The sequence below is a fragment of the Ambystoma mexicanum genome, chromosome 6q (assembly GCF_040938575.1).
Source record: "Ambystoma mexicanum isolate Mex_15411 chromosome 6q, UKY_AmexF1_1, whole genome shotgun sequence".
Taxonomy (NCBI): domain Eukaryota; kingdom Metazoa; phylum Chordata; class Amphibia; order Caudata; family Ambystomatidae; genus Ambystoma; species Ambystoma mexicanum.
Genome location: NC_090937.1, coordinates 1,345,836,972 through 1,345,909,060, shown reverse-complemented (window position 1 = coordinate 1,345,909,060; position 72,089 = coordinate 1,345,836,972).

Sequence of the window (72,089 nt, the reverse complement as noted above, 5' to 3'; positions counted from 1 at the left end):
CATCGTCCCTGCAAACCCTCGGGGCCATGGAAGAGGACCGCCTCCGGGACATCGAGCAGGAGTTCGATGATGCACTGGCCCGGGACATCAACATGTGAGCTGTTGGACTTGCTCGCTGCCCTTGTAAATAGTTAGTTAGTTACTATTAGGTTTCCTTTCGTTTTTTCTTTATTTTGGACCGCTTGGACAATGGACCACATTTTTGTATATAGTTTTTTTATTAGGTAGTTTTTGGTAGGTTTCATTTCTTAAGTTGGGCTCATGGACCCTGAATTCTTCTATTGTACATAGTTCTACATTGGATTCATCTTTTTTAATATTTTTTTTGTGTTCACCATGGAGCAATGGTTTTTACTTTTTATTTTCCCTTGGATTTGATTTATTGAACTGTGACTTCGGACAACATTTCTTTTGGGATTTCTTTTGCTTATGTTTTCTTGATTTTCATAATTTATCGGACATGTACCATTTCTTTTGTTATTTCCATCGTTTTTGTGTTTAATTTGATTTACGTTCATGTTATCTTTAATATATATATTTTTTATACTTCCATTTGTGGTATTATCTCATTGGTTTCATGTATGTCATGATATGGGTTTTGACATTCATTTGCACCCATGTGTGTGTGTGACGGACATGTGTTCATTTACATACTTGCCATTAGGGTTGTATCATGTAATTGGCATTTCTATGTGGGTGGATGCAATACTTGGGTGGGTCTTTGGCATGTGGAGGCTGCCCATAAGGGCCAGGGATCTAGATTGGGATGACATGTTGGCTGGGGGACATGTGTCGGGGCCTGCTGGCAGGTGCCCTGCACTGCTGGGGGAAGGGGGTCCAAGGGGACATGAGTGGGGGTCTGCTGGCAGGTGCCCCTGACTGCTGGGGGGTGGGGGTGCAAGGGGACATGAGTGGGACATGAGTGGGGGCCTGCTAGCAGGTGCCCCTGACTTCTGGGGGGTGGGGGTGCAAGGGGACATGAGTGGGACATGAGTGGGGGCCTGCTGGCAGGTGCCTCTGACTGCTAGGGGGTGGGAGTGCAAGGGGACATGAGTGGGAGATGAGTGGGGGCCTGCTGGCAGGTGCCCTGCACTGCTTGGGGGGTGGGGGTGCAAGGGGACATGAGTGGGGGCCTGCTGGCAGGTGCTCTGCACTGCTTGGGGGTGCAAGAGGAAATGAGTGGGGGTCTGCTGGCAGGTACCCCGCATTGCTGGGTGGTGGGGGTGCAAGGGGACATGAGTGGAACATGAGTGGGGGCCTGCTGGCAGGTGCCCCTGACTGCTGGAGGGTGGGGGTGCAAGGGGACGTGAGTGGGGCATGAGTGGGGGCCTGCTGGCAGGTGCCCCTGACTGCTGGGGGGTGGGGGTGCTGGTGGACATGAGTGGGGGCCTGCAGGCAGGTGCCCTGTACAGCTGGGGGGTGGGGGTGCAAGGGGGTAATGCGTTGGTGATCACTAGTACAAGGTGACATGTGGCTTGGCTGGGGGGGCATGCCTATGGTGGATGGGCTGCCTGCGGGACATGACCAAGGGTGCAGGGTAGTCCCCTGTGGTGTGGTCTGCCTGCAGGGGCCGTGGAGGGTGTAGAGGGAACACCTCGGAGGACCCACACTGCCAATTCACGTGTAGGAATCCCCTGAACCCCCGAAATACATGTACCCCACTCACACAGGGCCTATCGCGTGTGGAACTTCCCGCGCACCCCAGAAATACACGTACCCTGCTGAAATCGCGTGTGGAACTTCCCCGCAACCCCGAAATACACGTACCCCACTCGCACAGGGCCTATCGCGTGTGAAACTTCCCGCGCACCCCAGTAATACACGTACCCTGCTGAAATCGCGTGTGGAACTTCCCGCGCACCACAGTAATACAGGTACCCTGCTGAAATAACGTGTTAAACTTCCCCACACCCCAGAAATACACGTACCCTGCTGAAATCGCGTGTGGAACTTCCCGCGCACCCCGGAAATACATGTACCCTGCTGGAATTGCGTGTTAAACTTCCCCGCACCCCAGAAATACACGTACCCTGCTGAAATCAAGTGTGGAACTTCCTTGCACCCCAGAAATACACGTACCCTGCTGAAATTGCGTGTTAAACCTCCCCACACCCCAGAAATACACCTACCCTGCTGAAATCGCGTGTGGAACTTCCCACGCACCCCAGTAATACACGTACCCTGCTGAAATCGCGTGTTAAACTCCCCACACCCCAGAAATACACGTACCCTGCTGAAATTGCGTGTGGAACTTCCCGCGCACCCCAGAAATACACGTACCCTGCTGAAATCGGTTGTGTTAAACTTCCCCGCACCCCAGAAATACACGTACCCTGCTGAAATCGCGTGTGGAACTTCCCGCGCACCCCAGTAATACACATACCCTGCTGAAATTGCATGTTAAACTTCCCCACACCCCAGAAATACACGTACCCTGCTGAAATCGCGTGTGGAACTTCCCCGCACCCCAGAAATACACGTACCCTGCTGAAATCTCGTGTTAAACTTCCCCGCATCCCAGAAATACACGTACCCTGCTGAAATCGCGGGTGAAACTTCCTGCGAACCCCAGTAATACACGTTCCCTGTGTGCTGTGTGGCGGCCTGTATACTGGTCCAGGGTTAGCCCAGCCCTTTGCGCTGGATTGGGGATTTTGATGGCTTTTCCTTGCGCGAGGGGCGTTCTTGGGGGCGTTACTGGCGCTCCTGGGGGCTGCTTTTGGGGGCTGCTTTTGGTGGCTAAAATCCATGAATACGCTGTGCGCCGAAATGGATTTTAGCGAATGCGGCTGGCGCAGACCATCGCATGCGCACACTGTGCGCCAGCCGCGTGCGCCACTTGTGTGCTAAATTCTATGAATTACCCTCACAGTGTCGACACCTGAATATCAACGTTTAATGTGTGACGTCTGTAGTTTGTCATCCTAGAGGGAGGTTAGACTCCTTGTGGGTTATGTGGTATCCTAAACGGTGACAAATTGTATGTTAGGTGAGAGTGTCCTTTCATGATTAGAATTGTGTTAATCACACATGTGATCAGTTAGAGACTATGTTAAAATTAAGATTTTCTGGATTCTTTTTCCAATAATAGGATACTCATATACTATTCCTACACACAGTCCATTGAAATACTGTTGCACATAAAGCAAGCACGTTCATGCATTTTGCACTTTATGCAATCTAGATAACACTTTAATGCAATTTTGCACGGATACCTTTGGTCTGAATCAGTATTATTTATTGTGATGTTAATGTATATTAATAATACATTATTTAATGACACAATGTTGTCTGTGAATATGTACTTGAGAGATTTGTAGAAGTAATATGTTTTTTTCTTGAAATGGTGTGCCACTGGATTTATTATCCAACATAAAGCAATTATACGGATTCAGGTGTCCTCTTATTCAATGCATACGAGGGCAGGGCATACTACTCTGTGTTCCTCAGTTTAGGCCTCCAATAGGAACGTCAAAACATAATGTGTGACGGATGGGGTTAGAATGTTGAAGTCAAGTCTGGTAAAGATTTGTTAAAAAATAAAATTATTAAGAATACAAAATAAAAAAACAAATTTGCGGCCTACTTCCCATTCATTTTCTCATAGACAAACAAGGTGAGTTTTTGCTGGACAGCACTGCCCACACCGCTGAATGGATTTTGCCAGGTCTGAAACAACTTGGACATGAAGCGTTTACTGGAGGCCTTTATCTGGGTTGGAATTATTCTGTGCAGTTGTTTTTTAAATATTTGAAAGAGAAGGGGGTATCCCCTTCCGAAAAATAGACATGTAAATCTGGGGTAAAATGCCCAGACCAAGTTATTTTAGAAATTAAACGGCCGCCATCTTTTTCTTTTTCAGAGATAGCTGCGGCTATAGCCAAGGATATCGGAAAATGAAAAGCAGGAAAGAAGCCATTTGCAGGTCAAAATACATGCAAATGTTTTTAGGCTAAATGTTGGGGGGGGAACGCAGTGACACGTGGGAGTTGGAGGGGGTCTAGGGACAGAGTTTGCAACACAAACCTTTCTGTAGCCTCGGCTGTAGCCGCAAATAGCTGACATTTGAAATCAAACTGCGTCATGGAAACAGCGTGTGTTGTGGAGAGAATCGGAGCAGGCAGGGGAGGTGAGGAGGCCATCAATGGTGTATGGGAAGCCGGCTTTGAGTGGGGCGACACTTGGTGAGGGCCTGGGTTTGGAAAGAAGACATTTTGTTTGCACAATCGTGTTTCCCAATAACTGCAGTTATAGCGGACTACACATAGCCGAGGGTATGTGTAGTTCTGTACCTGCATCTATAGGTTGTTTTTTATTTTATTTTGAAACAAACATATTTTAACAGCTATAGTGATTTCAGGGGTGAAATATACAGTAGGCATTTGGGACTCTTATTCATGCAGTAAGTATGACTGACTCGGCCTAGTTGTGAGGAAGCTGCCGGCTCTCTTAGGGAATGTTGTCTAATAAATTAGCACAAATTACTTTCGAGCTAGGCTTTGTATAACAGCATTTATGTTTAAGTATAAACCTGTTTGCACACAGGTGACTGAGGTTAAAGGTTTATTTGTTTGCACTAGTTCTAAGTTTTCAGTGCGACTTTTCAATGGAGTATGTCCACTTATAAGTGTCAAACAAATTAAACATATGTGTAGAACTGTCCTTAATTGTGAATCATAAAGTATGTTCTCTAGGTAATTATATTTTCTTTTTTTATAGATGGAAATGTGCATATTATAACATGCGTACATATTACTGTGGACATGGATGGATATTGTCTGAACCGCTGTGCATATTACTGTGGACACGGCTAGTGTCTGTCCCCCTGTGCATATACTTTTTGAACATTCACCTAATCTCCCCCCATCCTTACTACTTGAACCACGCACAATGCTCGCTGTCTCTTTATTCTATCTATTGTTACCTAACCCTGATTCTCCCCATGCCCGTACCCTATATACAGCTTTAGTATTACTATTGTACCCCCACAATGTCTTTGTCTATCTATATACTCTATAACCACTATCTGTGCCCTTATGTAGCCTACCTTCACCCTTTTGACAGCTATGCACCCACTCCTCTGCTACAGAATGTATTCAGGTTTCTGAACGGTTCAGCCATTTTCTCTTAAACTGTATATATCTGAAAGTACAAAATACAAGGAGTAGTAAATAATCACATATGTACATATGTAAATATATTTTTTTAAAACATAAATCCATAACTGTGGGTACCACACAAAGCCAATGCAATGGTGAGGTGTTGAGGTGTGGGTAATTGTTTCAACGACTGGAGTGGATAACTGCGGCTATGACAGTACCTGTCATTGTGCAGCACACATACTCACGGCAATACTGGGCACACTGTGTTACCAAAGCTATATATAGGCCAATGACATGTTGTGTATTTGCCTGGCAGCATAGCTGCGGCTACCCGACATTTTGATTGAAACTGCATCACAGAAACAATGAGAGTTATAGGGGGAATGGTAGAGGGCAGGGGAACTGAGGAGGACATTAGAGGAGTGGGGGGAGCTGGCAGAGATGTTGGGGCACTTGGTTAGGGCTTGGGAGTGCAGGAAATCCTTTTTTTCCCACCAGTTTTCTGAATAGCCGTGGCTAAAAATGAAAGAGCCCCATTGGGTATACAGCATGAGGGCAGTCACATGTAAGAGTGTTAACGTATCTCGTCAGTTGATTGGCTGCTGTTCTACACGCGGCTATATGAATAGCCGCGTGTATTGAGCTATACAGTTTCTCTGAACAATCATTATTATGTGGATGTTAGACCACACACTTTTACTTGTCTTTCTGATTGCATGTCCACAGGTTTACCCTTGTCTTATTAGAAATTTTAAATGTCGGCAAGGTTTGGTTTTGAGTTAGTATAAAATGTATGTGTATTCGAGGCTATGAGATGGTGTTCTAGACACCGGTTGAATAACTATGGCTATCAAAGATGGTTGGCAAAAAACCTTTTTCTATGTGTTTCAATGTTTGTAATTGTTTGGGTTACTGTTTTACTTGTGTACTTGTCTGTGATAGGTTGCAGTGAAAATGTGTCGAGCATTTTAGTACTGTGCTTACTATATAGTCATCTTTTTTTTATATTGATTTTGGAAAGTATAAAAGCCACCATTTTGTCCACTTTGATCAATTTGATTGCAGAACTCACGCTGTACACATGCTGAATGTGTGGCTGATGTGAAAGTAAGTGTCAGTAAATATTTACCTATTTAAAGGTTTATTTGCAGTGTTGTGTGGATCAACTATATTAACCACTGCTATCAGGTAGCAAATATTGGGCCTCATTACAAGTGTGGTTGTCAGACTGCCGCACTATGCGTCTGGATGCTAGGGCTGCTGTGCCTGACAGGTCTGACCATGCGGGTGCAGCGGACATGGTAGGCAACAGTGCCAACACTTCCGTCTCCCCACTCCCATAGAGTCCTAGGGGACTGTATGGGAATGGGGAGTTACAAAATCCAGTGCCTGACTTCCCACGCCGCTGGGACTTGTAATGTCCATGTGGCATGGGAAAGTCAGGTACCGGATTCGCACCAGTGGGTTACCGCCAACCTCGTAATGATGCCCATTGCCACTATTTTCCACCTGCTCAGATTAAGTGGCAGTTTATTGTACCAGGAAAGCGTTTAGCAAGTGCATTCTTTTTAACTTTATAGCAGTAGATAAATGTTAGTGTTCCTCATACACCGATGCATTGTCATTACTGAGATACAATTACATATAACCATCTCTGTTGATACGCCTATTTATTATTTTTGTTAGACTCCGTTACTCTTATAAATACGTATTCCTAAAATGTATCACTGTTTTTCTATATATAAAGCCACACTATTTTATAAGCACTGCTGTCAGATTACATGTAGTGCTAACATAGTACAGCTGCCCTTACCAATTTCTACTTACCAGTATTGTAAACATTTTTGCTGTTGCTTTGTCCTTATTTGTCAATAAGGTACAAATGGTGAGGCTTCTAATACTTGATGCATTTGTTTTTACTTTCACTGACATGCTGATTAAAAAATACATTTTTAAATCATAAGCATGTATACATATTTTTGTATGCAGGTTTCTGAGGGTCAATCATCAACTACCATGAGCTGAAAAGATACTCTTTTTAGGGGCTGTGTGGGAGAGGATCGTGAAATACAAAATCTAAGGAATCCCACAAAACAGCTTCCTTCCCTTTCTGCTGAGAGTGAGTTATCCTAGATGCATGCAACCCTAGCCCATATTGTCACACAATCTTACGGAAAGACGTGTGCGCTTCCCATCTCCTGTTCGCGCCCTACGCTGTCACCTGGTATGTCGACAACAATATCCAGTGAGGTCTTGGACTCCACATGTCCTTTTGAAAAGCGAGACTCTGGAGAGATTTTTCAATTGAATATCGTGGACAGCGGAGAGGTACTCCGCGCAGTACCCCCCTCCCCCTCGCCCCTTGGAGGAAAAGAAGAGTGAAGGGTGGAACCGTATAGGTAATACGGAATGGTTACTAGTGCTACGTTGGTCGATTTTTGGGGAACCAGCAAGAGAAATATTGAAACTATGGCAATTGGCACGTGAAGATATACGTGAGAACCAGTATATAACAAAAATAAGTGCCCTGATGACAGCACCAACAGAATATACAATGGGGATTTAATCCTGTGTTTATTCTTGAGAGTCATGTTGGTTCTAGAAACACATTTTTCAAGTGTTGGCACAGTTTCTTTTTCCCGTATGAATTAAGAAGGGTATCATTAATAACAGTAGAGGGTTAAATAGAGACATTCCCTCCAGTTAGGCACAAAAAAACGATTTTGAAATGTTTGCGTGTTTGCCATTTGTAGAAGATGTACACACACTGATATGAACTTCAACGTGTTTTAAACATATTGTTGTGTTGTTTTGGAAAAATATATTGTAATGTGTTAAGTGTTTTTGATAAATATTAAAATATGTATTTTTTGATAATTACATGGTTATTCTCCCTTTTTTGGTCAAGGGGTGAACATGACTAGGGTTGCATGCATCTAGGATAACTCACTTTCAGCAGAAAGGGAAGGAAGCTGTTTTGTGGGATTCCTTAGATTTTGCAGGTTTCTGAGGGTAAAGATTTATTTGTTAGTATTTATCCTACATTTTCACTGCACCTCCACCATGAAGTATCTCTAGCTGTCTGTAGTTTTCCATCCAAGTAACATTTTTATTATTGTGAACTATCCCCCATTGAATGATACCATTCAAATAAAGGAGCTCATGGCACGTACTGCAGATACATATATTTTAAAAGCAATGAGGAAATGTGAAGGAGTTGGGTGACAAACTTTATTGGTTTTTTTCAGTCTACCATGTTTTTTTTCCCAACAACCGAATGGTTCTCAAAAGTGAAGAGAAGAACAGTTCAGCACAGATGCTTGTATATTGTATTTCTCACAGGCCTGTCTGTACTCGTCATCAACATCATCCCAGGTGTTGGATGAGCACGGATGTCTCCAAACTCTGAGATGGGACATTGGATGGCTCCCTGTGTAGTTTCTTCTGACACAGCTTGCGTTGTACGTTTTCACTTTCTTAAAGAGAGTGGTGCTCCTATACCATGAAATATCTCAAGCTGGTGGCCGTTTTCTTCATTCTGCATAGTTTTTTGCATGGGGAGGGATGTAATACACACAAATGTTGTATCAAACATAGGTCATATGATGCACTAAATATGAGGGTCAAAAAAATTAATTGTGTGTACAGCTGTAACTAATTGTATTTAATGAAGTATGTTCTCCCATGTTGCATAGTTAAATGATGATTAAACATGTGATAAGTAGCTACAAATCCTTCACTTGCTACATAAATGTACTACTGCACACAAAACTGAAAGAGAGCACAAAGCATACCAAAAGCAGCATATGCAAAGAAAGTAAAGTAGCAGTACTACCAAAGGTGTTCATAACCTAACTGATTGTCTTAATGCACAGAAATGATTGCTGTATTTCAGGCTTCCTTTTTCCAGTATGTATATGTACCATAGGATGTGACTGAACCCTAAGAAAAGCAGTGTAAGAACATATGAGAAGGGTAAGGTGCACAAATATAGTACCTTTTCACTTTGTAGTTCTTCACTGTTAGTGAAGAAAAGCACCTAGTGTAGATATGTCACTTAACAAAAAAAGGGGGAGCCAGACCTGTGATGTCATCAATGATGTCCTCAATGACATTTGTATTGTCAGCTTTGATGTCGTGGGTGTTAGTCCTTGCAGTAAACAGTGGTAGCGTGAGTTATGGTTGTGTACCTTACCATAACTTGCGAATTTCTGGGGTTTTTAGGTTTTACCATAACATCCCTGTAGCAATGTTTTTCAATTCAATTTCATAGGCTTTTTAGTTGTGTAACTTAACCATAACGTCCCTTTAAAAACGTTTTTTGTTAGTGAATTTCATAGGTTTTTAGTAGGGCACTTTAACCATAACATTGCTTTAGGCTCGTTTTTTCAAGAAAGGGGAAATGTTTTTAGTAGCGCAACCTAATCATAACGTCCCTTTAACAATGTTTATTATTAGTGAATTTCATACGTTTTTAGTAGGGCACTTTAACCATAACGTTCGTATATAATAGTTTTTTGAGGAAAGGTGATGGGGTTTGAGTTGCACAAGTGAACCATAGCGTCCCTGTAATAATTCACTGAATTGCATTAGTTTTTTACAGGATATGCTTAGTTTGTAAAGATGTACTGTACAACATACTGAAGCCGGTGGCTCTATAGTAATAGACACACAGGTTGGGAACACTGCGTCCGTTTGCAAAGATCGGGTGGAGTCCAACATGCCCAGAAAGAGAGGGGTGGTCATAAAAAGTGGTAACATGCAGCAAAGACAAAAAAACATATACAAACAGCAGCAAGTGCGTGAATGGGAAGGGAAAATGCCGTAGCTGTACAAAATCTGTACTTTCGCAACAAAGTGCACAAAGGCATAGGCTATGCAGCATAATGGAAAGCACCAACAAGAGAAGTGACATTTGCCTTTATCAATGTTACTGAACACCTGCTGCACAATCGAACAAAGAGGCAGAGGAGCAGACGACAACTACTGAGAACAGAACATCAGAGCAACGTGCTAAGTACACAAAAGTTTATGTTGTAATTGCACAGGTACGGTAGTGTATAATAGTAGCAAAGCATGATGTTTTCTGTTTGTGTGCAGCAATGTTTTCCACCCTAGATTGGCTGGAGGAGAGTTTTCCGCATGAAGAAATGAGTGATGACGATAGGCCCATTGTTACCCGCCGCACTGTGAAAAGGGAAAGAGTTACTGCAAGGGCAAGCACCCTTGAATGGCTGGAGGAGAATTTTCTGCATGACCAAATGAGTGAGCATAGTAACCATATAGGGAACACAGTGGCAAGATGAACACAATCACAATGTAATACTTCATGTGAATTAACCAATTTTTTTTGTCTTTTAACAGAACATACCGGAATGCAAAGCAGTACACCAGAAGCAGCGACTTTTCCACAGGAATATACGGTCACCGAAACTGAAGTAAACACTGGGCATATACAAGTTGACCGCCTGGACACCGAAATCAATCAGTTGCTCCTCCAATTTGTCGTCATGAGAAATTTTGTAGAAGAATGTAATGGGGAAAATAAGATATCACTGCCCAACTTGCACATGCACGTCTTCCCCATTTCCCAGCCCCACTTCCCCGCAAATTGAGTGTCATGATAGACGCTTCGAGGAGACCTCAATCCCTTCTTCCCCTCACCAGCAGCTTGTTGAAATGGGAAAATCCCCAATATATGTATCTGTTTCTTATCCCCCTTCCCTTTCCGAATAGTCGCTATGAATGTGTGCTAATAAAGATTGATATGTTAATTTGTATTGATTGTGTATGTCCCAAATGTTTTCGTTTAACAAGGCCATTGTAAGTGTGAAGGGCACAGCACTAGTGGGGATGATTGCAAGTGAGAAAAATGGAGGAGGCGGACGACCGCCACACGTGGGTGCCCTATGCGCAATCACAAAGAAAGCATCCGTAGGATGCCACTACGGGCCGCATGTTTGCATGCACACAACCGCCTGTAAATAGTTGCAGGAGCATCTATTTATCTGTGGCACAACTGCACACATGCGTATATTGTCCTGTGATGCCTGGTAACACTGTCCCTGGTGAACATATGCGAATAAACGTGTGATGTAGTTGCACTAGCTGTAAGCGGGCACCCACATCCTGCAAGTATTTTTGTACGTAAACATTCCACCTACTGTTTTGTGCTCACAGCAAGCATAGGTAGAAATGTGCAATGTACGTGTGCCATATGTTTAAGTAGTCTGGGGATGGCAAGAGTATTGGTAGGAGAACTATCCACGTGGCCACAAAGTATAATGGCCAATATACGTCCGGCAGACAAGCTTGCAAATGGAGAGTAATGGTGACGTCACCATGGTAACGGATCAACGGTGCACGTGGTCCCTTATTTGGCAGACACGACCCAGATCCGTACACATCGAAAGAGGACCTTTTTCTGCAATGTATGGAGTGTTACAGTGATAGTGAAACACTTGTGTACGAGCGCGATGGAAATAAAATATCAATATCAATAGTGCACCCTTACAGAGATCCTCCACTCTTCATTCTACATGCAGATATTGTAGGGAAAGAGTTAGTGGCACTTTGCGGTGTCACATGCTCCACATCAGCCCTATAAAACGGCACACCCCACAAGTGCTCTGTTTGGCTTTCTAGAGAAGAGCACCGGTGCACATTGGTTCGGGCAGAAATTGCTTTCTGACCAATTGTGTGCCTACAAACTACTTCTCCAAGTAATGGCCACCAGAGCTTCTGCTACTACCTCTGACTCAGGAGTACCCACACCCTCACCACCAACACCTCCTTCTGAAAGTCCTGAGCAAGGGGACAGGAATCATAATGTGGAGGGACATCAAAAAGGAAACGAGAATAAAGTAGAAGGAATCCCCATTGCCTACAGCCAGCGTCAGTCCTGGATGTGGAAACTATTTAGGATCATTGGAGATGTGCCAAAATCTTGTGCAAACTAGGTGCAGTGCAACATAGAACTCAGTCGTGGAAAACCTGGCTTGTACAGTTATGGTACCACCTCCATGCGGCGGCACCTGAAAGAGAACCACCAGGCAGCTATTTAGGGGGTTGTCCCCTTCCAAGCAGGCAGCAGGTTATTGTCTTCCACAGCATCCTCTGCATCTGCTCCTGCCACCACTAAGGACACGCCAGTGGGCCACTGCATCCCACAAGCAGCCTTGGAGGACATACGCAGTGCAACAGACCATTCACTTTCAAAGGTCACTGTATTGTGCATATACTGCGACGGGATACTGTGTAGGGGAGAACATTTGCAAAGTGCTTTTGAGGCTTTGGTCCGGGAGCATGACAACCACTGCACCCGACCCAAGTAAGGTGCACCCCACATCTTCTGCTCTCCACGTACGATTTCTTATCCTGTGGTTGGTACCCTTTGCCAAATCTCCCTTCCACTGCGGGCTTTTCTGGCATGTTTTATAACAGGAAAAATGCTACACAGCCAGATGGTTGGGGGAACAAAAAGGCTCTTTTCAGAGCCGCCTTGCACTGTTCAACAATAGAAGCTGAATGCAAGCACACAGGCGGTGACGCTGCCTATAAGCGCTGCATACAGAGATGGCAACTATGGGTGGTGGGACGTCGTCAAAAGCATTGTACAGATTTGCAAAAAGAAGTGGTGGCTCTGAAAAGAGCCCTTTAATGCAGTTTGTATTTTCAACGTTAAATGTGGTGAACAACCACATGGAAATGCTTCCTACACTTCCAGGAAGCACTGCAGGGAATTTTGGATATTACGAAGAAAGATCGCATTGGCAGCAACAGTCACGTGAACTCCATCTGAACAAAACATTTTCAAACTATGAAACGTAATGTTTTCATTGTGGAAGGAGAACATGCCAAATTCGCACAAAAAAAGTGCAAACAGCCTTGTTCACATTGCACTGTGCTATCTCCATTTGTTGGCCACAGAAGGAAGAACACAGCCACATCTGTCTCTGGGCAATGAGAGAGAAAAAATAATGTGTGATTTTAGAAATATTTCCATCAGTTTCCAAAATGTCTCCTTCATTGCAAACTACAGTGAAATGCCGGTAACATGCCCTAAACTGTTCCCAACACAATGAACTCTAATAATGTCTGGATGAGCAAGCGTCACCAAATTGGCACAAAGAGGAGCCACATGGAACCACGGTATCCCACGTATTCTGTACACACATCGACATTATGGAAACCAAGGTGTGCTGCTAGTGCACCATGTTCTGCGTAAACTTGTACCAATGTATCCACAAGTCGCCCAACAACCATATAGTCCGCCTACTGAATGACACACCTGTCCCCATAGCCATGTCCACTCCTATTGGCAAACAGACGTTCTGGCACAGACTCTTGCTACACACCACACCCACAAATTCATTTTGACCAATCCCAACTCCTGCACAGTCCAATTTCCATTGCAGCCACCTTCAAAAGACCCAGATGCAGCATGTGCGCACCCCCAAAAGGCACAGCTTTCGCAACATATTTTCTTGTGTATGGGGCTGCACAAACACATTTTAAGCATCATAGAAAGTGGGCATCTTCGTAGAAGTTGTGCACAGTGGTTTCTTTCTAATTTTACTAAAGGGACATGTATAGAAAACCTTTTTGTGTGCTCCTTGTTAGGGGTTGCTCTCAGCTTATCCTCCGTACATTACTACACGTGTGTCTGCAGCGTACATTGTACATAGTGCAACAGATTACTAATTGCAATAGGGGGAAACAAATTACAGCCACTGACAAAAGTCACACTACAAGCACTAACGTTGTCATGGGCACAAAGGAACATCCTACCATGGAACACAAAAGCAGACAAACACGTGAATTGCTAAACTGTAGTCCCATTTCCCCAACAAGCACATCACGAAGGACAGCATGTAGCACGGGCGATTTCCCCAACTACCACGGCTCAGTAAAGCAGGGCCAGTCCTTCTTCCCTTTCAAGTACTCTTTCAGCAGCACTCCCTGATTGGCTACTGTTAGTGTTACATATGCATCCACCAATTATATCCAAGAACTGTGCATGTAATGCTATTACATCTATTGAACAGTGCATAACAGCCGTTAAACACGCAGATGTGAAATATCATGTAAATCAAAAGCACCTGCACGAGAAAGTACAGTACAATGATCTACATGTTCTGCACACACAAACATCAGCATCACTACCCATCACCACACCCAGTAGGTATTACTATTTTTTCTACAGTACAGTGCCAACTGTGTTATACGTGTGTAGCAACAGTGTACCTAGGAGTAAATCTCCATAACATACTCAAAATTTGTACTGTTATGTCTCCCATCACCTACCATTAAATCGCTCCTACAGTGGTAGGTGGTGCCAAAGGTTCCATTTGCCCACAACAGGCATTGGTATATGAAAAAGGTTACTCTGTACTTTTGTTCCATCATTTTTACAATACTTTCCCCTCCATTAAAGCACCTCCTAGCAAATTTGTAGAAATCACACACAAAACTCTCAGGCAGCCTCTCCGACCAGACTATGCGAAGTGCATACATTTCAAGCATAACAACAGTTTCCGTCCGCACGTCACACATAACAACAGCATTTAAGCAATAAAAAAATGTATCGCCACATTCATAACAGTAAAATTTGTAAATGTGCATAATGAAAATAGAACCCAGAGCAACTCATGTACTAAGCATACATATACAAAGAACTGCATGCAAATGGATGCCCAAAAACATTGTGCTTTGTACTTTGTACATCATTCTGCACCTTTTTTCTCATACTTCCACAATGCGCAGTACTGCATTTTTCAAGTAAATAGGCCTACACTAATACACACACATTTTTCATAACAAGTGATATACTAAATAGCCCACCTACTCCCTTCACAAACATGCTTATGCTCCCAAGCGCCCTTCATATTGTACATCTTCCATTTATACACTCACACTTCGTCTTCCTGCCAAGACATCCCATCATAGTTTTGAAGAATGTAATTTACAAATGCAAGCACTATGTCATTAGCCAACATATTTTCTTACCATCTTCTTATACAGGAGCAGTACCCACCTGTTTCTGGAAAGCCACTTCAAAATACAACCTACAATAAACCTACTCTCTGCAATCAGCAAAGTAAGTACAATACCAGCATACTCTTGTATGTCTTACTAAACAAGTGCACTATTGTTTTACTGTAAAATATAGATGTGTGCCCATCCAGCAGTATGTACTTCATTGTTACTGATCACACCTCTACAGGTGCTAAGTGTTTGTTGTGTCTCCAACCTAACTGTACACACCACTGCACAGCCACACACTTGCAGTTAAATAGCTGCCTACCCTCCCATTCATCCACTGATGCACACATATGAATGTGAAAATGTGAACACCCACACTTCCCTTTTTTCGCCAACAGCTACAACACAATGCCTACCAAACAGAAATTCTGTATAAAGCATAGCAGAAAGAGAGCCACACCACCTACAACCACAGAAAGTAGCCATTCACTGCAAGCTCAATGTGAACAGAAAGGTGAAGGAGAAAAGGTAATTCAAGAAAATGGACGCATCTACCAGTAAAGACAGTGTAGGTGATCTGGCAAAAGGTGACAATGTAAAGAAAACCACTAAATACAGTGCAACACATACTACTGCTGAGAGAGCACATACAAATCGTAATGTAATCACAAGCAAGCATTCTAAAAAAGTAATTTTACAAAAAATGTTCCACCACAGAGTCCTTCAGAACCTTACAAGTAGAGGGCAGAAATCACGCTCAACCTTCAAAACCTACCGCAGAAAAGTAATCCTCAAAACTCTTGTAGACAATGCTACAAGCGTGAAGCGGAAATTGTTTGTAGTAAATTTGAATAGAATGAAACCACTAACAAGATTAATTGGTAAATTACAAGCACTACTTCAAAACAAACACAATGTGAGCATAGATACATTTGACCACATCGGTACAGGTGAGTAGAGTCACACCACCAACACAGAGTTATACTTCAATGAAGAATCATACAAACAACAACAAACTAACCAAATTACCTCACATCGGAGTGGACGAGGGTATGAAAAGATACACAATACCATAATGGAAGAGGAAACGCTGCTTTCAGAAATATCCCCATCAAACTTAGATGTCACTCTCCAATCCACCAAACCAACACACCTCACCTACAAATGGCCTTGCACATCAATGTGCAACGTTCACCAATGCCTAATCAAAAATTTGCAATTCCTCAATCAGTATGTCAAAGGCAACGACAAAAGAAAAATGAAAATAATACAAAATATGGACTCCTGTCCAGTGCGCAACTACACTGGATTACGGGGACATTCCTTAGCCTGTATTTCTGAACCAACTTGCAAAAGCACCTTGCACCATATTAAAATGTTAGCAACCCACCATTCAACAGTCAGAAATCTAGTTTACAAACTGTACTATGCAAAAACTCCGGCTTTAGCACTGCAACATTTAAATGATTTTCTTCTACACGGTACAGCCAAACAAGTGCTCCATGAAATTGAGCACATCCAAAGGTAATACTGTGGAACTAAAGATCACTTACACACTCCAACATTGTCGGACAACAGTGCATCTATCACCTTTTAATATCACACATACAGGAAAGAAATATGAAAGTTCAAAAGCAGTTCTGCTGAAATGCCAAAGCAAGTATGTGTGTAGAACTTTCTATAAAAAGAGCACCAAAACTGTAGATATAATGCAGAAAATAGAAGGCAATGAGGAATCCCAATGGTTTCAATTAGCTCTGTACCTTCTAGCTGAAAACAAGTACGACATTACCAAGAACTCCATACTGTGCACATACTGCACTGCAAAACTTGACAATAACCAAAGGCCTTCACGGGCAATTAATAATAATTTGGAAAACTATTTACACTGCCAAACACACTGCAGAAGCTTAATTTGTATGAAATCATTATAATACAAACAGTGCACCCATTTCAAGCGATAATACTTTTTCAAGAAAAAACTGCAAAATTACCTCCCACCGAATTACTGAAAGGCATTCCTGGTAAAGTAGTCAATTTACCGTTAGATCTCAAAGAAAATGTAGACACTCTACGAGTGCAAATGCAAATACAAGAATCTTTGATTATACTGGTAAATGGTGTACCTACAAAAGACAAACAAATGTGACAACACCTAGTGGACTTAACCAAAGTTAGAGAGGCATTTCAGTACCTTAAAGAAAACAATGAATACTACAAAGAAATAAACATTCAAGAAAACCTGAGAGAGACAATCAACAAGTGGCCAATTTGAATGTCTAGATCCTAGTGCAGCCTCCAGTATTTTAGACCACTATACAATTCACCCACTGCACTCCAAAGACACCATAGATGATGCACTAGAAACATATCAAATGCAGCAAGCCAAAGGAGCGCCAATCAGTATATGGGAAAAAAGTGTGGAAGCACAAGCCTTTCCTCTACTGTTCCCCACTGGAAAAGGTGGAAGGTATGATGAAAGAAGCACACAAATAACAGCATCAGAATACAGCTGTTTACGAATGTATTCTGAAGACCCTAGATTTAGACAGGACGTGGAGTACACATTCCACCTGCTCTTTGAATTTGAACTAGCAACGCTATGTTATAGAGCTGCCCACACATTAAGAACAGGTTCCCATTTCCAAAACATGTCTGCTACACAACTACTTCAAACGGTGCAAAAGAAGGAAGAAGTTTTACAGTCAAGTGTTACAAATCTCTTGGCAAACATGTGTGGTACGAAAGAGTGTTGGTTCCGACGGCATGCAGTACGATGTATGCTACACAACCTTGGCTCTCCCACATAGTTTGTCACTTTACGTTGTGCTGAGTATGTATGGGAAGACTTACACACTTTGCTACGCATAGCAAACAAAAAGAAAACAGATGTAGATCTGAAAACACCAGGAGAGCTGTGCTCTCTCGATCCAGTAAATGTTTCACGCTACTATCATCATCACTTCCTTGCCATGCTGCACTTCATTTGCAATAAAGCACTTCTTTTGGAGAAAAGAATAACAAGCTAGAGGAGCACCACACATCCACATACTTTTGTGGATTAAAAATGTTCCTAAATTTGGTGAGGAAAGTGATGAAACTGTTTTGCAGTTCATTCACAAATATGTCACTTGCAAAATCCCTTCAGAAAGTACCCATAGTGACCTACAAGCACAAATTTTGTAATTCCAAAGACACAAGTGTGGCAAGTATTGTCAACGTAAATATATGAACAGAGGCAAATACTACACCAAATGCTGTTTTCATTCCCTAGACCAGTTTCAATAACAGGCCAAGTAAACAGCTTCATGTCTTCGGTTCAACACAGTGTGAAAGGAAAAGCTCCTAAAAGCACATACTGCATACTGCAAAAAGGAGCAAAGCATCTAAGTACATCAATGATTACAATGCAATTATTGCCCTCTCATGGAATGCCAATGTTGATGTACAGTACATTGCAGACAATTGCACTGATGTTGCACAATATGTCACTGCCTACTTAAACAAAGCAAAGAAAACAGAGCTCAAAGACCTCTGGGATGACATATCCTCTGACAAAACACTGGCACAAAAATTGTACAGCTTTGGCATCAAAATGCTGTCCTATAGAGAAGGAGGCAGCTACGAAGCTGCTGACTGCTTAACCGGCACAGCCTTATATGGGAAATCTGACAACATAATATGGCTAAGCTTTGGACCTGCTGCATCCAGAAGAAAAGTACTTAAATCATATGAAGACATACAAACAATAGCCAAAAATGATCCCAACAGCAAGGACGTTTTGAAGAACAACTTATTGGACATATACTACCCAAACAGAAGTAGTACTTTATAAGGCTTGTGCTTGTACCAGGTAGCCCAAAACATCTCGTACAAAACCAACATTACACCAAATTAGGAAAAAGGTAGATACAGAGTGGAATGTTGTGAATGCAGCCTGATGAGACTTACCAAATGCAGCCTAATTAATCATATGAATTTGTCCTTAAAAACTCAACACAAATAAATGTAGTACTTGGCTCTACTGAAATCTTTCAAATCATGGAGAAAAGAAGATGATTTATTAGCCACCTACACCTCCTATGAAGATGCTTTGAAAGCCACTTGAAGTACATTTACAGATGAAACCTTTACACGGTACAAAATCATATTGGACAGTGAACGCCAACAAGAAGAAGAACTTCAAGTACAACTAAATGTAGACACTTCTGAGAGCAGTGAACCTTCGCAAACAGGCAGCCAAGAACCACTTGGAGAGCCACTCATAGCAAATAAGGCAGAATTAGCCATGACGGAGGTAACCACCACTATGCTTCAGTATGACCACTCATCAGAAGAGTTGGCAGTACTTAAATCCCAACTAAACAATGAAATGCATACCATTTTTGTAGAAGTAAGTGAAACCATTGAACATGGTATACAGCACGAAAGTAAAACGTGCACCTGTGACAACTACAAACCTGTACTGCTGTATGCAAGTGGTGAAGCTGGGTCAGGTAAAACATTTGTCATACAAATTATCAGTAAATATCTCCAACAATTAACAAACAAAAACCTTTCCGTGGTTATAACCGCCCCTACAGGTTTGGCTACCTACAAAATAGGTGGAGTCACTCAGCATTCAGTTTGTAAACATCATGTTTGATAAACTTTCTGAAATCAAAAATATAAGATGCACAACTACGAGATTCCTTCTTTTCAAAGACATGTATGTACGCAGAGAACAGTTTTCTCTGTCGCTAGCATATGCAGTAACTATTCATAAATCGCAAGGTCTATCCTTAGCTCAAGCATTGATTGATATTGTCAACACAGTCTTCAAAGAAGGCAGGAGTTATCTAGCACTGTCACAGCTACGTACACTGGAAGGAATATATCTAGTTAATTTTGATGCAACTCCAGTTGTGCAGAAATTGCTTGCATCCTAGAGTACAATAGACTATGCGCACTGGGTTCCATGTGTTAATCCCTGCAAAACTATCACGATACAAATATATCGCCATATTTTTGCGGCAATATTGAGCCATGGACCCTGCAGGGAACACCCCCGCAACACCCACATTATTTTTATATGTGCGGGCGACACCCCTAAACCCCGCTCCCACAAATTAACCACCCCAAACATATTGCCTATGGCGAGACAAATGACCATATGTACAGCAATATTTTTGGTGGGGATAATATGTAGGGATACCGTGCACTGTACACACCCCATCTAAAGAGGCTCATTCCATCAGAAGTACTAAATGATTTTGCCAAACTACCATCAAAGAAATTGAAAGAAACTCATACTACAGCAACTACCAAAAGCACATAAAAAAGGAGTAAAATAGACAAACCATACCCAACTCCACCCACAAAAAAAGCCTTTGCAAAGAAACCACAAACCCTTCCATCAAAAGGCTCAGACACAGAAGTACCTGGAACATTCAAATTTTCCAATACAACAGGTGTTAATTGCTATGCACATGTAACAATCGATGTTCTATTCTAAATACAAGCAGTTGTTGAAAACATTTATTTAAATAGCGCAGGCCAGTTGTGTTTGGAAATGCTCGCCCTTCACAGAAATGCAGTAAGTAATCCTGACACCATTTACATTGTCTCGGGAATAAGGCAAGAATCGGACTACAGTTTTGGTATGGTGAAATTCACTTTAAACCAACAAGAAGATTCACAGGAATTTTTAATGTATTTACTACAAATACTGGAAAGAAAAAAACATACTTATAACTGAAATCTTTCACATTTCCTACATGTGGAAAAATACATGCACTCCTTGCAACCATGTAATTCAGGAGCAAGTCCCCAAAGAATTCTTTGTGTACGTATCAATACCTAACTGTGACTCCATTCCATTTCAGCAACTGGTGCAAAATGCATGTGGTGTACGTTGTGCAATGGTGATATTCGTTCGATGCTACATATACAGTCACATAGTCAATATGTGATATTAATGCTCTTAAGATACAATGCCGACGGTGCCAAAAACAACTGCAGACTTACTGCCTTCACACACGGACATATATCACTTGGCAAAAAAACCTTCACAACTGTAGCCCTAATCTAGCACACAGGGGACTCCACCAATGGAGGCCACTATACTGCATACATTAGAAAGCAATCGTCATGGTGGGAATGCAGTGATACTTCCATCAGTCCAAAGTACAGACTACCTGCAAATCTTGCAAATGCCTACATAATATTCTTGAAACCAAAATATATTCATTGATGTACAAACCTACTATATCTCACTCCCCAGTACCACCAGTACCTTTGTAAGTGGACAACATTTTTTTTTTTCCTTCTGCACTATCGGCCTAAAGCAACGTACCATACTGGAAGCATTGACAAAATGCCCTAGAGTGTGTGTTGGACAAATGTATCTGCAATAAACCCAAGGAGTACAGTCACACAAACAGTACGTGTACACAAAGCACAGTACCAGTATTTTCTACTGGATACATGGAAGGGAAAGTGCTAAGTATGAGGGTTCAAAACTATCCTCAGTAACCTCTAAAAACACCACTTACGCAAATCAGTCACCAGCTTTCCGAGAAAACACCAGCAGCAACCAAATGCATAAATAAACAGTGGTACAAAAAGGAAGCAAGTTAACATTTACAAATCACCACCACTATACAATGCCACCCATCCTCCCAACATGTATAGCCCAGATATCGTACACCATTACATTTCCTCCTACTTCACGAGTACACCTTAAAAAGTGCTGTAACCACTTCAAACGTCACTATCAGTCACTGTGCACCATAGCAGCAACTCAATTTTGAAGTTTTAATCCAACATGGAATTCTTTTCCCCACAGACCCAATGATTATGCAGAGAACCACAGGAAGTGGGCTGATCGCACAGTACACTGGTTCAAAGCATAGTACTTAGGAAGTTCTAGTTATGAGGGTCAACAAAATAAAGAAATGTATGCTATTTAGTGGATGCAAACTAAACGAAATACCTGCGCTAACATATTCTGTTCTCTTTTCCCACAGATAATGCAGCAACAAGTACCACAACATTTTACACTCCATAAACACAGTGCAGGCTTTCCTCAATCCAAACAGTAAGTCTGCAACGATCGCTATTATACTTCTCTAAAATATCCACAGTGCAATAAGTGCACTTATTTGTGCTATACACATACCAATACCACCATTTACAATTCACACCTATATTACACTATGCAGCTTGTGCTTACACCCTACACTACACCCTGTATATTGTAGAGCCTCCAGCCATACACTAAACATTGCACACCATGCACACTATTGCTGCTGCACTGCAGAACTATACATACAAACATCTATCCACGTACCACTAACCCCACACATAACACAGCCACCTACCCCTTAGCCACTACAGTTGACATTGACTGCTATTTCTCCCACAGAACACATAACCTGTTTCCTATGTGCACTGGTCACCTAAGTCTATCATAAGTGCACACACTGAATTAACAATACCACAGTAACCTACCCTACAATCTGCACAACGACAACAATACAACTTCATGCATGCATCAATACATCTTACGTAACTGTTGTAACTGCTGCAACATTTGGCTCCTTGCTTTCCACTGGCAATGTGTAGGCCATTAGATCATTTTCATTGTTATGTACACCATTTACAAGAAGCGTATCCAACCCATATTTCACTGCAGCGCATAGATCATAGCTCCCTAGCCATATTGCAAACACTGCCTTACTGCTTAACTTACAATTTAGACAAACGTTCACACTAACTACTTTCCTTTCCTGAATAGTAGCCTCAAACAAGGTCATGCAGCATGACACCAAACTGCGTACGATGGACCACCTACCCATGTTTTCTGAAGCAGTGAACACAGTCTGACATCGCCCATCGTTGCCTCGCAACAGACTGCACATATAAGTGGTCCTTACCCACTGTAAAAGCACATTTGATATATTTTGCCATCTGTGCATTCACGGCACCATTTGTACGGCACCATCATATCAACTTGTACGTTGCACTACCTTCACCGTAATGACACTACCAACATTCGTAAATACATGTAACAATCGAAACACATTGCCGGCTGATTCCTTTCTTTTTTACCTGCATCATCTCTGGAAATCGAAACCTAACACACCTCTCCTTCAACAGGACACACGCTCATTATAAAACAGCCTTGAGGGGGAAGCATGTTTATCTCCAAAGTCAGATATTGTATAAATGTCTAGCAAAAAAAGATACATAACTTACACTGCAGTTCCTCTGCCCATGTGCCCCAAAGGTAGTCTGCAACGATCCCATACGCTGTATGCTGCAATTTCACTCCCACCCAATAGAGCATGAAATTTGATGAAACTATGCAAGTACACCTTTACATCACATGTGTATTACAATTAACATGTATTAACATGCTCCTCAGTATGCATATTTAAAAATGTACTCTACCACTCACTTTATCTCTGTACATTACAAGGACCTTTGTGACGGCAGTAAAAAAATGCTTTTATACTGCCATGTCTCCACCATTCCCAGTAAATTGCAACTGTCATTGTACTTTCTTTTGCTGCCATTCTTCCCCACTGCCTCCAAATGCTGACATACAAGGCAAGACGAACATGGAACGCAAGTCGCACACTAAAGCACCACACCTTCTGTGCATTCGTACAATGCTACATACCGTGTTCTGCCCTTTGTAGGCCCTTTAGCCTCTGCCTATGTACCCAATAGGCTAGGGCTTGGGTACAGCTTTGCTTTAGGGAGGGCAGTCAGACATTGGCACATGGAAGGAATTTGTACGCAAGTACTCACATATACTTTATTGGTGGGCAGTTGTAGAGGAGACTATCATTTTTGGCTAGTGCAGGCAGACTCCATTGTGCATGGCTGGGGCCCCTGGACATAACAGGGTGGCCACTGGTTGGAAGTAGGTTATAGAATGTTGCCTTGATTGGGTTCATTACTGTACCAATATGTACCTGTGGACAGAAAAGGTAAGAGGTCACATGTTTCCATGCATGGGTCTATTGCTTTGCAGTGGGTGTGGTGAAGGAGTAGGCTGTTGCTAACAAACCCGCAACGCAATGCTGCTATGTATGGGAGTACTGTGATATTGGTATGTGTATTGCAGACATATGTACAAAGAGTACTTTCACTTTGCCTTAGGTCATTTGCATAAGTTATTATAAGCATACACTTGTAAATATGTAAGTGTCCTAAGGTCCGCGCCTTTGCAGAATCACTGTGGAGGACATGGTGCAGTTCGTAAAGGAGCATTGGTGAGATAAGACACCATTTGCGTTAGGAGTAGTGTGGCCGGGAACAGAGCCTCGCTTCAGGGAGTGTAGTAAGAAAGTGGGACATGAAAGGATTGTTTTACTGCGTAAAGTTTGCAATATGGCCAATGTACGCAGATACTAACATATAAAGCGTTGTGGGGTAGGTGTGCAGGGGACAACCTTCAGAGGCTATTGGGGTTGGGGAGTTTATTGCAGATGATATAGGGATTTTTGTAATTGGTGTACCATGTTGTGTTGGGAGTGGCAAGTGCCTACTGCCGTGTTTGGTTGGCTACGGGCCTTTGACGTAACAATGTGGACATTTTTCAGAAGTAGGTTTCAGAATGCTGCCTTCTTTGGTCAGTTCTTATACTGATATGTAACTCCAGCATACACGGTTGGAAATATGTACGTCTCCTGTGGGTGCTCACTGTCACAGCATGGTTGTGGAGGACATTTTGCAGTTGGCACACCAGTAGAGGTGGCGTGAAGTCACACCATTTGAATATGGTGTATGCCATTGGCCTTGTTGCCATTCACGGACTGAGATGCCCCAATTAATGCACTGTATGTTATACCTCTCAAAATGCCCTGTACTTTGAGAGCGAAAGAAGGTAGTGCAACATGACACAAGTTCATAAGCATGGATAGTGTACAGTCAAACACACATACATTTGCAGCCGACAACATCATGAACGCTGTTAAGTCCAGCGATATACAGGATGGCAGGCCACCTGACTGTTACCTTTGTTTGGCGTACTTGTTGAGATGGGCAACGGAAGCGGTTGGAGCTTTTAGTGTGTGCAATTTTAATGTGTGCATCGCTTCTGTTAGCTATGCCTGTGTGCCGCATGCACCATCGCAGTAGTCACTGGCATCAGTGACTTTACTTTTAGACAGTTGTTCCTCACGGCGTGCACTCCAGGTATTTATTTTATGTGCATGCCAAGCGTAGGGCACTATGTCATGTGAGCACCTAGCTCTGGAAAGGAACATCATAAACAAAAGCAAAAGCGGACATGCGTACACAGAGCATACGGTTCTAGAACATTCCATACTTTAGTAACAGTACAGTGAGTGGTTGGAAGTGCTTTATTTTGCCACAGAATGTAAATGACAACGTGCCAGATGGTGCATTCACTGCACTTTTATTTCGCAAACAAAAACCAGTGACCATTTCTGTTTGTGCAATTCTGTACTTCTGTTCTCGTCTAGTAAAGTGGGAAAAAGAGTACATATTGGTGCTTGGTGGTCCATGTGGAAGAATACATTTTCTTTGAAAGGTAGAGAAGGTAGCATCTGGTGCCTCTGGGATGCCTTACAGAATAAAGGTTTGCAGGTTGGTTCGTATAGCAGGAACCGCAAGTGGACATACCGGGCCATATCGGTTGGCCCAGATAATAACGATGGAAAAGAAATTGCTTATGGTAATCTTCCAATGGTTTGTCCACCAGCCATCTATTGGAATGTGGAAGGTGTGGCAAGTGCAGTAAGGTGTATGATATCTGAGTAGAAAGAGGAATAAGAGTAGATGTAAGTAGCAAGTATTGGTTGCAGGCTACAGGACAAAACTTTACGGGAAGGATAATGTAGTAATAGCTGCCTGCCTGATGGACCATGTACTGTGTGTTAGTGCATAGCGTCATATGTTAACCCACTGCCTTGGTGTCTGGTTTGTAGGCTGCACACAAGAAAATGTCTTGGAACCTTTTGGGACTAGATGCTGTTTTCATGTGTTTCCTTTTTACTAAAGTTGACAGTGGTAGCGAGTGTAGTTGGACCCACGGCACAATGTGTCTGTGTGTCTGCAAAGAAAGTAATACAACAAGAAACCTAATGGGGGTCACCTGGGATTGCTGGAGAATGGAGGAGCTGCTTTGGTAAGAAGTGCATCAATGAAATGTGAGCTGTAGATGTTTGTGTGCCAGTTGACCGTTGCGTGCACCTGTGGCCGTTATAACGTTCAGTACACTGAGGGTGCGCACAAAGTCATGTCATCAATGACATTTGTAATGGCATCTTTGATGTCATGGGTGTTATTCCTTGCAGCGCACAATGGTAGCGCAAGTTAGGTTTGCTCATCAAAGGTTTTTACTAGTGCAACTTAACCATAACAATGTTTTTTGTTGGTTTATTTCATAGGTTTTTAGTACGGCAGTGGAACCAGAAAGTTCCTTCAGTATACATTTTTCAGTGAAGGTGGTAGGTTTTTAGTAGGGCAACTTAACCATAACATCCCTTTAACAATGTTTTTGTTGGTTAATTTCATAGGTTTTTAGTAGGGCAGTGTATCCAGAAAGTTCCTGTAGCATACTTTTTTCAGTGAAGGGGATATGTTTTTAGTAGTACAACGTAACCGTAACGTCCCGTTAGTGTTGTTTTTTGTTAGTGAATCTGATAGGTTTGTAGTAGGGCACTGTAACCAGAACGTTGCTTTAGCATAGTGTTTTCTGTGAAGGTGAAAGGTTTGTGGTAGCACAATGAACCATAACGTACCATTAACAACATTTGTTCATGGAATCCTTGGCTGCCCTCATGACGAACTTGTTGAAAGGGCAAATTCCTGTGTGTATGTATTCATTTGTGCTACCCCTTCCCTTTCCTAATACTGTCTGTGTGTCTTAGAAATTGAAGGTGTACGTGTTAAATGTTGGGGAGTGTGTGAGTGGTTTTTCTTTTTCTGTTAACAATGCATGGGGAGTCTGTGGCACACAGTACTGTATCAGATGGCTGCAGGGGAGTAATATAGAGGTTTCCTAGGGAGACTGCACCTGGCTGGCACAATGCAAGTTTACATAGGACTCCAGTACTGGCAGCATCTTCTAATGCACATTCAAGTAGTTGTGGATGCGCACGTCTATCTGTTGCACAGTTATTGGCATGCTTAGGGTATCCTCAGTGTGCTGGTAACACGTCCCTGTCGCCAGGCCTACAGATTCATATGGTAGGCTACCACATTTCATGCAGTCATGGCGACTGCATGGGTTGCTGTGCAAACCTACCAATGTATGGCTGCAGTACGCCTGGCTCTATGAGGCCCACTGAAAAACAAGGAACAGCAACCTCCAATGTACGTTGGCCGTGTTAAATGTCGCATTCATTTCATTGATGTGCTGCTTACCTTTCCATGACCCGTGAACCAGACACACTGGGCCTCATTCCGAGTAGGGCGGTAAGGGATACAGCGCATCGTTAAGGAGACCGGTGCCGGTAATCCCTTACCGCCCTACTACGAGGTCCCTTAGCGGGTTCCTCCTTTCACGCCTCGTCTGACCAGGCATTATGGATGGGACCTGTTAAGGGACTTCAGAGCTAATAACGGTACCGCAAATTGCTACTTTCCCATTGAGCCCTCTGGGGGCTCAAATGGGAATGGGGAATGGATTTTTCAATGGGGACTTACCGGTCCCGCAAAGGTTGGACTACACCGGTAAGTCCCCATTGAACCAGGACAGAGTCGGTACCAGTATGGGAGGTAGCCATGGCGCAATTAGCACCATGACTACCATCATACTTGAAATGAGGCCCACTGTCTTTGCAGTGAGCACTGTGACAGAAAGTGTCAAGGGTTCGCCAGCAGGTCGTAGAGTTGGAGTAAACATTTAATTGCAGGTGTAACAGTCTGCAGTGAGTCTGTAAAATGGCAAAGCTGGTGCACCTCGGTCACTCATATACAAGTGCATGTAAAGAGAAGTAAAGAAACAGCAGAAACCTCGGGGCGCAAAGAATATCAGTGGTGGTTCGAAAAGTAGTGTAGCCGCATGGGTCTCGCTGAATACTTCTCTTCCTGCTCCACGTAATGAATATGCATTTTACCTTGTTGTAAGCATTATTTTATTTCAGAATGTACTGATGTCTGTTAATGCTGGTCCTATGGCTAATGGCTTACCATGAAGTCTCTATACTGCATGTGGCAAGAACTGAAATAGAAGCACAAGGCACCAGAGGGCAGGGTACTGCCCTTCCAACAGTGCACTAGGATAATTACATGTACAGCATTCTGCACAGCTGCTCCGGCCACCAACAGGAACAGTTGTGTATGGCAGCGGATCCTTAAAACATCCTTGCACACCATATGCTGCATTGCACACCTTTACCTGGCAAAGGGTATTGTATTGTGCATGTACTGCGACACGCGACTCTACAAAGGGAAAGTACTTGGAAGTTCTTAGGAAGGGTCGGTCCAGGAGAATGACAGTGACTGACGTCTATTTAAGTTAGGGCCACCCAACATTTCCCTCTCTTTGTGCACGTGCACTATGTTATCCCTGTAGGTGCTGCCCTTCCATACCGGGCCTTGCCTTCCTTTCCTTCTGTGTGGTGTGTTACAAGATCAAAATAAATGGAAAGCAACTGGAAGAGAAAAAAAAGTTCAATTATAAAAGCTGCTTTCAGAGTTGGAAAGGCACAAATAGACATCTTCACAATGTACTGCACTTTCTCCATTCCCGGACGAAAATGAAAAATAATGCAGCCACATCTCTGTCTGCATAATGCGATAAATAATTATGCGATAGATCAAAAAAATGCGCATGACCAAATGGTATGGAAACTCCGGTAAGATATTGTGCATTTTTCCCTCTACAATGAAGAACAGTTATGGCAGTATGATTTCGCGTCAGCTAAGTCTCACAAAGACAAACCAAAAGCAGTCACTGCATGGCAGGAACACCATACCATTACAAATCCACATAGTGGAATCTAAAACGAGCAGCCAATGCAGTGTGTTCCATTCACTTTCAATCCGAACTCCCCCAAAAACCGTACACTGTGGCTCGTGAAGCACACAGCCATAACCGCAACTTCCTCATTTGTGTTGACAAATACACTGTATATCACAGTTTGTGTAAAAACCACACCAAGAAACCTTATTCAGCAATGTCGTAGCATGCACAAGGCCATTGCTATGGAAAGCATCTACAAAAGGGCCAGATGTGGCATGTGCAACCTTGCAGCTATCTCAATGTCCGCTAACTTATCGTGCTGTGTGCGCGGGTGTGGGGTCATAAATGTCAACCAGGGTAGGGGATTTTGTTTGTAGTGGTGGCTCTGAAAAGAGTTGTTTTGTATTTTTTCTAAAGGTACTTCCATAGAATCCATTTTTTTTTCTGGTTTTATAAGTGATTTTGTTTGTTGTACTTTGCCTCACATTCTTACAATAGTGTCTTCAGTGGAGCCTGTATATTGGAAAACAAAATGTCATTGCCACTGGGCGACTATGAAATGCCATTTCCATTGAAAAGGTGCACATATCGATAACCAATGTTGTCATTCTCACAGGAGTACATCCCAGCAGCATGCAAGAAGTTACACATGTTGATACAACGCCTTCTGACCTCTGGCTGATGACAACATTCATTGGAATAATAGTTATATACTGGACTTGGTAGTATACATGAGAAAAGCACCTTCGCAGTGGGACAAATGTGCTTCACTGCTTTTATCATCTTTTTTAGTTGACGGTACAAATGTGAACAAGCCATGGAATCCAAAAGCAAGGCACCATAGTGCATGACCACAGCGTGTACAGTAGTGAAAGTGGCCACTCATCGACATTATGCAAGCAAATGGCCGAAACTACCCACATCGACACCGCACCACAAAGCCTCCACTTCCTCCAAATTCCAATTGCCATTAAAGCCTATTTCCATGGCATACTGGAGCAGATCTAGCACAAAGGGATTACCCACTATGAAAACTGTGTGTCTCGCCATCTCCGCCTGCTACCGTCAGTACACGGAGTAATGGGAAAATATATTGCCGCCCTTTCCTGTGATGCACACCCAGAGCACCTGATTGGACAATTCCTACAGTCCAATTTCCATAAGCCAGCATGGTGAGAAGCACAGAATATGGCACGTGCGCTTCCCCAAGTACCGCGAGGGCCGGGCCAGAGTGAAGCAGGAGTCCTTCTTCCTATTGCCGCACGCCTTAATCACCTGATTGGACAATCCCCACAGTCCCATTTCCATTGCAGCTATCCTAAAAATCCCCGGATGTGTCATGATTACTGCCCCTCATGTCCCCAGCCACCAAGATGTCAGGCTGGAGCCAGGCCACAATCACCTACATGGCCCTCCAGGGCCTCTCCATCCCTCCAAAGACCCACTTGGAGTTAGACTTGGCGCTTGTGGCACCAAACTTACTCATTCCCATAGGATAACATTGGAGATTGGACTTGTAGTGCATTGATGGGGACAAGATGGATGCCCCCACATATTTCGGTTCCCAGAACTGCACGTGCGGTTTAGTCTTTTGGGTGTGGTTCAGCCCAGAGACACCTGGGATACCCAGAGACTATTTAAGCCACACCCAGGATGAGAAACATGCTTTGCGTTTTCTGCACCTGCAGCGTGACACTCGCCCTGTTCGGATCGGTCTCCAGTAGGCCTGTATCTTTCTTCTGCACTCAGCTCCTGCAAGAATAAGAACACCGTTAGGAACAGCCTTACCTTGCGGCGCTTCTGCCTATCATTCATCACTCCTTCTGTTCTGCGGGCATCTTTGGCGGTGTCATTCCCATCCCGGCACTCTGCTTCCTAAGGAAAAGGGAAAAGAATAGGAGAAAGGCATTAGTAAGCATTCTGCAAATCTTCGCTAATTTTTAAATACTGTACGAGCTTCAAACGCTTACCTGATTCCCAGCCGCTCCGGGGGAACTCTGTCTCCGGAACTTCTCATCCATCTGCAAGAGGAAAAAGACACTCCAGGTTAGCGTGGAAACATCTAGAGGTGCTGCATACCGCACTTACGCACCACATTTGTTCTTCATAACCGCCATCCACGCTGAAAACATTGCAGCACCTAAAAGACACAGAAAAAAAACTCAGTTCAATGCAAATACAAAAGGGGTGCATCGTGCATCGCGCTCTCACTCACCTTCTGCGCTACTCATCTCAGCAGCACGCCGCCATCCCCGGATGCGGTCATCATCTAAGGAAGGAAAGGAACAAAGTTAGAGAACTGTTCAAAAGACTCATTATACTTACCTGTTGGACTATTGCCAGTGAAGTAACTAGGCAGCAACAAGCCTGCATCAATCAACGCGCCCCTGCGCTGAAAGCAGGACAGAGAGCACACTATCCAAGAAAACAAGGTGAGCTGTGGATCAAAGGGAAGGGTTGGACCCTGGGGAAGAAGGGGTTCAAGCACACAGAGACAATAGGGAGTTAAACTCTACCAATCTTGTGTTTCAGGCCTAGTCTCCAGGCGAATAGCCCAGGGAAGGGTTCGAGGTCGTAAGAGGTCAGAACAGGCTAAGTGACGTCCAAGTGGATACCAGGTGAGCGTTACAGAATGCAAAGCCTCACATCAAAATCCAGCTGGGCGTCATGGAAACGTCAGAAACCGACCAGTTAGCCCACATGTTGGGGCAGCTACATTCTGAAGTACATGCAGCCAGGCAGGAGACCAACACCCTGAGGAGAGAATTGATAGTAGCCAAAGAACGCACTGATGACTTCTCCAGTCACAAGCAGGGCATGCACCATTGCCGGGAAGCATGCCTTCGATGCCAGCGCCATCAGCCAATCCCGTTCAGATAACCCTTCCTGGGGCAGTTCCCTTGACCCCACCCGAACGATTTACTGGGGATCCCAAGAGGTTTGCAACGTTCATGAACCAGTGCCGCCTGCACTTCCTTTGTAGGCCAAGGGCCTTTCCGAATGACCAATCACGGGTCGCTTTTGTGCTATCCTACCTGAGTGGTAGCGCCGCGGACTGGTCTGTACCCTTTGTGGCCCAAGACGATCCTTTGCTGCATGACTTCAGGGGCTTTCAGCAGGAGATGGAAAAGCTGTTCACCCGTCGTACTCATGGGCAGGCATTAGACAACGAACTTCTATCCCTATGCCAAGGGAATCAAGACCTATTAACATACATAGCCACGTTCAATAGACTCGTAGCTGAAGCAGAATGGCCAGTGGAGAAGAGAACCGCGTTATTTCATGGGGGGTTGGGGGGAGCTCAAGGATGTTCTCGCACAAGTAGTGAACCCCCCGAAAGACTGCTCAGAATTCATTGACCTTGTTGTTCAACTGGATCATAGGTTGCAGGAGCGAAGAGCAGGTCGAACCAGACCGGACCGTTGCCTTATGTATGTGCATTCAAAGGACAATACTGCCCGAACAACGGAAGGTTCAGGAGAACCAATGCAAATCGGGGGGGGGCAGATCCCCCATGACTAAAGCAGAAAGGGATAAAAGGAGACAGCCGCCGTTATGTCTGTACTGTGGAACGGTCAAGTCATTTCCTTAAAGAGTGCCCTGTGAAGCCACCGAGGAAGACGGTAGGGGCCACGGACAAGGAAGATACCATCAAGGAATCGGAAAACTCCCCAGCCCGGCAAGTGTAGGGGTCCACTTGTCGAGTGAAGAAAGTGAACTATAGACGTCCCATTTTGCACTACCTGTGGTCTTGATCAATCACCAACAACCATCTCGGATGCATGCAGTAAGAGCGTACATAGGCAGTGGAGCCATTGGGAATTACATCAACCAGGATCTTGCAGCAAAGATGGTGCTTCCGTTACGCCCTAAATCAACCACCGACACTGTTACCACTGTCGACGGCATGGAAATAGCTTCTGGTCCAGTATCCCAATGCACTGCAGCTTTAACCCTTCTGTGCCAGGATGGACACCAAGAATCTATCATTTTCGACCTCATTAAGGCACCACAGTTCCGGTTGATTTTGGTAATGCCATGGTTGGTAGCTCACAATCCTCGAATCGATTGGCGAGCAAAAGAATTGGCCTTTCCCGAGACTTGTGCCCACACATGTTGTCGCCAAGAGAAACAACCAGTAGACACCAGAACCTCCATGCTTGCGACTGTGGCAATCAGCACCCTACCAAGTGAATACCAGGACTTTCAAGATGTCTTTCAGAAAGAACAGGCTAATACCCTGCAACCGCATAGACCATACGATTGCCAAATTGACCTGATACCCGGCGCACAAATCCCCTGTGGGCGAATTTACGCTCTCACGGAACCAGAAAACCAGCACCTGAAGGCCTATCTTGACCAATACCTGGCCAACGGGTTCATCCATCCCTCAAAGTCTCCAGCAGTCAGTCCTCTATTCTTTGTACCGAAAAAGGAAGGGGACTTGAGAACGTGCATCGACTATTGCGTACTGAACCAGATTACCATAAAAAATCGCTACCCCCTGCCACTGATCCCTGAATTGCTTGATCAAGTCAAAGATGCCCAAATCTACACAAAACTAGACCTGAGGGGGGCATATCACCTTGTTCGCGTAAAACAGGGGGACGAATTTTCGCACCAAATACAGCTTGTACGAATATCAAGTAATGCCCCTTGGCCTTTGCAACGCACCTGCTGCATTTCAATACTTCATGAACGATGTCCTACGGGAATTGATTGATGTCTGTGTTCTAGTGTAAATCAACGATATCCTAGTATATTCTGCATCAAAGAAAGACCACGGTAAACACGTCCGATCCGTATTTGAGAAACTCTGTCAACACCAGCTCTACGCCAAGCTCGAAACGTGCTCATTCCACGTCTCCGAGGTGGAATTCCTGGGCTTTATTCTCAGCCCGAATGGAATCCAAATGGATGTACACAATGTAGATGCTATCCTGAACTGGCCATCCCCAAATTCATTCAAGGGGGTTCAAAGTATGCTGGGGTTTGCAAACTTCTACCGCCGGTCCATCCCAGGATTTTCGCAAATCGTGCATCCCATCACGTCATTACTAAGGAAAAGCAACAAAAAGTTCCAGTGGACAACAGAAGCCGAGGAGGCTTTCCAGGAACTCAAAGCAAGATACACATCTGCCCCAATCTTACGCCACCCTCACCCTGATCTCCCATACATGGTGGAAACAGATGCCTCAAGCATGGCTATGGGAGCCGTCCTCTCACAAAAGGACCCCGAAATAGGCCAGTTACACCCTGTTGCCTTCTGGTCGCGTAAATTCACACCCCCTGACCTCAATTACGCTATCACAGACAAAGAACTCCTGGCCATTATGTCAGCCTTTAAGGCATGGCGGCACTACCTCTTGGGTTCCAGACACACAATCACTGTAATGACTGACCACCGGAACCTCCAGTACCTAAAAACGGCAAAGGCCCAATCCTCACGACAACTACATTGGGCTCTTTTTTTTGCTGAATATGACTACGTGATTACATTTCAACCAGGGGTGAAAAACTGGAAGGCCGATGCCCTTTCCCGTATGGGGGTGAAAGAGCAAGGGTATCAGACCCCTGACCCAATAGCAATCAACCACAGTGACAAGCTCCTAGGAATCACAGCAACCATAACTCAGAAAGAATTACATGAAGAAATCCAAAACCTGATTAGTCCGGAGCAATTACAAGCGTGGAGTGCACAAGGAGAACATTACATGATAAAAGGTCAGTTGCCCTACTTCAGGAATCATTTATTCTTACCAAACCAAGAACTACGAGAACAAGTCATGTCCGGTTATCATGATTCCTTGATCGAGGGCCAAACCGGAATCGCTAAAACCCTAGCCAAGGTAAAACGAAATTATTGGTGGCCCACGTGGCGTAAATACATTATCCAATTCATCCTATCTTGTGGAGTGTGTGCTCAAAACAAGTCATCCAAGCAGAAACCGGCTGGGCTATTACAACAATTGGAAATCCCACCAGCACCCTGGCACACATTGTCCCTCGATTTTATTACTGATTTACCACCCAGTCAAGGGTTTAACACTATTCTTGTGGTCGTGGGCCTATTTTAAAAAATGGCACATTTCATTCCTCTTAAGGGGCTCCCAAATGCTTCCACTCTGGCAAAGGTATTTCTTGAAGGCATCGTACGGCTCCATGGGTTTCTTTCAGTTTTGGTCTCAGACCGAGGTACTCAATTTGTATCCAACTTCTGGAGAAAATGCTGCTCTATGGCCCAGATCGACATCCGGCTCTCTACGAGTCACCATCCCCAAACGGATGGTCAAACTGAGAGGACAAATCAGACGCTCGAGCAGTATCTGCATTGCATGTTACACCAAGCTGAAGCAAGCTGGTTCGACCTATTATGGATAGCTGAATATGCTTATAATAATTCCCTACACACCAGCACTGGGCAATCACCCTTTTATACCATGTATGGCAGGCACCCACGTACTTCTGAGTTGGACGTTCCTACAACCCTGGAAATACCAGCAGTCAAAACCTTGCACACAACCATTTCTCAAACCTTTAAAAGAGCAGCTGAACACCTACTTCAAGCTAAGAATCGCCAAAAGAAGTTTGCTGATCAACACTGAGCAAAGGCCCCCAACTACCAAGTGGGAGACAAAGTCTGGCTGGCGTCTAAACACGTGTCCATTAAAGGAACCCTAACTTTCTGTCCAAGATACCTGGGTCCATTCACCGTCACCTCCATGATAAATCCTGTGGCGGTCAGACTTGCTTTGCCGTCAAACGTGCAGATTCATCCTGTGTTCCACATGTCTCTCCTTAAACCTGTTCAACCTGGGACTCAAGTAGCAACGCCACCGCAGCCAGTAGTAGTCGCCGGGGAGCCAGAATTCGAAGTCAAGGACATCCTAGATTCAAAGTATGTCAGATCCAAATTATACTACTTAGTAGACTGGAAGGGGTATGGTCCACAAGACAGGACATGGGAGCCTTGTGAGTACATCCATGCACCTCGCTTGCTTAGACGATTTCATCAAAACCATCCAACCAAACCAGGACCAGACAGAAGAGCCACGTTGAGAGAGGCCTTGAAGGGGGAGTGCTGTCATGATTCCTGGCCCTCATGTCCCCAGCCCTCCAAGTTATAAGTGCCTCAGCGCACGGTATGTGCCATTGAGCGGCCATTACGTTCTTTAGAAGCATACTGTTTAAAAATATGCCACCAAAGGCTTAAAGCAGCTTTTCAAAAGATCACTGTCTGCACATCTGTACTTCTGTCCAAGCTGTCCTATTGCAACCAGCTCTTTGTAAATCTGCCTGCTTCGACTCTCTGACCTTTGGAACGCATCCAGAAGAGGAGTGCGCGACTTGGGAAGGTATCTCTCCTGCACTGAAATGTCTCCAATAGCTCCCTCATCTGCCTCCAACTCCCTCAGGGTCAGTCATTTCTGCAAGAAACCAGGTGGTGGTAGATGCTTTTTTTGCCTGGGGCTTCCCTCTGCAAAAGCCTCTCTGGCTCCCTGAAACGTGAGGAGAACCATTGTTGGTTCCAGAAGCACTTCAAAGCCTTTCTCTTAGCGTCTGCTGTTTTCGCTCCTCTCCCTGCCTGACTGGCTTGCGTACACTTTATGTGCACTGGTTACCTGGCGACTCTGTGTTGTCGGGCCCATGTCACCTCCCCCCACCAGGTGAAGCCCTGCACAGCCTTTCTAGCAAACCTTGCACTTGGGGACTGTTTTCTGTATTCCTAACTGTTTCTCCACCACCTGATGTGTGCACTTATACTATTTCAATTATTCTAATTTGTTCTTCCTACCATGTACTGTACCTTCTCCTCCCTCCACCCATACACTTGGCCAATCTAAGTGACACCTGGCCTAGTAGGGTTGTTGTCTCTGTGCCTCCTCTGTTCCCCCTCCCTTGCTTTGTTGCGCTTTGCTTAACGTGTATATGAGCGCACTACAAATGCCATAGCGTACACATCCACATCATATGATATCATACGCACAATGTATTCATAGCAATAAGATGCCTGGCACTTACAGTGTACACTGCAAAGATTTTTTTTGCTTTCCCCAGTTCTCCACTTACTTCACTTTTCAAAAAACATCGCTCAAAAGGAGAACTGCATGCATGTTACAAATTTCAAACAAATACATACAGTTCATGCATACACCCAGGATGCCTGCACACTTCCACCGAAGCCTCCTGCATTTCTTTGTACAAAGTGACCTTCTGCCATAGTGTTTGTGTACACACCTGAACCACAAACCTTATAGAGCACTATCTTTCGCTCCACTGTTTCATTTCCATGTCTCCTAGCTTGAAAATGGCTGGATGTTGCACATGTAAGCGTGAAAGTACAACGTAATCCTCTGAGGTTTCATGCTAGGGAGCGAGAGGGATGGGGGGGGGAGTGTAAAGCAGGGTAGGGGTTTGGGTCTGTAGTAATGTCTCACAAAATATGCTTTTTTTGTCCTGTTTTTGTTATGTACGTTCTTGCATACAATTTTTTTAAATGTCTTTCCATCACTTTCTGTTTGCTTTTCCTCCTGACATTTGTACGCACTGAAAGTTAATGTGTTTCTTACATTGCTACAGGATTTTCTCCAATGCTTCGTGCAGAATGCCAAACAAAACAGCATTGCCAATGGAGGTTAAAAAGAATGCAAATCTTGCTCGTTAATACTGTCATAGACGGTGCAGAACATCCTAGCACTGCACATGAAGACACACCTGCTTCTGTTTATGAAACACCTCCTGACCTCTGGCTATAGACAAGTTACACCGGCATGGTTCCAAGCACCTCTTGGTGGTATGAATGAGAAAATGACCTTGGCAGTGGGAAAAATCTTCATTACTGCTGTCATCAACTTCTTGAGGTGACGGAGCAAACGTGAGCACGACATGTACCCCAAATGTAGTCCTCCATAATGCACGACCACAACATCTACAGTACCGACAGAGGCGACACAGGCACAAAGGAGAACAATTGCACCAAAACCCCACTCATAGACTGTGGCCCAAAAAGCCTCCACCCCTTCCAAGTGAAAGTTAGTATCAAAACCTCTTTCCACGGATACCCATGCAGATCTTGCACAAAGCTATCACCCACTATCAGCACTCAGCGTCTGTCCATCGCTGCCAACCTCACTGCATCGAAGTTTGGGTAAATATGTCATGCCCCTTCCTGTGAACCACAGCCTCGACACCTCATTGGATAATCCCCACAGTCCATTTACTAAGGCACCATGCTCAGATGAGCAGGATGTGGCACATGCGCTTTCCCAGCTACAGCTAGAGCCACGCAGTAAAGCAGACACAATACTTGTTATGTTCCGGCCCCGCACGGAGGCAGAACGTGGTAGGCCTCGGAGGTAGGCCTCAGTGACGCAGCTCCAGCCGGAGCGAAAGAAAGACACGACACACGCTGCTGGAGTCTGTGTCCGGAACTGCCTCCCTCGCGCGGGGGCAGGGCTTTTATTAAGACGCCCTACGTCACCGCGTAGCGGGGCGGACGGCGGATATAACATTCCTCCTTTATTATAAACAAAACACAACAATGGAACACACCCACAAAAGTAGGCTTCTACTCATGAGTATAACAAAATACAAACGCAAACTCCCATTTACAAATTTCAAAGTCCACACTACCACGCATAGTCCTTGAGCTGAGATGGCGGCTGAGTGGCAGCCCTCAGGCCATATCTTCCATCCCGTGAGGTGGTTTCTACAGTCTCATCAGATCTCTCACCTTCCGCCTCCGACTCACCCAGGTCCTGTTCGCTCCCCTGCTCACACATTCTGTCACCTGCATTTTCTTCGCCTTGGTGATCCTCGGGTCCGTCCTCAATCCGCTGCGACTCCTCATCTTCTTGGGGACAGTCCCCATAAGTCCAGAGGTTGCGCGGCACCGCCTTGAACCATGACGCGTTGCGCATCACCTGACGATGCCCCCTTTGTGCAGTTATCATGGTCCCTCGTGTCTCATGGACAGTCCATGGGAGAGTCTCGTAGCGGGAATCCATTTTGGACTTCGTCGGGTTCTGTAACATGACCACCTGGTCGCCCACCTGGTGGTCGGATGGTCGCGACCTCCTCTTGGCACTCATGTTGGCATTGGCGTCCCTGCGTCTTCTGTCAGTGCGCCTCTCGTCCAGCTCGTCCGGTCCTCTGCTGGGGTGATGTGGGATGGACGACCTGATGACGGTGCCGAACATGAGATCCGCTAGGGAAACGCCTGTTGTGCAGTGCGGGGTGACCCTGTAGTTCCTCAGGAAACGATAGAGGTCGACCTTCCACGGGGTTGCATTTGCCTTCGACAGCCTCAACACTTCGTTAATTGTTCTCATGAATCGTTCTACATCGATGTTAGCCTGGGGCCACCTGGGCATGATGTGGTGATACCGGATGTTCAGATCTTGCAGGTACTGTTTGAACTCCACCCCTTGGAAGGGTGCTCATTGTCACTTTTGATCGTGGTTGGGAGTCCATGTGTCGCGAACATCTTCTCAATGGCCGGGATGACCACTTCCGCTGCTTTGGACTCGACCACCTCGACTTCGGGGTATCAGGAGTGGTCATCAATTGCCACCAGGAGGTACAGGCCCTCTCGTAGTTTGCAGAAGTCAATGCTTATTGCGTCCCACCTGCCAGAGCCTCTTTCCACCGAAAAGATGGTTTCCGGATCTGGTGGGGCTCCGGTTATGAGGCACGGCAGGCAGGTGTTGACAAGTTTTTCCACTTTTTCATCAATACGAGGGAACCACACTCGGTGTCGAATGCGAGCCTTCGTTCGAGCCATCCCTTGGTGGCCCTCATGGGCGAGTGCCACTATCCGGTCGTGCAGGCCTGGTGAAATGACGATGCGATTTCCGCGGTGCAGCAGCCCCTGGTCTGTTATCGACAAGTCTTGGCGGACGGTGAATGTTCCTGTGAGGAACGCCTTTGCCTCTTCCGTCCTGTTATGCGTGTTTTTCATAAATGACCTCCAGTCGCCCGAAATGATGGCATCTTTCACCAAATCGCAGCAGGGGTCACTGCATGTTTCCTCCACGATGTCCTCAATGCTGACCGCCTTCGGCCTGATTGCCCGCACCACCTGGCAGATGTGTTCTTCAGTCTCTTCGGCCACCTGGACTTCCTGTGGCGTTCTCGGGTGCCTGGAGAGGAAGTCTGCCAGGTTGCCACATCCCAGTTGATAAAGGAGCTCAAAGTTGTACTGCTGAAGGTGTAGCAGCCATTTGTCTATTCTGGCCGGTGGGTGCGAGGAAGTGCCCATGAAGATGGGTAAGAGGGGCTTGTGGTCCGTAATCGCTGTGAACTTGCGGCCATACAGATACAGGTGGAAGTGGCGGCACCCCCACAGTGCTGCAATCGCCTCTTTCTCGATGTGAGAGTACCTCTGCTCCGTCGCTGTGAGAGCACGCGACGCAAAGGCGATGGGTCTCTTCTCGCCTTCGTTGGTAACCTGCATGAGGATGGCCCCCAGGCCGACAGGGCTGGCGTCCACATAGAGTTCTGTTGGAAGAGCAGTGTCATAGTACGGCATTCGCGTTTCTACGGACAGCGACTCTTTGATGCTCTCGAAGGCATCTTGGCAAGCTTTTCCCCACTCCCACTTCGCGTTGAGCTTTGTGAGTTCACAAAGGGGTTCTGACAATGTGGCCAGGTTTCGGATGAATCTTCCACTGTACGTGGCCATCCCCAGGAAACTGCGGACGTCGGTGGGTGTCTTGGGCCGACTTGCGGCCTGTATGTTAGCAACCTTCTGGGGGTCCAGCGAGATGCCAGAGCTGCTGAACTTGTAACCAAAAAAAGATATCTCTGTCTTGAAAAACTCGCATTTCTCCTTGTGGATGGTTAGGCCTGCAGCCTCCAAACGGTCCAAGAGCATCTCTAGCCTTCTCAAGTGTGTCCTTTGTCCTGGGCGTGGATCAGGATGTCGTCACTGACATTGAGGACACCTGGGACTTCTTGGATGGTCTGTTGGAAGACTTCAGCTGCCGAAGATATGCCGAAGCTTAGTCGCTTGTATCTTCGCAGACCCAAGTGTGTAGTAAAAGTTATGTACCGAGAGTCCTTGGGTAGCTTCAGCTGATGGTACCCTGCTTTCAGATCAACTTTTGAGAAGACTCTGGATCCCGTGAGATCAGCCACAATCTCGTCGAGGGTTGGTGTGATATGTCGCTCCCTCTTGATGGCAGTGTTCGGGAGGCGCATGTCTATGCAAATGCGGACCTTCCGCGGTTGTTTGGGTTTTCGGGTGACCACCATCGGGGACACCCATGGTGTCGGCCCGTCACCTCCTCGATGATACCTGCTTCTTCCAGCGCTTTTAGTTTAATCTTCACCTGCTCGTGCATGTGGAATGGGGTCCTCCGATGTCTGACGGCCCTTGGCTGGACAGACTTCTCAATGTGGAGTTTAATTGTCTTTCCCTTCAGGCATCCAATCCCGTTCAGCAGGTTCGAATGGCGTGCCAGGAGTTTCTCGACCTCTTGGGCTTCACCGATCTGATTAACAAACTGTACGAGCCCTAAGTCCTCCGCTGCATCACCGCTCAGAAGGCATTCAATCCCGGCGTTCACTACGTAGACTTTTGACGGTAGCCTGTTCTCACCATGGCTGAGGTTTGTGCGGAATCTGCCAACTACTGGTATCGGCTTCTTGCAGCCATATGCGAACAGGAGAGTGTCAGTGTTCTTGAGGGATGGTTGCGGCTGCAATGTCTTGGACGTGGGCATGATATTCACCAAGGCTCCCGTGTCAATGGTCATCCATATCTGCTGGTTTTGAAGGGTGACCTGACATTTTCGCCTCAGGAGCCCTTTCTTCTGTGTGCCGCGTCCTCGATCCAGGGCTGACACTAGGTAGACTTTTCTTCCTTTGGTCCGCTGCTCTCTGCCAGGGTCTAGTGGAGTTCCTGTGATGTCATCTCTGTCTTCCTCAGTCGATGAGTTGTTTGCTTTGACGCGCCTCGTGACTCCCTGTTTCTACTTCTTTGTACCACTCCTCTCCTGAGGGTTCGGCAGAGGCGGTAATGGAGCGCCTGAGGAACGGCACACCTTTGCATAGTGGTCCTTCCTGCCACATGCCCCGCACGTTGTGCCTTGTGCCGGGCAATTTCGCCGTCCGTGACACGGTCCACCACACCATCCACACTCTGTGGGCCCCGGGATCCGAGGCTGCCATCTGGGCGGTGTGTAGTTACCACCATATTCATCCCTTGTGGATTGTCTGTTCGTGACCTGGGCCACCATGGATGACGCGAGGGCCGGCTGTAATTTGTGCAGAGTCAAACCCATGTTAGCGGCTCTGGCATGCGCTAGCTCCCTCTGACGACCCAGCTCCAGAATGCGCGTCAAAGAGATGCCTCCCAGCACCAACCTCCTTAGTTTCTCGGAATGGATGCCATTGATGATTTGTCTCTGGATCTCTTGCTCAACATCCGTGAACTCACATGACATTGCTAGCTTCCTGAGCCGGGTGTGAAAAGCTTCCAAGGTCTCCTCTTCCACCTGAAACGTGGTGCAGAATATGAATGTCTCATAGTCAGGATTGAGTTGCGGGAGAAAGTGAGCCATCAATGCGTCCTTCGATCGCTGGTAGATGTCCAGGCCATCTGCGATGGTTAGCGCGTTGAAAATGCGTAGCACCTCGTCCCCCACATTCAAAAGTAGGTGCAATCTCATCTTCCTAGACAAGGTTACGTCCTTGCACTCCATAGCCTTCTCAAATTTTTGGAGCCATAGCTGCCAGCGGGGGCCAACCAAGGATGGATCCGTGAACGGATCAAAAGGTTGAATCATCGTGGTCGAGTTGCTCTGTGGGCGAGCTGGTGGTGGCACGATCCGGTCGCCATGTCGTGTGACGTCGTCCCCTGATGGTTCCTGTTGAGGCCACACTATGAACCCGTTGGAGGATAGGGCCGCTGCCTCTCCTCCAGTGTCTACAGCCATGAACGCACGTGCACTTTGCATGTGCGGTAGGCCCACGTGTCGAAGAGCGGTCCCATCGGCTCGCTGGAAAAGTTGTCGGTCGTGCGATGCAGGAGGAATGAGGTGGTCGGGCGCCGAGCGCTCGTGCTGCGTCCCGTTTCCCTCGTCGCCAGTGTTATGTTCCGGCCCCGCAAGGAGGCAGAAAGTGGTAGGCCTCGGAGGTAGGCCTCAGTGACGCAGCTCCAGCTGGAGCAAAAGAAAGACACGACACACGCTGCTGGAGTCTGTGCCCGGAACTGCCTCCCTTGCGCGGGGGTGGGACTTTTATTAAGATGCCCTACGTCACCGCGTAGCGGGGCGGAGGGCGGATATAACAATACTTCTTCCCTTTGCATTGCCATTTTTCCAACACTCCCTCATTGGCTGCTGTGAAATTTTCAAACACGCATGCACCAATCACATACTAAACCTCTACATTGCACACTATCATTTCTGTACACCACTCCATATTTAGCGTTAAACACTCTCAGTGCACATTCCAAAGCCCCTCGATCAGAAACTTCTGCTAAAGGATGCACTATTTCAGCATCCACAGAGATCCTGATGCGCACCCAGCAATCCTTTGGCCATGCACACAACAGTCCAGCCCCTGCCCACACCCAGCACAACACTATGGATCCATGCATGCGACCATGTGGGCAGCTACCATTATGCACAAACGTAACATACGTAGCAGCACTTCTACCCAACTCCCCAACTCCATAAAATACCCAATCACGAAAAGAAGTCACAATTAGCACAATCCACAAACATAACACAGCCTCCACCACCCCTTCCCACTGCCATTCACAAAGTATTCCGTCACTGCAACCTCACCACAACATTTTCACAACAATGGGTCTACATCAACAAATCTGCACATAGCTTACCAAGTAACCAAGCACATATAAGCTGCACTTTAACCATTCCCTCTTCCATACTCACAATATAGAAACACTGAACCCTGTGGCCACACTGCACAACTTCTCCTTGCACCATCTCCTGCCGTACACCAAATAGTATAGCATGTTCCAACTATCACTACAACCATGGAATGCACAATACACACTTTTTAACTCACTTGTGCTGCTGTAGCATGTCCACAATGTACTCCACACCCGTGCTACAAACATCACCACCCTGTGCCTGATGCACTGTCAAACCTGCATTGCTGCAGTGGGCATGCTCCTTGGATTCATTTTCTCTGCACTATAATGCAACCATGCATGTGAGCATGTCACCAATTACCGCAATGCACATATGCACCACTGGCACCAGCACTCCTACCTCTGCACCGCAATGGTCCTGTACAGTGTAAAATGCAACAGTTACCATAATCTGCAAACATAATACTGTCTCCGGCACCCCTATGCACTTTCATTCACATACTATGGTCTTAACGACTTCCATTCACAAAGTTTTGTGTCACTGCCAACCTAACCACAAATTGTTTACAACATTGCCCCTACTTCAACCAATCTACGCACAGCACACTATCCAATGGCATATAAGCTGCACTTCAACCATACCCTCTTCCATACTGACAGTATGCAAACACTGCACCCAGTGCCCACACTGCGTGACTTTCCACTGTACCATCTCCAACCACACATAAAAACATGACCATGTTCTAACAGTGACCTCACCTGCGTAACCAAACAAACATGCATGGCATCTTTCTTCTGGTGCTCTATGGTGTCTGAAATGGCTCCACAACCATTCTTTACGGGTCACCACCCTCTAACTGATGCAGACTCAAAAATGCATGACTGCCGTGGGTGTGCTCAAGTCCTAGGCTGATGAGTGCATGGCCTACTGCCTATGGCCTTCTGCCATGCACCCAATAGTCTAGGCCTTGAACACTTCCACCACAACATAATGCCACCATGCATGTCACCATGTCACCAACAACAACAATCCACATACACATCACTTTCACCAGCACTCCTACTCAACCTGTGCACCGCCATGGAGCAAAAAATTAGAACAGTAACCATAATGTAGAAAGAAAACACTGTCTCTGCACCCATATGCACTTTCATTCACATACTATGGGCGTACCCAATGGAAGTACCCACTTCCATTCACAAAGTATTGTGTCACTGCCAACCTACCCACATACTGTTCACAACATTGACCCTATTCCAACCAATCTGCACACCCCACACTATTGAAGCACCACCCTCTATCAGATGCAGAGTCAAACATGCATTGCTGCAGTGAGTGTGCTGAAGCCCTAGGCTCTTGAGTGCATGGCCTACAGCCTTCGGCCATGCACCCAATAGTCTAATCCTTCAACAGACCCACTGCAACTTCCTGCACCCATACATGCCACCATGTACCCAAATACCGCTATCCATCTGCATTGCACAGCCATCCACGCTCCCACCCAACCTATGTCATGTGCAATTCACTCCCCTCCTGAAGGTAGTGCTCAAGTCCTAGGCACTTGAGTGCATGGCCTAGGGCCTACGACCTTCAGCCATGCACCCAATAGTCTAGGCCTTGAACACACCCACTGCAACATAATGCCACCATGCATGTCACCATGTCACCAACTAAGACAATCCACATACACATCATTGCCACCAGCACTCCTACCCAACCTGTGCACCGCCATGGAGCTATGCAGCAAAAAAGTGCAACAGTAACCATAATGTAGAAAGAAAACACTGTCTCCGGCAACCCTATGCACTTTCATTCACATACTATGGACGTGCCCACTTCCATTCACAAAGTATTGTCTCACTGCCAACCTAGCCACATACTGTTTGCAACATTGGCCCTACCCCAATCAATCTGCACACACCACACTATGTAAGCACCACCTCTACTCAGACATGCATTGCTGCAGTGGGTGTGCTGAAGCCCTAGGCGCTTGAGTGCATGGCCTACGGCCTACAGCCTTCGGCCATGCACCCAATAGTCTAATTCTTCAACAGGCCCACCGCAACTTCATGCACCCATGCATGCCACCATGTAACAAACGACCGCTATCCATCTGGATAGCACAGCCACCCGCGCACCCACCCAACCTATGATGTACTCATCACGGAAAGACGGGGCCGCAAACAGGTCACGGCAGAAGCTATCGGGCTGTTACAACAGCTGCCTCCAATCCCCACACAAAGTAGTCACTTGTCTAGGTACCCGCGAATTGGTACAATACGCATGATTCCTGCAGGCACTCTTCTGTCTTCTTCCACCTATTTACACCTATTTATGAACCACTTCTCACTCCCCCAACCCTTCCCTCCCTCCTTGCCGCCAACACATTGCGTACAGTATATTTTCCAGACCCTTCCGCCAGCGCAATGTCCTCCGATACACCACGGCGGCATTTGCCACAAAATGTGGACGCACAGCATGCTTCTCTCAAGCCAGCCACCGGCGGCGTCCAATGTACGCCGACATCACATTGTACCGCAGGCCAATAAGACTTTGGTCCGTGGAGCGAACAGGGAAATGGGTCCGCGGAGCGGACCCAGCTATCACACATTTTTTGAGATGTACATTTCAGTTCTTTACAACAAAAGTACCGCTCGGATTTCCATGAAACACACAAAAGCACACTTTCTGACCCAAGCCCCCACTCCTGCCACACATTTGGTGAAAATCAGTCCAGTTCGGCCTGTAGCCATATGCAAAGTTTTTCCCCATTCAGTCGATGGAAAAAAAATGTTTTTGGGATCCCGCCTATAACTTTTCCCCCCCTGCATGAAACCTAGCACAACTTGGTGAAACAATTCGAGGGATCCTCCAGGGGGAGCAAAGTTATAAGCTGCCGAAAAAGTGCTCTTCCTATGAGTTTAGCAACTTAACCATAACTACATGCCCGCTACCGCGGGACATGTAATATATATTTTTAAACATGAATCCATAACTGCAGCTACCACATCAGCCATTTAGGTGGTGATATTTGAGACACAGATGATCACACCAACGACTGGAGATCTTACCCGTGGCTACGAGATAACCAATCGTAGCACAGCACAACTATTTGCAGCTATACACAGGCCCCAACGGCTCCATGACAGCCACGGTCAAAAAATAAGACATCAAACGCATACATGCAGCCATCAAGAAAAATTGTGGCGGACACATTTTAGCAACACAAACTGCACAAATTAGATCACTTTAGATGTTGTGATCTTTTAGTACAGTTTGTGTTTTATTTTGAATATTATAACTTAGAGGTTGGCTCCGGAAAGGGCAATTTTGGGGAGAGGGAAGAAGGAGGCTGGAATGGGTACAGGACGAACATTAGGGTTTACAAATTTAACAAGGGGTACAAAGAAATTGTAACATTTTATTTTTGTAATTTTGATATATTTTGTTTTTATTTATTTCAAAAAAGAACGTACAAAAGAATTACCCCTTAAAAAAAGAAATCCTAGCCGTGGCAGTGGGACTGGTGTTCCGAAACTACCAACCGCAAGCCATCTAGGGTGGCAACTACCACCGTTATCCAATTGTGGCATCGTTTGCACATAACTTTGCAATTGTCAAGATCCGGTGTCGGCAGCAGTGAGTTAGGTTGGGGCCCGCTGGAGGTTGTGGTCAGTGAGGTGGTTGAGGTCAATGGTGCTGCGGGTGCTGTGGTGGTTTGCCGGTGTTGAGGTAGCCACAGGTCTTTTTCATACCTGGTTGGGGCTATGAGCTTGGATTTTATGATGCTAATGGTCCTTTTTGTACTTGTCGTCATTGTCATCTCAATCTACTCTTACTAGTATGAGCACAGATGTTCCGAAACTCTATATGGGATGTTGGACGGTCCCTGAATTAGTTTCTTCCGACACAGCATACATTTGTACTATTGTTAATCTCATATCTTTTATGTCCTTTTTCAATGATTCCATATAATTTTGAAGATTCATTAACATTTGTTTTATTTCTTTTAAAGTATCCATTATTTTATCTGTAGGACATTCCTGAGGTGGCTGTTCTTAATCTTTCTAGATAATTGAATAACTTCTTCATCTGTTTGAAAATATTTGAAAAATGTGGAAACAATTTAAAGGACATAATAGATTTTCAAATACTTTTTCTGGTTGCTCAGACATTTAAAAACAGTAAGCTAAGGTATATCTATATGCTGAATGATATGTTTTACTTATAAATATTATTGTTAGTCACATTTTCCATACACACTCACACAATCCCAAATGTTCTGTACTTTCTTGTGGCTGCTTCTCTTCAGCATCTCCCTTCAGTATTTCCTCCTCTGTGGGATAATGTTCTTCTAGCCAGTTCACATAGTTGTCCAGTGTGGTGTGAGAGGGGGAATGCAACCCTTTGGGTTTTTTGAAGGTTGGCAAGCTTGCTCAAATATTTGGCTACCAGAATTTTACTCATATCTTCTATGTGCTAGATGGAATTACCAATAAATATCTTAGACAAATTACCAGACAGACCCAAGCAAGATGGTAAAATACTGCTTGTATCTCAATGAAAGAAAGCAGGGAGATAGGGCCGCTATCGAAATAGATGCATGCGTATTCACCCTTTATCTTGTTTGTACAGAGTTTATATATTTTTACATGCGTCATTTATGACATCATCCTATGTGGCATTTGCAAAACCTATTGATGGGAGGGATTGGATTAGGGGAATATGTCTACTCATAGAATTGTATATGGGGTAATATCTCATTGATGGCCCCTTGTCTGTAGGACACACCCTGGGCTACTTCTACATACATAATATACTGATTATAGAAGAGAATATGGCAGTGTATTGGTAAATGCAACATTGTATGTAAAAGTGCATAGCAGGCTCTATGATTGTTTGGCAACCCCATCTAATCTTGTACTTTCAGCTTGTTTAGCAGCAGATGAGTAAAAGCAAAAGCTAGGTGCTCAAGATGTGTCAATTAATTCCTTGTTTTCCCAATTAGTCCATTGTATGTCATTGACCTGATCCTTAGCCAAAGCCTTCTATTTGTAGTTGACCTCGTAGTCTGCTCACTGTCCTGGAACATTCAAGGGAGTATGAGCAGACCACTATCTCCATCTGAGCTTTTAATAAATATCTCGTGTTTTTTTCACCTTCTGAGTCATGTGTTAGGAGACCATGATTTTGTCCACTTCAGCCTCTTATTTACTACTATTACATTTTATTAAACAGGGTGCCATTCCCCTTTCTGGGCTTTAGAGACTTGCTCACTCCACCTCACATAGGCTTTTTACCTCGTGATTGTTCAACTCTTGGCACTTGCAGATGTCCTTGTCTCTCCTAATCTTAGCAGAAATATGTCTTATGCACATGATCTGATAATTGGACAGCCTTTCTATCTTACACCCATCTCTTAAAATAGCCTCCTTGATCCCAGGCCAAGGTACCCCTTCTTCAGTCCTAGGCTTGTTTTTGAGGTAAAAGGGTTGATTCTTAACACAGGCCATCAGCCATTTTCTTCCAATGGCCGTCCTAAAGGTTGTGTACATAGCAACAAGGAAGTCAGGAAGCGTTTTCAGCGGAAACGCTGACACGCGGAAACACTTCCTTCCTTGTTGCAACTGCAAATGACAGTGGAGCCCATGAGAAATTCATCTTTAATCGCTTACCTTCAATTAGGTTCATATTTGAACCACATCTGACTACAGCCTCAGAGGAAGGGCAAGTGCCCGAAACACGTGTCAAGGCTACCTCAGTGTCAATTAAAAATCACTTTATCAACTAGGTTATTTAGTGTCTATGCGCAGTGTGTTTGCAAAAATTGCACTAATATAGCTACAAGTAATTTGAAAGCATTTGCCAACTAAGATGGAATCCATGAAAACTGCGATGGAAACCAATCGTAGCCTGCTGTCTCCTCAGCTTCCTCTTCCATCTTTGTATGCATGTATCTTAACATTGTTATTGCTCCTGTCACGGTTCCATTTTCTGCATCATGAGATGATATAGATGTAATTATCATGGCAGTCTTACTGAATAGTTTGTATTCATTAGAAATGTCTTCATAAGACTTTATTGATTTTTATGAAAAATAGTTCTCTCTTTTTAGTCAATAAAGATTAAATGATCTCTTCTTTCCTAGGTATTCATTCATTTTTGGAAATTCTTCAATATGGAGGTTGTTTTGGGGAATCCCTAACGCTGGGATGTGTACCATTACAATGGAGCACACTCCTGCCCAGTATTTAAGCAATTGCATGTAGGTTCTGGATCCGCAAGCCCAATATCGATCCATTAGCACTGCAGTTCCTCCATTAATTCCTGGCACATTAAATAATTCTCCACAACCTTTGATCTTTCCAACGTAAACCTTGCCTTCATTCTTAAAACAGGTTGTTGCATTCTTCACTTACAATATATGCACTGGTCCTGCTTTGTTCCCAACCCAGGTTAGTAGTTTTTCAGGTTTTTCCCATGATTCCAGGCATTCATCATTCACCTTTTGCACCCTGTGAATTGCTTCCTCCTTCAATACGTGTGCAGGGTATGATATCAGGCCATCAAGTACTGGTTGCTAAATGCCCACACACATGGCTCTCCTGATTTTTCAGTCATGTCCGAACAGTTCATTCTTTTCATTACACCAGTTTGTATTTGTTCTCCATACTGGGATATATTCATATGTTTTTTGCTTGTCCGTCCCATAACAGTCTCCATTCTCTTTGTTTTCACATATTTATCTTCATATCGGGATGTCTGAAGGCATATTATAGTTGCCTATTTTGATTCTAATTCTCCTCTGGTTGTGTATGCTGCCAGGTGACTGAGACATTTTGCATCATGTCAGGCATTTCCCTTGCAATAAATGTTCTTTCTGCATTCATGGCATACAGTATTATGGTTCAGACATAACTTTCTTCTGATGTTCTTTCTGCCACCTCTTTCATGTGCTGGTACCGTAGGTTGTTAGCTGGATGAGCTGATTGGTCTACATGTGTATGTATACTTTCATTGCCTTCTTCAGTATCTCTTTTTATTCAAGAAAAATGTATTTTAATATCAGAGATCAGTGGGGATTTTGGACTCTTAAAGGGGAAAACAGTAGATGTCTTATTTTCTTGTTCATCACTGCCTATAATATGTGTGAATGCCAATGTAATAAGCATAGCAGTTAAGATACAACAAAAAGATCCAATAATTATCCTTTGTACAGTATTTCTTTCATGGAGCTGCATTTCGTACTTCTTGAAACATTTTCATTTCTCCAATTATTTTAAATATACAAAGTTTATTGGTTATTGATAACTCATACATTTATAACAAAAATTTCAAAATAATCGTCAATATAATTCTTAAAACAATAGTGCTGTTTTTCGGGTTTATGAGAAATGACACCTTAATTGTTTCAAAAATTGGTTAAAAAGGCTTCAAAGCGTGCATTCATTAACAACAGAGAGGCACTACTGGAAGAGAAACCTAAGAAACCAAAGGACGAGAGAATTATCTGTGTTAATACCTTCACGGACCAAAGCCTAAAAATCAAGAATGTGGTCCCCCCTGATCTGGCTTAGTGGCTTCAGTGTTTCTTCCAAATCAATGGGCTTGTTGTCTTTTCTGCTTCCCCTTGACCCCGATTGCTAAACACTGGAAAATGTTTGAGACTTCTAAAACCCCTCTCCCGATTCCTCTGTTTGCCTATAAAAGAAGTACCACAATTGGCAACAGAATAAGTGGAAGCCAATTAAAATCACTAACCGGCAGCACGCCTAACCTAACTACGCTCTGGGGCTTACCACCAGCTAGCGGCCACTATCCATGTGGAGCATGCAGAGTTTGTAAACTTACCAGTAAAAGCAAAAAGATTGACGTGGGTTTACCTAATCCATGGATACAAAAAAAACTGACGAATTGTAATACTGAGTATGTGGTATACCTAAATAAATGTGGATGTGGCCTCCCTTATGTGGGGGAAACCATCCACAAGGTTAAAACATGCATTATGGAACACCGTAGTTGTCTCAAAAATAAAACTGACAACGCCCCGATGGTTAAACATTTCACCCAGGCCAACCATGGATACGAAGACTTAGGAAATAGACTCCTGAGGAAAGAACAAGAAATGATCTACAGACTACAGAGTGATACTAGAGGCATGAATGACTGTGTTGAATGGCACAAAATCCGCCATTAGGAAGGCGTCATTCTAACCCTAGTCGAGAGAACTAGATCAGCTATATTTTATGCGTACTGGATGCTAATCTGAAGGGTAGACTGATATAATTTTGTGACCTCTAAACTGTGAAGTTAAGGATACCCCCAGAGACATTATTATTGAAATAGATTTAAAATGCTCTACTCCTAGAAATCACAAAGCTCTATGTTACTCTTAAGGGTATCTTAATAGGATTTTGTGACCTTCATACAGCGAAGGAAACATGCCTCCTGAAATTTATTCGACATGCTTGATTCCTGTATATCAGAATTTACTGATTTCGTTTTCACGCGAATGTAACAATATGGTATCACCCTGTGATCATTGTTTAAGGAGACTGTGTAATTGTCAGCATATCATAAAATAATGACGAATAAATAAATACTAATGTTGGGTTCATGTGAAATTCAACAAATTGGCATCTTGGTATAATGTGTGTATTTAAACTGCACCCTCTATATTGCGTGGTAGAACCCATACCTATAGTTACACTATAGAGAACTGCATAATACAGTAAATGAACTACTCTCCCTAATAGGGTTAGATGCTTCTGTACTGCCTCTGCAGTGTTTTTACAGCGGGTTTAGCTCTACATACTTTTGACATATTATTTATATCGGTTCTTTTCATCAGAACTATGCCGGTTGTTATTTTGTAAGCATACTACGCTCGGGGCTGTTATATTTCACTCCATTTTAAGATGGCTGACCTATTACCTAAGCTAGGTTCCACTTCCTGCTTTAGGACGGGCCCGCGTTCCATTTCCATGGAAACATATAAACTTTAGTTTCCTAGCCGCGCGCTCTAAACACAGAAGCGAAGCACCCGCTTGCAAAGTCTCTGTCATTCACGGACCGTTTGGACGCCTTCATGCTTATCTCCGAGGTACATTTGTAACAGCTGATTTAAACCACTAATATAGTATTCCTAGACACGCAATGCCGGTTACTTTTGACATTGAAAACTTATGTGCTGTATCCATCACAGACTCACACTCAAGGAGGGTTTACCTGTGGATGCACCATGTCGGCATCTTCTGCATCGCGCAATACGAGCAGTAGAGATCCGTCTAGTGAATGGCAGTAAACTACAGCCCTGCGAGATAATTATAGACACTTGGGTGTTTTCCGGGCATAGAAACATGATAGCGGTAATATCTTCTAGCTTTGTTTTCTCACACTGACTGAAACTATTAGGCTAATGTTTTCAGTTGGGTTTCCCTCTTTGCCTATGGATCACAGTGGAGTTTTCTATACAAGCGACCCCACACGATCTAAGTTTTCACCCGTAACACTGCTTGCTTCTGTTTCAGGGCTCTACTCTATTACTCACGGGGCAACTCTTTGTCTCTTGGATTTAGTGAGTATTACGAATTACAACAGACTGGTGCTAGCTCTATCCCAATTTTATCTTAGTGGTATTGACACTCGTTTTGAGATGACTGTTGAACTATCACCTAACGGACTATATTTAGTGGTCGCCTTTTTTTCTGTTTAGTGGCTGCCGGTTCCTGCCCACTTTGGAGGTTTATACCTGTAATTTATCATTAATAGTGGCCCTTCGTGTCTGAGTGGAGTGACTTCAAGAGAGCTACTTCTTTTTGTCCAAGACCACATCTTAGCAGAGGACATACAGGTGAGCCACTGGCGAACCATATATATGTTCATACATATGTAATTACGTATTAGTCCCTTCTTGACGTAACTATTGAACTTTTTTAGCATGGTTTTTAGCCCATCTGAAAAACACTCAATGAGGTTTTTCATGTATTAGTTACAGGTGAAAGCTATTTGCAGCCTTCCTCAACTTGAGTAACCCACATTGCGAGCCCCCACGAGCACCACGAAAGGTAATGATAAACCGACATTTGGTCCTCTTATTCACCTTATAGGGAATATGACAAATTGATTTAGCTATAGATATAGCTACTTATTTGTCCCCTTTTCTTTTAATTTACAGGTTGCACATGCACACAACACTTTTCCTCTTACGAAGCAATTGATTTTATTAATTGGGATTTTTCGTGATTATGACAACCCTCCTGATGAATGTTCTCTGAGTAACTCCCTAAGAACAGAAACATGTCGAGACATTTTCCTGGATTGGTACAGGAAAAGAACAATTTGTGTTATCTAACAGTGATGAGAAACTGATACAGTACCAGCTATATGTTGAATGTATCTTTCACTTTATGTTAATTAACCATGTGACTGTTAATGACAAAATCCTATGTTTTTATGTGATGATCTAGCAAGATCCTTTTGTATTTACCTAGCATTTGTGTGATGCTAGTAATTGTGTGTTTTATTGATTTTTAATGTGTATTAAATTAAAATGTATATATAGGTTTCTTTGGAACCTATTTGGGTGTGCAACCTGCTTTTTGAGCTCTGTCTCATTTATAATCTGGTGTGATCCACAGCACATATAGCACAAGGGGTAGGCAATGGAGCCATCCCTTTTTTAAAGTTACTTTCAATTTTGCTATTCTTTCCTTCAAAAGCCCATTTAAGTTTTTGCAAAAATTGTTGTCTTGCTGATAACAGGCTGATGCAAACTTGTGTCTTATGCCTAATAGCAGAACTATATTTTCAGATAGCTCATTTACAAAGTGTAGTCCATTATCGTATCACAAAACTTTGCACACACATCATCTTGGAAATACTTTGTGAAAAGGAACTTGGTAGCAGCCGTGGCATCAGGGTGTGTGCATGGACCCACCTAGATCCATCTAGAAAAGGCATATACTATAACTAGCATGTATCTATAGCCATTTCAAGTCTACAGCATATCTACATAATCTATATATAGATGGTGAAATGGTCCATTCGGTCTGGGGATTATTCTTCTCACTGTTTGCAAAGTGAGTCCTGCAGTACCTTTCTGGCACACAATACAGTTTATAGTGAACTGTGCTAGATGTTCAAATAGGTTCGGTACAAACCATTCTTCTGTAATAGAAGCAGCTAGACTCTCTCGAGTCACATGCGCTGGGCATGATGCTTACCCCCGGGCATCCGGACCAAGCCAATCAGCCCCGGGAGCAGGCATCCAGGTGCTTACTAAAAGCCCAGCAGCCTCGCCTAGGGGATGTCTGGGTACAGCCCTGGCACCATTGGCACCAGGCTCATAGAGGAAATCAGTCCTGTCGCCATAGGCACCAGGCTCATGTACATTACTTACCTCATGCTGCAATGAAGTCAAGCCAATGTGAGGCCTGAATGGGACTACTTTACTTCAGGGACTATTTTTTTACTTGGGTGTCATCTGGGGGAACTTCTTACCTGGGACTACTTTGAAGGCTATTTAAACCACCCCCGAACAGCAGCACATGCTTCGCATTATTCTGCATCCAGCAGCGTAACGCTCACCGTGCCTGCAATCAGCATACAGTCTTCTGCCACACCCGCCTCGAATCCAGAGCTCCTAGAAAAAAAGGAAAGAAGAAGGAAAGGTTAGAACACGGACATTATTTTAATTCCTTACCTGATTCCGGATCCATCACATCTTCGAACTTGGAAAGGACATTATTTCTGCACCCATTGCATCACCAGCTGCAGCGCCATGATATACTCACCAGTCCTCACAGCATTTTCCGATTCGGCGCTGCCTACATCATTTTCCTCGCCAAACTCCAGCATCTAGGGGACAAAAGAAATATAAGGTGAGCCGAGAGGGCCAACAAATACAATCTCTTTTTACCACCATAGACTTACCTGATTTACCACCGGAGGCATTATTCTTTAACATCCCGCAACTTCTTACGCCGCACCTGTAAGGAGAGAGAAAACAACAAGTTAAATACACGCATCTTTTATCGAACAGTGTTGGGTAATACAGACTCTTACCTGAACACCATCAGGTGCCACAAGACAATCTTCTCTGCAAACAGAGAAGGGAATGGGACAAGCGTGAACATAGGACATATTGAACCCTTTGGACTTTATACTTACGGGTTCTCGCCAGGAACCTCGGAGTCAATATTCCAGAAGTCTTCCAACGCCTTCGAACCAGTTAAGTAACTGGTATCTACGCGCCCCTGCATTCCACGCAGGATGGAGAGCTCATCATTCAAAAACATAAGGTGAGATTACTGAAAGGGAATATCAGAGGTGATTAGTGGGGAGAACAGTGGGGTGCCATTACTAGAATCCACGGGTGGCTAAATCCATTTCTCTACTTGCAGGAGAATACTTCTACGGGTCAAGCAGACGAGATTAGGCGGGCCAGTCCAGTCTGTGTCAGGATTAGTCAGGCGAGTACAAAGGCAGCGAATATGGCAAGGGAAATGTGCACTAAATCACACAGTGAATAGCTTTGAATTAAACTACGTGCACACAAGAACAACGACTCATGTATGCTAGAACCCAGGAGTGCAAATAGAGTGTGACAACAAAACCAATATATGAAAAGGGATGTGGGGTAAGCACCTGACCGCAAGGAAAGTCGGCAAGCGCCTTACCCCCAATTGCTGTTACAGGTACTGACAGCGCTAAACCCACGTGGAGAGCAAGCAATGACAGGATCTGTGAACTAACACTCTTGATGGTATTAAATAAGGGAACTAAAGAACTGTACTCACGAGGACGAGATAAACATCTTGAATGCCAGCTAGCCCACGAATCCTGTTGATGAAACTGGGACCCAGAAAGGCTAGAACAGCAATGGGAGGAAAACTAAATACCTAAGTTGGAATAGTGATTACAAATTAGTGAGGAAAACATAAGCATTCACACAGGAGCTAGCTACAACCGCACACCACACCTAATAATCAAATGGGAAATAAATGCAGAAGTGCAATGGAAAACATGGAATGGATCCCAATAGAAAGTAAGGATCAGGAGCAGGGAAAAACGAAATACCCAATGCAAACTTCTCCCTACCCCTCCAAGGAAAAGACAGGAAGCTAATCTAAGAGGAAGGCTAAGGCATACGGGTTTACAGCAGCAAAGGACAGAGTCAAAGAAAGATAGAACACAGACAAACTGGGCTGCATCTAAAAGGGGAAAGCACTGAGAAATGCTGCCTGCAAACAGAGGAAGACAAAGAGGGAATCAAGGGAGCAGAAATCAATTAGCGCATGAATCCGAAATTCAGGGCGGAGGAACAAGAAAACAGGAACTAGGAACTAGGTACAAAGGCAAGGAACAAGGAACAAGGGACTAGTCACAACAGGAACACTGCAAACGAAGACCAGCTCTGGACTGAAGTAAGACTGAGGCTTTTAAAGCTGCTTAACGAGCACACGCCTCAGGTGTGCTGATTACTGCACCTGCAGCCACAGCTGTTGCCTATCCTCCACCCAACCTTGTCCTGCAAGGGTGGAGGTGGAGCAGTGGGCCAGGCATTCTGGGAAGCATAGTCATTTGGTTAAAGAAGCATGCTGGCTGCCAAAAACCTGGAATGGATCCGGAAGGGAAGTAGCTTGGAAAATAGGGATTTAACGCTCCCAATTCATCACAGCACTGTAGCATAAGGTTCGGAGGAAAGGTCCAGTAGGGGATAAACCCCAAATCATGCCCCCAAGTGGTGGGAACGGGAGCGAAGGGAGCGAGTCGTGACAGTATACCCCCTCCTACGCCCGTCTTCGGGTGCCCGCCACCCGCACGAGACATCTTCTTTCCATGATGGGAGTGCTTTTTCTTTGGAGGTGGCACTGATGGAAATGGTGGCCTGTGGGCAAAGGCAGATGGACTTCCATGATAGGAGTGCTTTGTCTTTGGAGGTGGTACTGATGGAAACGGTGGCTTCTGGTGAGGAAGAGACTCATGGTTCGAAGAAAGGCATGAAGGACTTGCAGGACCTGAAGCAGAGTTGGAAGGTCCAGGAAGCTCAGTCACTGGGAGTGGACCCTTATAAGTCTTTGAGGAGGGAGGCAGGCTGGTGCAACATGCCTTAGACAATGGTAGAAGCCCTGTTAGCCTTTCTGCCGAGAGTGGACATGCGGGAGGTGAGGAAATTGCTGGCTTCAGGAATGGTTTATGTTCAGCCATTAGAGAAGGTCGCGGCTGAGGTAGAGGTTCAGATTTTCTTCTGTCATCCATCTGGGAAAAGGCTTGTGGTTGAAAGTGACTAAGGTTTGACTGCACATGTTCTACGCCTTGGAGACCTGGAAGTCCAATGGGTTGTACAAGGCTGGTACTCCTGGTGACAGTCGTGTAGCCACTTTGTTGCACGTGGGATACAACAGCAGGGACGTTTGGCATACTGATAGGAGTGATAGACGCAGTACTTGGTATTTCAGGCACACTCGCAGAAGGAGCAATAACAGACACATTTTGAACTGCAGCAGTCATTCCCTTCCTTTGGCTACTAGCACCCAACTGGTGCTTCTTGGCGGAATTCTGTTGCACAAGTCCTGTAGGTAATACGCCGGTCTGCACCACCCCCTGTGCACACCCAGGTGAGTGGTTCTGACTCACCACTTGGTCCAGCTTGATGATTCTGAAGCGGGAGCTGGCAAAAGTCTCAAACTCTGATGCTGCATCTTTAGGAGGCTCTGATGCTAAAGTGAAGCAGTTGGGAGAATCGTCTTGTGGAAAAGGCAGGCATTCTGGTGCTCCTCCTGAAGCAAAAGAAAGGCAAGCTAGACGTTCATCGACAGTAAATGGTTGGGATTCAGGAGGAATCGCTGGAGCAGAAGAAAATACAGCAGGATCTGATGGTGTAGACAGGTATACCTCTGATATTGGCAGCGAGGCTAAGCAGGATACAGGCGTCTCATGAACTGAAGGCAAATACTCAGTATACTCCGGGACTGAAGACATGCACTTTTGATGGACTACCGGAGGCTCTAAAGCTGAAGGATGATCTGCAGGATGAGTCACTGTAGCTGAAGACAGGCAGGCCAGGGGAAACCTTGAGGCTGAAGGCATGCAAGCTGAAGCAATCTCGGTTGCTGGATACAAACATGTCCAGGTCTTTGGGACTGGCTCTTGAGTAAATGGCAGACATGGCAGCGGTTCATTGGTTGAAGACACGTGTGCCAAAGATGACTGCAGGGCTGTGGATTGGATCATAGAAGAGTCAATGGTTGTAGGAGGACAGACAGAAGTCTCAGAAGTTGACAGACACATTGGTGGCTCAGGAATGGAGGGCACCTTTAGGGCAGTAGACTCCTTGGCACCAGTAACCAAAGACTGAGCTGTACCCTTGCAGTCCCTTTCTTTAGTGGGTGACACAGAGTCTCTTTCTTTGTAGAAGTCAAAATCAACCAGTGGAATCACCATAGTAAAGTCTCTGTTAATCAGGATTTCGTCAATTGTCCATTCCTCTGTTTTAGCTTCTGAAAGAGGTAGATTATCAATCAACAGTTCAGGAATCGCCTGCCGGTTTTTTGGTTCTGTATACTGTGGAATGAGTCCATCAGAACATGAAATCTGTACTGTCTCTGACTGTTCGTATTGATCAGAATTGGCAGAAGGAAGAGTGAACCCAGAGGTAACATCGTTTTCCACATCAGCTTTAACATCTACTTCAGTCTTAGCAACTGTATCAAGAGCAGGGCCTAAGCCTACTGTAGTGACTGAATCTGTGTATGCCACCATTGTGGAGTGTGTTTGGAAATCAGAAGCTTGTATGTGTGCTAGCTCAGAATTATGACAAACTGCTACACAGGAAATTTTAGGTAAAGGAGTGGTTTGTAAACCTTCAGCTAACGGCAATCCCTGACAAACAGCAGAACAATTGTTAGAAACTGTGCCCAGATTAAGCGCTGTGCTAGACGAAAGACCTTCACTCCCAATAGATCTAACATATTGACAAATATCATGGTTTACCAAAGTCTCTGCACTCAGGGGCTGAACAGTGTTCACTTCCTCAACATCAACAGATAAAGTCTGAGGTGTATTCAGTAAAGAGTGCAAGGTTTTATTCTCCTCTTGTAAAGAAATGAGTTCTTGTCTTAACTCCTCAAGCTTAGCTCTTAGCATGCACTGCATTAGCTGTACATCACTATCAGTAGGCACAGGGGGAGGCATAGTGGCATCAGGGCTGGATCCTGCACTAGCAATCTGGATGTGCACCGATTGTACATTGTCCTCTACTGCTTGCAGGTTCTGTGATTTATAGTTTCTCTTACCAACTTGGTCTGTGTTTCCCTTAAGCAAACTATTGACATTAGACCTCTTGGCATTAGGGACTACAGTATGTACCTGTGCAAAGGAGTATGCTTTAGACTGAGGGTAGAAAACAGAAGTTATGCAAGGAACCCCTCCATTCTTTATGTTTGTACCATGAAACTGTTCTATCTGAGGTGAAGCACAACTGGAATCATGGGGTTCAACAACAGAGGTACTCTTGTATAATAAGTCTAACAGTGTGTTGTTTTCTGCGGCTAAGGCTTGCGCTGACATATAATCGGGATCAAAACAAAAGATAGAACTAGGATCAGGCAATGTAGGATGTGCCATCCTATGGGAAAAATACTTTGCACGTAAATGCCCATTCGTGACAAGGAGTTCATTTAAGTCAGGACTAGTGATTTGATTGTCACAGTTAAATGTAGGGGAAGCTTTCTGTACAAACTTGTTAGAGGCCTTGCTGCCTTTCTTTCTTAAACTTGCCATATTTAATGGGAATTTTGGGCTGGTCATTCTGTCAGGATTAGTCAGGCGAGTACAAAGGCAGCGAATATGGCAAGGGAAATGTGCACTAAATCACACAGTGAATAGCTTCGAATTAAACTACGTGCACACAGGAACAACGACTCATGTATGCTAGAACCCAGGAGTGCAAATAGAGTGTGACAACAAAACCAATATATGAAAAGGGTTGTGGGGTAAGCACCTGACCGCGAGGAAAGTCGGCAAGCGCCTTACCCCCGATTGCTGTTACAGGTACTGACAGCGCTAAACCCACGTGGAGGGCAAGCAATGACAGGATCTGTGAACTAACACTCTTGATGGTATTAAATAAGGGAACTAAAGAACTGTACTCACGAGGACGAGATAAACCTCTTGAATGTCAGCTAGCCCACGAATCCTGTTGATGAAACTGGGACCCAGAAAGGCTAGAACAGCAATGGGAGGAAAACTAAATACCTAAGTTGGAATAGTGATTACAAATTAGTGAGGAAAACATAAGCATTCACACAGGAGCTAGCTACAACCGCACACCACACCTAATAATCAAATGGGAAATAAATGCAGAAGTGCAATGGAAAACATGGAATGGATCACAATAGAAAGTAAGAATCAGGAGCAGGGAAAAATGAAATAACCAATGCAAACTTCTCCCTACCCCTCCAAGGAAAAGACAGGAAGCTAATCTAAGAGGAAGGCTAAGGCATACGGGTTTACAGCAGCAAAGGACAGAGTCAAAGAAAGATAGAACACAGACAAAATGGGCTGCATCTAAAAGGGGAAAGCACTGAGAAATGCTGCCTGCAAACAGAGGAAGACAAAGAGGGAATCAAGGGAGCAGAAATCAATTAGCGCATGAATCCGAAATTCAGGGCGGAGGAACAAGAAAACAGGAACTAGGAACTAGGTACAAAGGCAAGGAACAAGGAACAAGGGACTAGTCACAACAGCAACATTGCAAACGATGACCAGCCCTGGACTGAAGTAAGACTGAGGCTTTTAAAGCTGCTTAACGAGCACACGCCTCAGGTGTGCTGATTACTGCACCTGCAGCCACAGCTGTTGCCTATCCTCCACCCAACCTTGTCCTGCAAGGGTGGAGGTGGAGCAGTGGGCCAGGCATTCTGTGAAGCATAGTCATTTGGTTAAAGAAGCATGCTGGCTGCCAAAAACCTGGAATGGATCCGGAAGGGAAGTAGCTTGGAAAATAGGGATTTAATGCTCCCAATTCATCACAGCACTGTAGCATAAGGTTTGGAGGAAAGGTCCAGTAGGGGATAAACCCCAAATCATGCCCCCAAGTGGTGGGAACGGGAGCGAAGGGAGCGAGTCGTGACAGTCTGTCATCTGTGCATTATGCTTTACGTTGAAGGAGACCACAGCTGTCCGGGTCCGATTGACGCCCCTGTGGGAGCCAGGTGAGCGTAACAAGTGAATTTACTCCAACGCTACCCTCAATAATGCTAGTGGCATAACTGACTTGACAGTGCTATCCTGTCTCCAAATTGCCTCAGTAGGGGATAGAGAACTTCCCTATTTTTTCGATAACTCTTTTTCTTCCTGCAATGCCCGTCCTTGTATTTCAATTAACTGTACAATGGACGTCATATTAAATTCTTCATTAGCCAGCATGAATTGCCCTGTTGTCTGCCTTATATTTTTTACTTTGCTTTCAAATATAATAGGCTGATTCTTTGGCCTCTATATATGTGGCTTCATTTCTGTGTTAGATTAAGTCTTTTCTCTTTGAATGGGCTGTGCATTTTACAATTGCTATTCTCTCTGGGAAACATACTGCTTCAATACGTTTTTCTAATAAGCCTGCATGTTGCACTGGAGTGCCGTCTACCCGGAGGAAGCCTCTCCCTTTCCAACGTGACAAGCATGTATGTACGGTTGATGTCACATAGGCTGAGTCATAATAAACTGTCCCTTCCACAGCCTTAAGGCTTCATAGCTTGTCAATAAGTGCTGTTAATTCTGGAGCCTGTGCTGGGTAATTTGGGGACAACTTTCTGCTAATCATCACCTCAAATGTACCCTCTAAGATTAGTTTTACCACTGCTGATCCCATATGTCTCACCCACATTTTATCCATCAATTCTTGATGACCCATCAATGAAAGCCACTTCCCCCCTTCCAAGAGCATTCTCGGTAACTCAGGGAATATCATCATAACATTCAATATACGTTATACAATCATGCACATCATCATCTTTTCCCACTGGTTCAGCTATACATATTGCTGGATTCACTGTGCTACACCTAACAATTTTGATTGTAGGGTTTGCGATCATTTTCTCATACCCTGACGCTCTTTGTGTGGTCAATGTACTTTTAGGTTTCTCCACAATTGTAAATAATGCATGCTCTATGAACAATGTTACTGAACACCCCATGGTTATACTTGAGGCCTTTTTCAATCGCAAATGTAGCTGCTGCTAAAGATTGTTCACAAGGATAATGCCCTTTCAGGACTAGATCTAAGATCCCACCATAGTAAGACAATGGTTTATGAGCATGTCTTAGTGTTGTTTTTTGTGTAAGCACCGCTGTCATGACTTCTCCATTTGAATGAGAGAATAATTACAATTCTTCACTGTAATTTGGAAAAACTAGCAGAGGAGCTGTACATTTCACGTTTTTTTTAATTAATAGAATCCGTTAGTCATCTCTTCCATCCATATTAATTTATTTTTAGCCATCTGTGCCTCTTTAAATCCTTTTAGAAGTAGACAAATATATGTACTGTAATCAAAGACCCAGGCTCTGCAATAACTGCATAGGCCTAAAATATTTGCATTTGTCTCACTGTTCTTGGCTGTTCAGTTCTCATAATAGCCTCTGCCCTTTCAGGTGCCACTCTTCTTCCTTCATGTGAGATCAACTGCCCTATATACAGTACTTCTTCTTGACAATATTGCAGTTTTTCTTTATCTACTTTGTACCCTTTCTCTGCCAGTATAGGCCTATGGTTGACAGTCTTCTCTGCACTGTTCTTCTGTCTCACTGCACACTACAATGTCATCAACATATTGAATTATGGTACTTTCAAGTTGAATATTACCCAAGTCCATCAGTTGGACCCTGTTAAAAATGGATGTGGTCTCACAGTACCGTTGGGGCAAATGAGTATGTTTCATGTGGATTGTGCCATATGAAAAGGAAGTCAAACCTTGTGAGTCTTCATGAAGGGGAATTGAGAAAATTAGCATTTTTTAAATCTACACCAGTGAAATACTTTACGTTCCATGGGATATTTCAAAATATTGTTGCAGGATTTGAAACTAAGGGAAACTCTGCTTTGATTATATTGTTCAGCGGGCAAAGGTCCTGGATAAATCTCCACAAACCCCAATTGATTTTTGGACTGCATACGCGGCTGTTTTACACAGGAAATCAGATATTACCAAATTTCCTTCCTTCATTAAAGCGTGTATGGTTTCGAATATGCCTTCACCCGCTTCTCTGGACATTGGATACTGTTTTGCACGTGGCAGAATTGCTACTGGTTTAAGCTTACTTTTAACTGCTCCTACTCCTTTTGATTGGCCCACATCATATGGACTTGTAGTCCATAAAATACTTGGTACTTTTTCTAAATCTTTCTGAAAGAATGGTTGCTTCTTTTTCAGCAATGCCATTCTCTGTGGTATTTCTACATTCTCTACTTTGATTCGATAACTGAGATTTCTGAAAAATACTAACTCATCATTTGAATAGTCACCCCTAAATAGCTCCTCGTCTGTCAAATCTGTCAACAGGTATCCTTCATTAAGGGCTATCACTGTTCCCCATTCCCTTCCCTCATCGTCTGTCCCATGAATTGTCACCCTTTCTTCTATGACTACCACTGCTTCTAATTCTAAAGGGACAATTTGCCCTTCCTCGTCATCCATAGGGATCTCTAGCCTGAACAAAAACATATCAGCTATTTTCAATAATGTATTGATCAATTTAGGCAACCATGATAATAAGAGTTCCCTTACATTTACATAATGTATTCCTGGAGTTGAAAACACAATTCCTTCATCAGTAAAATATATAGTCATGTTAGGTTTCATCATTAAGTCACACCCAAGTATGTTTACTGGTGTTTGTCTAGAGTATAATAATGGCATAAACATGTCGTATTCACCTATAGAAATTGGTAATTTGTCTATAAATGGCACTAAATTCATCGCCCCAGAAAATCCCTGACATTGGGTATTTCCCCTCCCAGACACAGGAACGAGTTGCTACAGTGTCCTCAAGAAATGAAAATGGTTTGCCTCCTATTGTCACCTTGACCCTTGGTTCCTCTTTGGGGTCTGTTGTTAAAGATAGTACTGAGCACATAAGGTCGTTTTTTGGGCTGTCCTATTGTGATATACATCCATATTGTACCTGTGAAAGGATTCCCTTCTACAACTTGAAACACACGATTTTGGTGTGGCTACTTGCTTGGCTACCGTATTCATGTGCCATTGTGATGCACCTGCCTGATGCATTGGGATATATTGTACTTGTTGTGTCAGTGCCTGTTGTGTCTGCATAGGTGCTTTCTGTTGTTGCACTTGTGGCGATTGCATCTGCATTGGGACTTGTTGTATTTGCTGTGATTGCAGTGCATATGCTTGAGTTTGTGTGCTATCTTGGGCATAATATCCTTGTGAATCTGTATTATACTGTGGAGCATATTGCATCCCCCTTCTTGGAGATTGCCAATTCTTTTGTTGCATGCCTGCCATGCTTCTGCATACTCTAGCTAAATGTCCTAACTTACTGCAACTCAAACATTGTGGTGGCTGTCGGCCATTAATCCTCCCTTTCCTTAAGGGTTTTGAAATCCACCTCATCCTCCTCCTCGAGGCCCATTCCCTTTGCCTCTCGACATAAAATTATACCTTTTCTGATCCATGTCGTATGCCACATTATTCTGCTGCGGTAACTGCACTATTTGGTCCATTGCTCCCTCATTACTTGTCAATACCCCGCCTTCTATGGAATACATTGATCATTTTCTATGCACCAAAATTGTCTCTTCCTGTTTCCTATTCTGGCTTTCTTTTTATCTTTCTCCCTTAATATTCTACAGTAATGCACAATTGCCAATTGTATCTCTGTCCGTGGTTTTGCTTCCATTCCCGCCTGTTTCGTTAGCTGACATTGCACCGGCTCTGGCAGCCCTTGACTTAAAATGTGATAAAATAATGCTACTGTCTTATCCCAGGATTCATGCACCTCCAGATTCCATCTATCCCTGAATCTCCTGAATAAAGGCAATGGGGTCTTCATTCTCTCCCATTTTCCGAGTCATTATTCCCCCAATTGTCGATGTATCAGGATATTGTACTCTGAGTGATCGGCATACATCTTCTCTACAATTAGTAAATGGTGCTCCATCATGCACCGTGTTTTGTGCAGTGAGTATCCTGCTCTTTTCCAAATGTCGTCAGCTCACTCACCCAGAATAGCTCATAATAGGCCTTTAATGTCACCTCTGGCTAAAGTCCCTCCCGACGTTCTTTTCTCATCCACTTTCCCGCACTGGAAGTTAAACTTAGTAGTGTGCGCTTTAAATTCTCCTTATCCATTTGGGGCCATGGAATATATTGTGATTGACCCCGCCCCCTTTCTCTAATAGTGGGAATTGTGAAAATCCTGATTCAAAATCATACCTGGTACACAAGGAACTGTTCGCTGGGGAAAAAGTTTGTCAGCTTGCCAGTCAAGGTAAGACAGAACAACTGATAGTGGTGCTTAAGAGATAGTCCTACTCACTTGGACACAGGATAGGAAGCTGATCTGGTGCTCTGTTGAGACACCCAGACCCAACCGGTGGAGAGCCAGGGGGTAGGGGGAGGTGTCGTGTGCGATATTTAACCACAGGCACTGATGGACATACTGCCTGACTGGAGGGCAATCTAGCTAGTGTGTGTGGTTAGGTCACCAACACCCTGACAGATGCTGGGAGAAAAAGGAGGGGGGTTTTGGGGTCGGGCAACCAGCACTGTTGTAAAAAAGTATGAGAGGGTGATTAAATCGCGTGGTCTTAAGCCTAAAGGGCTAGGGATGACAAGTGCAAAATAGAGGCATCGGGATTTCCTTATGATTTATTCACCCTGGTGACTCGAAAGTTCTTTGCAGATGGATGGTTGCCCAAAGTGTAGATTGAGTGATAACAAGTTTTTACTAAAACCGCACTGTCCCACCAACTAAGGGATGTGCTGAAAAACCCATGCTTTCTGGGTTTCTAATGCAATTTCGTGCAGTAACCCCTGTTGGTCTTGGGGGTATCATAAAATGTTGTGGTGGAGCCACAACAGGTCAGGTCGATCAGTTTCGATGGTTTGTTAGTGATTACCGACCATCTTCTTCAGGACAAGCTCAATCTTCGTGTGCTATTGAATAGTATCTGTCCTCTTAGTAGGGCAGCGGTGGCAGACTGCATGGGGATCCTGGAGTAGGAGACACTAAAAACACATTGCAGAGAGGGCATGAGTGGACCTCTAACCGCAATGTTGCAACACTGGTGCATCCAGAACACAGCTCGAGAACCTGTCACAAAGCAAGTAAATGCTGTCACAAAAATGAGGGGTTGCTCACTTACTGGGTTAGAGCAAAAACCACTGCAATTGTGGCTAAGGCGTAGACAAATAAACCCCAGTGTGGGGGAGGACAACGGTGAAGAGAGAAGGAAAGAAAGTGGGATCCGGCGGAAACCCAAGGGTGGCAGTGCCTAAGGTAGGCAGGGTAGGATGCATGGCAAGAGGCTGTGCATGTGGTGGTGGAAGGGGGGGAGGTGAGGAGGAGCGGGGCAACTTGAGGGACGCCCTGGTTAATACGGTGCGCCCAGATGCTGATACTGCCACAAACACGCAGGTCACCCTATGGAACCAGACCCATCCCGTGGGTCACAGTCCCTGTGGCTTGTGTTCAATGTGCACTCAGACAGCTCGGAGCACGACTCTGGACATCGGCTGGACCACTCCATGGGTTCAGAAACTCTTTACTAACTGTAATACCAAAGTAGTAGTATATATGATCACCTGTCCGTGTCACTTGCGGTACATTGGGATGACCGCCCGAGAAGTAAATAAACGGATGATTGAACATAGATCTTGCATCCGTACCAAGAAACTGTCAGCATCCATGGTTCCCCATTTCCTGGCGGAAGGCCATGCAGCTGAGTCTTTCCAATGGACCATCTTGGAAAAAATCAAGCGCCCGAAGCGAGGAGGCAATTACCACGCAATACTCTTCACCCAAGAACAGAAGTGGATTTTTCGCTTGAACACATGCAAGCAAGGGTTGAACGAAGCAATGCAGTGGCAAGAACTTGCAGTGTTACATCATTGAACTCTGACATCCCTCGAACCACCGCACCTGGCAGATGGATCTGCGCGATCAACCAGACAGCACATGATGTGCTTTCTTCTTTAAAATGTTTTTCTTTTCCATCAAAAATGTTTTTCTTTTCCATTCATCTTCTCCATTCGTTGTCATCTTTCTTTTCACCTGCTTGATTTTTCCATTATTTTTTTCTTTTCTTGAGAAACCTTTTCTTTTCTTTTCTTCATTTCTCCATTTTTGTCCCATCTATTTTGCTTTATTGTGCATTCCATACACAACAGCCTCTGTTTTCCTGTGCTTCTCTGTCCCCCACCCCTACTATCCCCCCCTTCTTTCTTTTTCCTTCCCTCCTCGCGCCCCCACCCACTCACACCCCCCCTTGTCCTGTCCCCCCCCCCCAGCCTGCAAAGTGCCAGCACCCTCTGACCCTGCACTACCATCTGGCAGCTCATGGGGCACGGTGACCCCACATCCCCCTGCACGGCCCCCGCGCTTGGCATTAATTTGCCGTTTCTATCCAGAGGGGCCTTCCCCCCTCCTCTTTACCCAGCTCACGTCAATACCCACCGATGCGTGTGCTGTGATTGGACAAGCGCCACCCACACACCCGTGTGGGCCGCGCTACGTTTGGCCAAATGCCGGCTGACACACCCGCCATGTGGCAACCCCTGATTGGCCCATGCACCTGTGACAGGGTGTTCCACGCCCCCTTGCCGCGTCATACGCAGCACTTAACAACCACTGCGGCTGCTCACTACGCCTACAGCGTTTGGACTGAGCAGGCTGCAGCGTTTGTGTCCACCCTGAGTCTTTCCAGGTATGTGGTCCTCTCCCTTCATTTAGCGCCGCCGTCTGAGCACAGGCACACCCAGCCTCTCACCGCTCTTCCACCTCTGCTTCCATCTACAGGCACGATTCTGCAGAGAGTACATTTCCGCTCCCAGCACGCCTCCTGGACAGTGCAGCAACCCTACCCAGGTAGGCGCTTGCATTTGGTATCTCCTGAGCACATCCTAGGCCCCCGCCCCGCTCCTCCTCACCTCCCCCCCTTCCACCACCACATGCACAGCCTCTTGCCATGCATCCCACCCTGCCTACCTTAGGCCCTGCCACCCTTGGGTTTCCGACGGATCCCACTTTCTTTCCTTCTCTCTTCACCTTTGTCCTCCCCCACACTGGGGTTTATTTGTCTACGCCTTAGCCCCATTGCAGTGGTTTTTGCTCTAACCCAGTAAGTGAGCAACCCCTCCTTTTTGTGACAGCATTTACTTGCTTTGTGACAGGTTCTCGAGCTGTGTTCTGGATGCACCAGTGTTGCAACATTGCGGTTAGAGGTCCACTCATGCCCTCTCTGCAATGTTTTTTTAGTGTCTCCTACTCCAGGATCCCCATGCAGCCTGCCACCGCTGCCCTACTAAGAGGACAGATACTATTCAATAGCACACGAAGATTGAGCTTGTCCTGAAGAAGATGGTCGGTAATCACTAACAAACCATCGAAACCGGTCGACCTGACCTGTTGTGGCTCCACCACAACATTTTATGATACCCCCAAGACCAACAGGGGTTACTGCACGAAATTGCACTACAAACCCAGAAAGCATGTGTTTTTCAGCACATGCCTTAGTTAGTGGGACAGTGTGGTTTTAGTAAAAACTTGTCATCACTCAAAAGAACTTTCGAGTCACCAGGGTGAATAAATCATAAGGAAATCCTGATGCCTCTATTTTGCACTTGTCATCCCTAGCCCTTTAGGCTTAAGACCACGAGATTTAATCCCCCCTCTCGTACTTTTTTACAACAGTGCTGGTTGCCCAACTCCAAAACCCCCCTCCTTTTTCTCCCATCATCTGTCAGGCTGTTGGTGACCGAACCACACACACTAGCTAGATTCCCCTCCAGTCAGACAGTATGTCCATCACCGCCTGTGGTTAGATATCCCACACAACACCTCCCCCACCCTCCCGGCGCTCCACCAGTTGGGTCCGGGTGTCTCAACAGAGCGCCAGTTCAGCTTCCTATTCTGTGTCCAAGTGAGTAGGACTATCTCTTAAGCACCACTATCAGTTGTTCTGTCTTGCCTTGACTGGCAAGCTGCCAAACTTTTTCCCCAGCGAACGGTTCCTTGTGTACCAATATGCCCCTACGGTTTGGGAAGGCAGTTGCCACTCCGGCTCTTTGAGCCTTAATTTACCCTGTTGTTATTTTCAAAATCATACCTGCCCACACTGCTTGTTTTCCACGCAGCGTTGTCCTCGCCTGCTTGTTTCCGTCCTAGAAATGCCCTTAATCTGCTTACTTTACGCAGTGATATATTTCCTGTACTGCACGATCGTGCTTGCGTTCGTTCAGTATATGGGGTTGATTCTGGTGTTTTTTCTATGGGGGTCTTCTAAATCTGACCATTTTACCCCTTTATCTACGCTTGATTCTCTTGAAAATCCATATGCGCCTTTTCTTTGTGCTTTCCCGTCTTCCTTCCTTTCTTTACCTGACATTATTATGCCCCATCTCGTATGACTGTTATCTTCTTCTATATCATGGAACCTGGTTAAAGATATCGTTCTATGATCGTCTGTTATGCAATTCCCTGATCTACCTTGGTTCCCTTTAATCGGGAGCTTTCAGTATTCTCTTGAATTCCACACCTTCCTCTACCTATTTTATTTATTTACTGTGCATCTGTCTATATAGTTTCCCAAGCCTCTTCTCTATGTCTTCTGTGTCCTGTCCACTAGCCCATGCTGATTGTGGCATTCCTTGCAGTACCTTTCGGGCTGTTGTGACCCTCTTTCTTCTTCCAATCATTATGGTGCTGCTATGGGCACTATGCTCCTATGGCATACATATCAAATCTCGTCATCTTTTTATCCCCTACTTGGGTTCATTTCTTCCTCCCTTCTCCTTATTTCCTTTAACTCTTCTTCCTCTCGCCTTCTTTGCAGCCTACATACTTTCAATCTTTGGGATACTGCTTCTTTTTTTCCCCTTCTTCTAATCTCTCCTTCTCTTTTCTCATCTCACATTTTTTCATTCCTCCATTCACTTATACTTTTTGTCCCTTTCTTCTTTATATAATCTCTCTTCTTCTTTCTCTTTCTCTCTCTTCTCTTACTCTCCTATTTCCTCTCTTTTGTGTACTCCATCAATGTCTTTGTTGTCTAGTTTGAGCAAAATGTTTTCTCCTCCCATCCTTTCGTTCTGAGCTATTGTCATGCCCTTGGCTGTATCCTTTGTTCCCTTCTGTTTCTCTGCCTTTTTCTCTATCTCTATCTATCTTTTGTGTCTATCCTTTCTCTCCTCACGTTGTTTATCTTCATTGGGTGTTAATATGCATTGCGTTTTCGATTCCTGCTCCCTTCCTTGGTTTCTTCTGTGCTATAATCAGGCGGCTCATATGTTAGATTAACATACCTTGCTGCTGCCTTTAATTCCTTTAAGGGATAAAATCCCTTCTCTTCAGTATTTACATCTTGCTTTTCAGGGGGGGAATAGGAGCCGAAGGTACTACATCTTCTTGTTTATGCTGATTAAGAATCCACTCCCTCTCAGCTGGATCTTCTTTCTCACTCTGGAACATTTTCCAGAGTTCTAAAACTGCCAGCCTTTTCTCTAACTTCTTTCCTTTCTGAGCGGCATGTAAATATATCGTCATGTGATGCAATATCGGTTTTGATAATGAACCCTCTGGAGGCCATGACATAAGTATTTTATTAGTCATGCCCTTGACCCACTCACAATGATACTTCCTAAATTTGACTGTATATCTCGGCAATGTTCTGCAGAGGTGTAAAAGAGGTGTGTTCTCCATAGTGACAAGTCAATTTAGACTGCCAATACTTACCCATCTGTTATTCCTCTTTCTAGGTTTATCAAGTATATTGTTTTTATCTCTTGGAGCAAGCACCATTAATCGCCACTTATAATGCGCAAATTAAAATATTTTTCCTACGTTTAAGAATTTCTTTTTTTGTAAAAATGTTCTTCTTGCTCCTTTGTTTACAATTTCTATCAACTATTTTTATATTGTGCTTTGTTTTTTAGTATCTTAAGGTTCCCTTTTAAGGCCTTGACCTGATCCTTAGTCAAGGCCTAC